This window comes from Prinia subflava, chromosome Z (genome assembly GCF_021018805.1).
Source record: "Prinia subflava isolate CZ2003 ecotype Zambia chromosome Z, Cam_Psub_1.2, whole genome shotgun sequence".
Classification (NCBI taxonomy): Eukaryota; Metazoa; Chordata; class Aves; order Passeriformes; family Cisticolidae; genus Prinia; species Prinia subflava.
In genome coordinates this window covers 91,620,567-91,692,655 of record NC_086283.1, presented here as the reverse complement: position 1 = coordinate 91,692,655, position 72,089 = coordinate 91,620,567, and the positions used below count along the sequence as shown (strand labels likewise).

The 72,089-nt window shown below is 39.0% G+C and overlaps 1 long non-coding RNA gene across 5 annotated transcripts; it reads right to left on the bottom strand.

The window, feature by feature from the left end:
* Nucleotides 1-49,813: 49,813 nt before the first annotated feature.
* Nucleotides 49,814-68,107, bottom strand: LOC134564653 (uncharacterized). 5 transcript variants are annotated; one of them, XR_010083603.1, is made up of 7 exons: nucleotides 67,354-68,107; nucleotides 64,786-64,876; nucleotides 62,937-63,061; nucleotides 62,752-62,824; nucleotides 62,062-62,299; nucleotides 60,867-60,999; nucleotides 49,814-50,091 (listed from the first exon to the last, which is right to left on the bottom strand). It is a non-coding gene; the product is annotated as an uncharacterized LOC134564653 (long non-coding RNA). The 5 variants fall into 5 exon arrangements; XR_010083601.1 differs by adding an exon at nucleotides 57,050-57,200 and having other exon boundaries at nucleotides 62,062-63,061; XR_010083602.1 differs by having other exon boundaries at nucleotides 62,752-63,061.
* Nucleotides 68,108-72,089: the final 3,982 nt, after the last annotated feature.

Sequence of the window (72,089 nt, the reverse complement as noted above, 5' to 3'; positions counted from 1 at the left end):
TGCACAAGATGAGGGATGAAGAGGGAAATATCAGTATGGTCATCACACTGCAAATGCAAAATCTTCCACATCAAACCACTTATCCCAGCAAACATCTCTAAGCACTTTTGTCTACTGTTGTGATATTAAGCTGCATATGCCTCATAATCTAGCCCTTCTAAATTACACTTTCAAGTTCTAAATGCAATTTAAAAAATCTGTAAAACAGAAGCAATTGTATTAGCTCCTTAAATGTACTGGGAAAAAACTTACATTTATATTACAGTGTCCATTCAATGATTGTTTGAAGAAGTTATAAAAGCACACGAAAGATACACTGTCAGCAGTACAAAGGAATCCTCCCCTCTTGAGGTCAATTGAAATGTAAAGAAAATGTGACTGACAGTAATTCCTCCAGAGACAATAAACAGAAACAGGCCTACTAGGCTTGATTGCTCAAGGAATTTCAGACAAAAATAGTAGGAGTTATGGAACACCTCTTTCCACAAAATGCCCAAAACGCCTGTTAAAAACTCTGTGATATATAACTGGATAGAAAATATAGTCAAGGTTGCATTGCCACTCAGGGCCCCATGAAGGTTTGCTAATGCAGTAATGAGTCCAGACCCTTGTCAATATCAGGTTATCCTGATTTTTTACTCACATCTTACAAGCTGCCTTGAGATGTCATGACATTGTTTTACAGGCTCAGGATCCTCTGAGTCTCTGCTGTAATTTAACTGATCAGGTCAGCAGGGCAGCTCTGAGGCAAGCCACACTTTGGCCACCAGACCTTTTAAGTGTTGATCACACTGCAGTAACTTTTCAACGAAAGTTGTACCCATTGTTTGACTTTGTAGAGTTGTCTCCTTTTAAATCAAGACTAAGTTGAATTCAGACAGATAAAACATCTGTATATGCTTATAATATATTACCCAGTTTCAGTTCCAACACCCAGACAGGTGAGTTTGGTAAAGAGGCTCTATTACCATGTGCAGAAAACAGGGAAATGTGTGAATCACAGCATCACAAAACGGGTGAGATCAGACCGGACTCTGAAGGTTGTGTAGTCCCACCCCACTGCTCAAAGCAGCACCAGCTATGTCACATTGCTCAGGACCACTTCCAATCAGCTTTAGAGCACCTCCAAGGAGGAAGACTAAAGACCCACAGGACACTGTTCCAATGTTTGGTCACATCTTCTTGAGCCTACATGAATCTTCATGTGTTTAACCTCATGCCCACTGCCTCCCGTCCTGTTTCCACTCCCCTGAGAACAGATTCCCTTCCCCTTTAGTCTGTCTCTCCCATCCTACTAGGACTCTGCATGCACTGATAAGGTATCCCAAGCCTTCTCCAGGCTAAATAGTCCCAGGTATCTCTGTTCCTGTATGGCAGATGCTCCAGACTTCAAGCTCAATCTCTTTCCTGGCCCCCCACTGGACTCACCTCACTGGGTGTCTTTTGTACTGGTAAGCACAGAACTGGACACAGTATTCCAGGTGTGCCCTGCCAATGCTGAGGGAAAGGATCACACCCCCAAATCTGCAATGCCCCTCCTAAAGCAGCCCACGGTGCTGTTGGCTGTGTTTGCCCACAGGGCTCATGTTCACCTTCAGATCTACCAAGACCAGCAAGTCCTCCTCTGCAGAGCTGATTGTCAGCTTGCTGAGATCAAATGATTAAATCAAAATAGAGGTGTTACTGCCCAGGTTTATTGCACATATAACCCTCCATAAAATTGAGAATTGCTGCAAATACTGAAATAAATGAGTGTAAACAATACAAAACTTCTATTTAGCTAACTGTAAACTGAAGTGTTTATGCTCTGTATTACACTTTCAGGAGTTAACAACTGTCAAAATAACCATTTCCAAGCACATAAGATACATAATAATTTTAACTACTAGGGTATTGGGGTGCAGAGTAAGGTAAATTGTTTAATATGCTTTCCAACAAACACTTTTATCTTATCTTATTTTCTTTATGATTTATCATTTATTATAATTTATCTTATGAGTTCACCTGCAGTTATGCCAAATCAAATTTTCAGTGGAATCTTGTTTTATTCTCTTAATATCAAAAGCTAAGTATGCTCTACATGTCTATTGGTGGTGACTTTCCAGACTGATTTCTACTGAGCCACCATCTAGGCATTTCATATAGAAGTGGGGACAGCAAATGTGGGGAAAAAAAAATTCAAGAAATATCAACATTATGCGCTATGCTATTTAAAGCAAATTTAAAAAATGGAAACCAAAAGCCATTCACAACCACCCCACACACACTTTAAGAAAGGATAGAAGGAATACTAAAATGCATTTAATTTTTAAAAAGAAAGCCTACATGAATCTACTGCTTTGGTGTGGTAGGGCAGAGAGAGGAGGTCCTGGACTTTTCCTCCCCTCAAGAGATGTCACAGCAACAGATTGAGCACCCTTGGCCCCCAACACAGGTGAGCCTCAGCATATACTCATGCTGCTGAGAGTTTCAGGTGTCAAGAGACTTCCACCTACTTCTTGCATTTAGTTGTCTTGGTATCTTTCAAACAGAAATAGAAAGGGCAAACCCACACGATTTGTGTAGGGAACATAGGCAGATGGATAAGGGTTGAACTGCAACCTCCTAAGCTTGGTAGCTTGAGCTCATGGTGCAATCTGTTCTGTGAAACATCCTTTCTCATGTTATTTCTGGCTGTTTCTGCAATGCGTCATCAGATGCTATTCATATTATGAAGCGCAATGATTGCATTGCTCTTTAATTCCCCTCAAGCTTGCTGTGACTGTTGATTAAACAGTATGTGGGCTATGATTAGCTTCAATGCAGAATACAAAATTGACTCCTACCTGTTCAGGAGGATCACCATTGCAGACAATGGTTTGGTTTTTTAATCTTGAACCACACTATCAGTTCCAGGACTATTAATGTAATATTTGTGCAAATATAAACCTGAACCACTGAAAATATAGAATTTGTCTTCTTTTTGGTCAGAATCATGAAAAATTAAAATATTTTAGACTTTACCTCAAATTTCAAAATTGTTTAGTCTTTGTAACTCCTGCTGTTACAGTAATACTTGTGTCTTCCTTTCAGCATTTCCCCATTCTTCTCCTTTTTCCCCAGAAAAGTACCAGACAGATACAGCTCAACAAGTTCTGTTGTGACTTTCTGGCTTCCAATAGCTTTGGCCTCTGACTATCTTTGGTATCCACTGACAGTTCAGCCTATTCTGGCTGCTTTTCTCTTAGTGTCTTTCTCATGCTTGGTATCTAGGTCTCAGGATATCTGTAGGAGCTTTCAGCAAGATTTGTATAAAGTCTCACCAAAATTTACATTTCGTTAAAATTGAGTGGCCTGTTCAGTGGATAAGAAGGTGATTTGACAGTCATATCCAGAGGGCAGGAGGGCAGCTCAGACATTGCTGACAAGTCTCTCAGGGGTCCATTTTGGGACCAGTCTTATTTAATGTTGCCATCTATGGCATAGACAAAGAGATCGAGGGCAAGTTTGCCAATGACACCGGGCTGAGTAGTGCTGTTGACATTCCTAAAAAGACAGGATGCTGTCCAGAGGGACCTGGGCCAGCTCAAGAACTGGGCCCGTGGAGCCTCATGAGGTTTAACAAGACCAAGTGCATGGTGGTGCAACTGGGTCAGAGCAGACCAAGGTATTATCAATACAGCCTGGGTAAGGAAGGGGTTGGGAACAGCCAAGAAGAACCTGGGGGCTCTGGGTAAAAATCTCAATGTGACCCAGCCATGGCACTCACAGCCCAGAGAGCAAATCATGTCCTGGGCTGCAGCCACAGCCCCGTGGGCAGCAGGGGAGGGAGGGGATTCTGCCCCTCTGCTCTGCTCTGCTCAGAGCCCACCTGCAGGGCTGCATCAGCTCTGGGGTCCCAGCACAGGAAGGACAGGCACCTGATGGAGTGAGTCCTGAAGAAGGCCATCAGGAAAATTATCATCTTGTTTGAAGACAGGCTGAGAGAGTTGGAATTGCTCAGTCTGGAGAACAGAAGTCTTCAGGGAAACCTTAAGGCAGCCTTGCAGTACCCAAAGGGAGCGTACAAGAAAGTTGAAGAGGGACATTTTTGTAAGGTTATCTAGCGATAAGAAAAGGTAAAATGGCTTTAAACAGAAAGAAAGCAGGTTTAGATTAGACATTAGGAAGAAATCCTTTACTGTGAGGTTGCTGAGGTGCTGCAACAGATTCCCCAGAGGAGCTGTGGATGTCCCAGCCCTGAAAGTGTTCAAGGCCAGGTTTGCTTTCAGCAAACTGCTCTAGTGGAAGGTGTCCTTATCAACCACCATCAATCCTGCATCAACCACCAAAAAAACCAGGAGAACAACATGAGAGAAAGCAGTGGCTGGAAGTGAACCCACATAAACTGAAGACAGACATATTTTTAAACATTAAACTCATGTTTTAAACAGTGAGAACGCTTAATCATTGGAGCAAAATTTCAAGTGAAGTGATAAATGCTTCATTTTCTGTTATCTTCAAACACAGGCTGCTTTTCTGGCATGTATTTTAACATGTACAAACTACATGTCAGAGAAGGACAAGTTATCCTTTACTCTGAGCAGGAATAAGGAAGAGAAATTCAATATTTGCGATATAGGGAGATTAGGGAAAATTATACTCATTCTTCTTTAATCTCTTATGTGAAGTAATACAATATGAGTGTGACTGCATGCACAAAAATGAGCACAAAATGTCTGACTTGGTCATTTTTATGCTGCCAGGTACATATTCTGAGTATGTGTGTTCTTTCACTGCTTTACTGAAGTCACAAAGTGACTTTACAATGATGACCCTCCCCCTGCCCTTCCCCCATTTTTAGACCAAAGGGAAGAACTTCAGAACAAAACACTTGTCTTCAAGAGATCACTAAGAATTTCTCTCTCTTTTTAAAAAATCTTCTGGATCATAGACTCATCCCAGTTCTGGAAATTCAATAGTGATTTTTTATTTAGTATAATGGCTCAGGTCCTTTCTCATTATTAAAAAGTTCTTTCCAAAATAATATAGTTTTTCTGTCTGGACACTGTGGAGTAGCTCAGGTTTCTGTTATGTTTGATGTGCCAATTTTTAAACATGACTTTGGAGATCCTGCAATGTGCCACCAAGAATCAGCACAATGATGATTATTGGCAACTTTCACTGGCACTGAGGTATTGTAAAATACAGTGTTGATTCTAATTATTGTCAGTAGCATTTCCCACACCAGAATCCTAAATTTTCTAGACAGAATAATAAAGTTCCATAGAATAGTAAGAACTCTTTAAGGATCTACTTTCCATTAACAGCCAATATTATTATTTTTTGATTTTCATCTCTCCTTTTAGGTTGGAGCAAAAAAAAAACCCAAGAAATAGCAATTTTAATTTTTAGAACTGGGTCTTGTTTTCTGAAGAAATGAAGTCAAATAACTAAACATCATTTTAAAAGACACTCACTGAAACCAACTAAAGTCACAGCTGTTGTTGCATTATAACACTAATGAAATCAGAAAGTAAAGCTCTGAAAAATCCTAAACTCCATGAGAAATGGACTTTTAAAAGTGGTTTTATGATGAGATTAACCAGGTTTATATTGTTCTCTTATAGCAATTTTAGTAAAAATCAAATAGTTTCCTTCAGCTAAAATTACTTTTGTTCCAACAAAAGAGAAAAAAATCAATAAACTAGATATTAAGCCAGTGCTAATGGATTTAATTGTTTTTATGCCAATAGATTTATCCCAATTTCTCTTATTTAAGGATGAAGTGAAAATATCCACTACTAAAAAATGCCTCTTTTAGGTGACTGGAGTTGCTCAGAAAACGTTATATTCTATTACTTTTTTTTCAGGCCTGTGTTTATTGCTGTGTTTTGCCTCAGCACGATATTCTAACAATGGTATGGGCTGTGTGTCCAGGATCCAAGTGTGCTGCCTGCTTTTGATTATTTCTGACATTCACTCCTTACCATCCCTCCTCTTAGCCTTTCAAGGAGCTGTTTGAACAAAAAAGACCCTAGTTGTCTTCAAAAACTCCCTGTAAAAAAGGAAAGCAGTCCTTAAATCTTGATTGCAGAGGGACTCTCCTAAGGAAGTATATATTTCTCTGAATCATGAACTATGTTCTTTCTCACAATGTGTGTATGCAATGGTTACAATGTGAGGGCTCAGCATTCTGCGTGTGGCATCTCATGATTTAATGTTTTCTTAACTTTCCCTTCTGTCTTTTAACACATTGCTCTGTACTTCATGAAGTTCCCCTTTCCAAAGATTTTCGTCTCCTAGAGCCACATTAGCCATTCAGCAGCAACAGCTTGGAGAGCCACAAGGAGAATAACTTTTCATCAGGAGTTGATCTAGACTCCCCATTTACAGGTGGTAATAGCAGGGAGCAGTTGAGTTGAAGAGATTTATCCTCCATATGTTCTAGTTATCAAAAACATGCAGTGGTTTCTTGGATAAAGTTTCTTCAAACAGGTATCAGTTTCCAGTGCAGAAGAAAGTGGAAGGAGCAAAAAAAAAAATGTAACTTGGGAACTTCTCTATGATGAGTTAATGCAATTTTTTAGAGATGAGTTCTTTCACCACATGCCAAATCCTGTGTTCATTTTTGGGCCATTCACTCCAAGAAAGACACTGAAGTGCTGCAACAAGTATGGAGAAAGCAAATAGAGCTGGGCAAGAGTCTGGAGCACAGGTCCTGTGAGGAGCAGCTGAGGGAGCTGGGGGTGTTTAGCCTGGGAAAAGGAGGCTCAGGGGTGACCTTATCACTCCCTACAGCTGCCTAAGAGGAGGCTGTGGCCAGATGAGGCTCAGTCTCCTCTCCCAGGTAACAATAGAAAAGAAAGAAGGAAATTGCCCTAAGAGGCAAAAGGGAAGGTTTAAATGAGATATCAGGATTTTTTTTTTTTTTTTCCCACAGAAAGATTTGTAAGGTATTGGAAAAGACTTCCCAAGGAAGACGTGGAGTTATCATCTCCAGAAGTGTTCATAAACCATGTGGATATGGCACTTGAGGACATGGTGTGACGGTGGACAAGGTGCTGGGGCTATGTTGACAGTCGGATGACTTCAGAAGTCTTTACCAGCCTTTATAATTCTGTGATTCTTCTACTCATGAAGGAAGAAACAGCTTCTCAGGAGACCAGATCACCAAATTCTTTTCCCATGGCATGAGCAAATAAAAGCGATAGATAACAAAAGCTTGCTTTGACATGGATGACAAATCTCAGCCTGCCAGTTATCTCACTCAGAGGTATTTTTTACATGTAATGTACACAGCAGGCAAGGGTTCTCATAAATAAATGAGACATTCATGTTCCAATCCTACTTGTCCATGCGTTGACTTGTATTCATACATCCTCTGTAATCAACCTGCATAAAAATTTAAACTCCTTCTTTGCTTCTTCTGCAAAGAACACATTAAATCTATGAAGGAAGAAAAGCAGAATTGCAACATGCTCTTCAGATCAAATTTGGTATTTAGCTGATTCCAAAACACATCTTTATACTTTGGTGCTTTAGGAGAGGATCGATATAACTGTAGACTTAGGGCACAATAAGTACTCATGACTATCATGATACACATTTGTTTGAGGAAACTTTTCCCTACACTTCCACTGCGGCAGTGTGGGCTCTCAGCCTCCCCACCTGCCAGATAAATCCTGCAGGATGTCACATGCAGAGTGTCTGTTTCCTGGCAGGCAATGCCCTGTGACCCTTGGCAGCAGGAGCCTCTTTCCCTTCAGCCTTACTGCGTTGCTTTGTGTCCTCTCTGGGTGAGAGTTGAGAAATGTTGCTCCCTTGGAAGGTCTTGGACTCAAGCCCCAGGTAGGAAGGATGTGATGTGCAGCATCTTTTGTCAGAGATAAAATGTAATTAGCCTGGAGGATGTGTGAGCAGAGGAAACTTACAGGAAAACAGAACCACGTGACTCTGATGAAGCGTTTAAAAGCACTTGTCTCAAAAATAGGATAAAGTGAGTTAGAGTGCAGGAAAGCTGGAATCCTCGGGCATAGCCTTTAATTGTAGCCCAGCTCTCACAACCTATCAAAATGTATCTTTAACTCTTGTGAATTCTAACAGATAGGGTGGTTGTTATGTTTTTCTGTCTCTCCACGTGATGTCATAGCAACTGCAGACCTAAACTGCACTTATTTTGAAGATGTAGAACAAAAATATTGCATTTATAATAATACCTATTTAGATAGTGTACCATGTCTGTAAAAAATTGTCAGTAAGTAAAGGAAGGTTTTAATCTGTTTGCAATTAATATTTGGTTTTGGTATCAGTGATTTGAAGTATCACATCTGGATTTTTCATTTTCAAATATAGTATAAATTGTTCACTATTTATTGAAGTCAAAGTCCTCTTAATATGGCCTTTCCATATCTGAAGAAAATATTCATTCTCTATGTTGAAAAAAAATAATTTAAAAGTTTTGTCTTACCAGATTTGCATGTTATTGGTGGTTTTATGAATTTGGTTCAAGTAATTTTATGACTGAAACTGATAATATAGGTAGACAAGATACATTGGATTAAAAACATAATAAAAAGTCAGGCTAGGAAATGAACAGAATAAATTCAAAATTATTTGCTGCAAGTGACCTTCCCAGAAGGTCAGCTTACAAAATTCATTTCACAAAGGTTATTTTTAGCAATTTTGAAATTTCATTTGGAACAGCCAGCTTAGGTGTAATGTTAAAATTGAAGGTAATGGTCACAGCTTTGAAATCAGGAAAACTCTGGTGTAGTATCACATTATAACATTATTTTGGTTAATTATGCCACAAACAGAACAGAACTTTGGCCATACAAAATGATAGCAATTAAAGATGTAAAAGAGATTTCAAAACATGTTATTTTCATCCAGCAATATTTATGTTTGTTTACGTCAGTGCAGAATCATTTTATTTCTGCTCTCCCTCTTCTGATCTTTTGTTGTGGAATATAAGAGAAATCAAATTGATAAAAATACCTCCCAGCAATGGGTTCAGCTGACATTTCAGGGATTTTCTGATACCGATGCTGTTCAGAAAGCCGTGTGTCACACATCCCTGAGCAGATGAGACGAACGAAATTCCTGCAAGGCTGTTTGCACAGACCAGAGGTGTTCCCTGTGGACCCCATTTCCTGTGCGTGCTGAAGCCGTGGTGGTGCAGGGCTGGAGAGGGGCCAGCCTCCCCTCAGGCAGCCGAGGTGAGCAGCCTCTGGCCGCCCTGTGCCCTCTCCCTCCCCGCAGATCAAGGGCCCTTCTGGCCTGCTCCTCGCTTCCTCGTCAGGATGTAATGAGACATCCCAGCCATGAGCCACTTCCTTCGACTGCACCTCCTCTGCTGGTGCTTGGCTAGATAAGGGAAATTATAGAGCTTCACAACCTCTTTGATGGACACAACTTATCAAAGGGACATCCTACCCTTCCTTGTGCAAGTGGGACTGCGTGGGGCTGCGTACGTGCTCCCAGTCAGGGGATGCTGAGCTGTCCAGGCAGTTCTGCTCCTGCTCAAGGAATGCCTAGTGGTGGCACAGCACTGGCACAAGTCCCAGACTTGGCACCAGCAAGGAGTCCAGGACGATTTTTTTTTATAATCATGTGCTACTTGACCCCTCACAATTTTGTCCTATGTCACCCAGATAGCTTAGGTATTGCTTGCTTACTTACAGCAGTTATAAAATTATCCTCATCAGTGATCACTCAGTAAAAAAATACTTATTTTAAAAAATGGCACTGAAATTAAAGGAAGGTGGCAAATAGGCACAGATACCACACTGTATGACAATGTACATAGATAAAGATAAATTGTCTGCAAAATTTACAGTTTAAAATCCCCGGCTCCCAAGTTTATTTTTGCAGCCTGCATCTGTTTCCATTGATAGTACAGGGACTTACAGCCTCTGTTCAGTTCGTGCAACAGGGATGCATGATACCCACATGAGAAGTAAATGAGGCAGCATCTAGGTCCAGGCAAGGGAGGAATGCTGAGAAAATGCTGGTTAGCAGAAAAGGTGTCTTCAGGACATCAGAAGATTTTTGGGATCCTAACTGTGTATTTTGGCAAAGGAGAATTTAAGGAGGAAGCATCAAACAAATGTTGTTTTTTTTGTGTGCATTGTTTTGTGGCTTCTTTTTCCAAGAAGATTCTTTTGTGTATCAAGGATAGTATTAAAAAACAAGGAAATGCTGGCTGAGAAATAAGAAAGTTGGGAGTGGTTGGTACCACAGGTGCACGGGAAGTAGAATGGAATAAGATGAAATCTCATCTCAACATTTGCCATTAAAAAAAAAAAAATAAAAACCTTTTAGAGTAAAGTGACAAAATTCTCATCTTCACATCTCTCTACCTCTTTATATGGAAGAGAACTGATGTTTCATAAAGGCAGCCAGCACTGTATCCAGGTGGGGATCAGTGAAATGAGAGAGAAAACAGACTATCTGTCATGGTGAAATGATACAAAGAAGAAGAAAAAGCAGGGAGAAACTGAGGAGCACATAAGAATTATTAGTTAAATGACTAAGAACTTAATTAATTTATAATCCTGGGAAGAGCAAATGGAGGTAATCAACAACCAGGCTAAATCAAATAGCTATATTCCATTTAAATATTCTGACCAGTCTGCCCTTGTTAAGTAGCAAGAGAAAGAAGTAGGAGCTGGCAAAGTTTTGCCAGTACCACCTAGAGAACTAAAACCATCAAACTCTGTAATGTAATAAATATACTTTTCATTTAAACACCACGTGCTGGACGTATCGAGCAAATAAGAGCATTAAAGCAGAGAATAAAAATTAGTGTATTCCTGCACTTAAGAAAACTGTTAATGGTAAACATTTAATCCTCAAGCTAAAAGTAGGCAGGTGGTCAGCCATGCACATGATAAAACATTTTTTGATACTTTAAGACAAAAGCTGCTGCTATATATGATGCAAATTGTGTTCCATAAAGGAGAAAGAGATGTGCTTTTTTTCTATATTAAATGCAAACTTCAGAAAATAGTAAGACACACAGTGTTTACTAGCATATTACAAGATTTATATCACAATCAGATACTCATCTCTATTACTGAATAGACATACTATTGAATCTCAAGATTCTCAGTTCTCAGAAAACTAGTTTCTGGCATCTTGTGCTCACACTTTATTCATTGTTTTTTTCTCCTAGGGAGGCAAACTTTGTTTCTGAAGTTGATAGCATTCACAAAAAGAGCACATCTTACTACATTGTGGCAATATTAAAACAGAACAGGTCGCAGTTAGATGACAATTATTTCGACTTAAAGACTTAATGAAGCTTAGCTTACTTTGATTTCACTTATCTGAATTTTTTTTTCTATAGCTGAAAATTCTCCAATTATTGTTATAAAAGTTTTAATGATAAAATTTATGAGAAGATCTGGAACACAATTTACATATACAAGGAAGCTCACAAAAATTACAGCTGAGAGTTGCTTCATCTTTCTTTCCAATAGAGGTGTTCAGAAGGGGATTCATTTGACATGACAAAAACAGCAAGATTCTGAAAATTTGTGTCCTAACCCCACGAAGCCCTGGGACATGTAACTAACATTAAGTTCTGGGATCACATTAGAGCCAGTGGGACCACTGAATTTGCAAATAGAAGTCTGCTCAAGTGTCCTGCTGGATTAGAGTCAATATTTTCTGCAGAGAAGTCACAGATACTCATTCCTGGAAGTGCTCGAGGCCAGGCTGGATGAGGCTTTGAGCAGCAGATCAGGATTTAACAGTAAACTCAAATAAAAGATATAAAATTTCCATCCTAATGTAACTATACCTTTCACACAATTTAATTTTACTTCTTAGTACCAGGGATTAAAAGAGTAAGGCATCAAGCATTTTTAACTACATATGACTGCACAAAATCCTGAAAAATTGCTGTCTTAAAAACTTAAGGAATACACAAACTGGGTCCAGAAATCCCACACTGTCCAATTCCAGCCTTCCAGAAGCTGCAAAGATATGTGCTCTGTAAATGCAGCAGGTTTTGGTACTGCATTATTCATACAGAAAGAGTGCTTTGAGTTGCTTTGTAGACTTCTAGGTGCTAAGTTAGGGCTCTTCAGGGATATGGCTGAGCTGAAACTGGTATATGAGATAACCTTTCAGTGCTCTGGTCCCCATTTCTATATGTACTCTGACAAGATACCCTGTGGGCTGGATAGAGATGAATGTGAATCAGATGTAATGATTGGGGTGGCAAGTATCTAATTATTTTATCCTCCACTGAAAAGTTTGAGCAGGATGGTGTTGAACTGCTACAAATTAAAGATTGTTGTGATTGTTACTTAGTACGTGCATTTCCTCATATCCCAGTTTGTTACTGAAACAATGGGAAAAAAACCATGAGGAGATACTTCCTGTACCCTAAATTTAACTTCCATGTGTTTCCTTTTTTCCTATATTTCAAAATCTCTCTTTTTGCTTATACTGTTTCTGAGGTGAAGTTTGATTTTATATGTTGTTTACAACATCCAAATGTGAAAGAAACAGTCTGACTTTTTCTGCCAATTCCAAACCCCATTTTATTTTGAGAAAAGTACTGGATGATTTTCAGATTATATAGAATTTTCATTTAGTTCCAGGACCATTATTGCATGTATTTTGGTCATGTCGACTCATTTTCCTTGTCTCTTCTTTTTTGTAAAGATCCAGATAATCTCCATCTGCGTCTCCTCCGATTATGCAAGGATAAGAAAAATATTGATAATACAAAAGAGTTTGGACACTATCCATTCTCTGTTGGACAACCGTAGGTTTATGTTACGTTTAAATGTTAAATTTATGTTAATTTATGGTTAAATTTAATTTATTTATGCTTATGTTCAATTTTATGTTAATTTTTGGAGGTTAACAGAAAAAGGTTTTTCACTCAGGAGGTAGTTGAGCACTGTATCAGGTCCCCCAGCGAAGTGGCCTTGGTACCAAGCCTGACAGAGTTCAAAAAGCATTTGGACAATGCTCTCAGGTACATGGTGAGATTCTTGGGGTGTCCTGCACAAGGCCAGCTGTTGGATTCAGCAATCCTTAGGGGTTTCTTCCAATTCAGCATGTTCTAGTATTCTATGACTAATCCTCAGTGTATCCTGGCAAAGCAATGCTTCTTTCACTGGCAAAAGTTCATGCACAATAAACATTTACTTGCTTGTTCATGGAGTTTGATTGATGTCTAGGAGTCTGACAGGTACTAACTACTATCAGTAGTCTGTTGTGATAAATCAAGTGTCAGTCTGTGTGAGCTGTTGTTTAACATCCCACCTGATTAAAATCTCAGGCATATAAAGTTCTTCTGCTCCAAGCACTTTGAAGGGCAGTAAATTTGTTTAAGAGTGAGAGACTCGGGTTCACATCCCAGTGGCATATGTCTGTTCATCTGCTGGCTCTTCAGCAGCAAGCCACTCTTGGATTCTCCTTGGACACAAACCATTGCACACAATCCATCCGAGCAGGATGTTCAACCTCCCCCTGGCAAACCCAAAGCTATCTTCTTTCTAGCCAAATTGTGTTTGCATATTTCCACAAAACATAACAGTTCCAGGAGACAAGACCCATTAAAGAGCTCATTGATCTCTGTAGGAAATATGTTTGAATCTTCCATGTGTCACATGGATGTACTAATCTGTGGGCTGTTGATTATTTGCAGAGTTTCTTTCCATTTTCCAACCAGGAAAAGAGTGCCTCTCTTGGGGAAAAAAGACCCTAACATTAACAACCTGGATACGGCGTGGGGGTTTTTGTGGGTGTTTTTGGGTTTTTGGTGGTGGTGGTAGTGGGGTTTTTTTGTTTATTTGTTAGTTTTTGTGGGGATTTTTTTGGGTGGGTTGGTTGGTTGGTTGGCTGGGGTTTTTGTGCAGTCTCTATCTACTTCCCTGTAAAGCAGTAGGGTACACCATGGCCACAGCATTCAGGGTCACAGAACACATCTCCAATTCCAGCTGGAGAACACAGGCCTATGGACAAATATTTTTAATATTCATTGAAATATTCCTATTAATTTAATGTGTTAAGTAAGGTTTCCAAAAAAGTTCAAGGAAGAACTTCCAGGCATCACAAAGGAAACCAATGGCAAATAGAGGGATAAAATTACCTCACACCCCATGCCAGGTTTGAAGTTCAGTCTCTGGCTTATTTTCCCTTGGCAGGAATACAGATGCAATTTGGCAATGTAAATTTCAGCTTTACTATGCAGGCAGGGAACTTATAGACAACTAATAGTTCAGCACAAGTGTCTGACAGGAACTCAAAACTGGCTGTTTTAATTTGCAACAACAGTTGGACTGTACCTGTCTAGTTTTGAACCATCACGAGCACTTGTGGGGGTTTTTCCCCATCTGAAAACAAATAAACCAGGAAAATACTCTTTACAGCCTCCTCAGCTCTCCACTGCATCTGACAACCTGTGCAGTTTTTCTGAATTCTGGCTCAGGGCGGGTGTAAAGGCAGGGAAAGTGTGTGTGCAGTGGATGCTTAGCTCAAAACTTTTATTGCTGTTCTACAGTGTCACAAATACCACCTGTTTTCTCCCTTGGGATCAAGACCAGATGGACAGTGGCTTCTACTGAGCAGAGTGAATCCTTTATGTAGCTAATCAACTCTTGAACTTTTGATCCCTGAGAAAAAAACATTAGAGAGAAGGAAATGCCTGGTTAGGCCTCATTAAACAGTTGCTGCCAGGCATTGTAAGATCATGGATAATGAGGACCTTACTTTTCAAGGAGTTGAGTGTTGAATTCTTTCTACCTTTCTGGTCCAAGGATTGCTGCAAATATCAGCCATCTGGAGTTTTTCTAATGGCTGCAACAAAAGTGTGCATCTGATTTTACCTTCAGACCGGCCTATGACCATTTTCCTACACATAGTCTTGTCAATAGAATCATCTTTCTTGGCTGGTTTTTGTCCAAACTGCTGGCCTAGGCTTTTTCTTTCTGGTATATAGCTCACATGGATGTGAAAAGATTTGCCAGCTTCTACAACACACTGCTTCTGCTTACCCAAGGTTGGATTTATCTCTGTAATTATTATTTTTAACCTCTAACTATCAGTTCTTCCTTCTGAATCACTTGAAAGGTAGAGATTTCTTCTCTGGTTTTTGTCTCCTTTATCTAGCAAGACTTTTCAGTCCTTCAAAAATATGTGTGTTTCTCTCCTTTACTCCTTGAATAAAAAAGAGCTACAAACAAGTGATGAGATATGCATTCAATGAGAAGATTAAATAAACCTTTCTAAAGCAAATGGAAGAATATGTTGACATGAACCCTTCAAAATCTGTATTTGCCATCAGAGGAATGAACTCTTTAGAGGGAAAATATTTATTGACATCTAGTGGTGGTAGACACATAAAGGTTTAATGCCTATTTTAAAATGTGGATTATCAATAAATAAAATAAACCCTGTCAATCCACCATCCTTAAAATTAGCATTGGATGTCTTTTTAAATGTTATGGCTTGACCCAGATTTAAGTTGAAGAGGGGAGCAGAAGTGCTTTCTTTCTATATCATCAATTACCTATGAATCAATCAATAGTTATTATCCTTATACATTAGTGTGTCTAGTCTTGTTTTCTTTGGATAATTCAGCATTTGAATAATGTGTTTCTCTGTTTTCAGTCTGTCTTGATAAACAAATTTTGGGAATCTCTGCACTACCACTTATGGGCTTTTAAATGCACTCTTGCTTTTCAGAATTATTTCAGAAGTGTTGAAGTTTGCCAATATCTTATTCAAAAGACAGTTATCTACTATCTGCTGCTGTAAAATAGGGAGGATGATACTGTGGTGGGTTGACTGTGTTTGGAATTCTCTCTGCCCTCTTCCTTCCTTTGAGCTTTTATTTCTGAGCAGACACAGGATGTTGTATTCCTTTGGTCAGTTGGGATCAGCTGTCCCAGCTGTGTCCCCTCCCAAGGTCTTGCCCACCCCCAGCCTGGTGAGGGGGCAGCTGCTGCAGAAGCAGTGCTGATGCTGTGCCAGGGCTGCTCAGCACCTGCCAAAACATGGGAGTGGTACCAACACCCCTCTGGCCACCAAAACAAAGCACAGCACTGGGGGGCTGCTGTGGGGAAATGAATTCCATCTTATCCAGACCCAACACAAGTTTTTGAAGATTCACCATTTCTGTTCTCACTGTCTATACTCTGGATTTCCTAATGTTGATATATAATCCTGAAAATAAACATCTTCTCTGGGAAGTCCACTTGATCATTTGACAGAGAGATGGAAGTAATTTGATGGGAAAATGTCTAGAGGGAATTATTCATCAGGAAAGACTGAAATACTGAATGACAGTTTAAAGGGAAGAGGATGAGCCCTTCTTCTGCTTGAAGAAAAATCTGTAAGCAGAAAGCTACTGCAATAGGTACAGATTTAATAATAATGAAAGAGCCTTTTAGTCACCATGTCCATTTCCATTCTAATAAACTGAGATCAGTAGCTTGAATGGTTCTGCTGAAGATCAGGGAAACAGCACCTATACTAAATGCTAGCATGTGTCTCTGTGGTTATAGCACATCTATTCCTGTTAGGCTCTGTTGCTCCATATTTTGGTCATGTTCCCATTTAAGACCACAGCTAAATACAGTGCATTGAGGCAATCCACAGTAATGTTAATTATAGGCTGCAGTACTGCAACATTTATTTCTAAAAACAACAAAGATATTGGCATGATAATTTTCTATTATTTCAACTGCAATTCTAATCAGAATTAGTCTGTTTTCTTTCAACTTCTCTCTTTTTTCCTCCCCCTCTCCTCCCCAGTCACAATGATTCACTTCTGATCATCACGCAACAGAAAACTGCAGAATCTCCTTGAAGAGAACTTCTATTTTCTTGATGTGTCTCTCTTTTACTAAAATACAGTGTGCTCAGGATCCAGCACTAATAGGTGATCATAATTAAGCCATAGCAAAGTTCACTCACAGAACATCATTTACATATGATTCAAACAGCAATTTTGAAAACCTCTTGAAAGTACTAACTTAGGACTATCATAGTCATGCATACTATATTATGATTCCAGAAGCAAGTAGCAAAAAATGTCTCTTTGAAGACTAATTTCAGGGCAAATAAGCTGGAAAATCAAAGTGAACGAGGTACAAAGGCAGGCAGAAGGACTCATACAAATTTTAGAAAACTATTACACAAAATCTAGAAACAAAGAGTAAACCAAGAATGGGACCAGTGTAAATAAGGTAGAACCAGGCTCTTTTGAGTGGTATCCAGTGATGGGACAAGAGACAGTGGGCATGAACTGAAGCACAGGACATTTCCTCTGAACATCAGGAAACACTTTTTACTTTGAGGGTGACCAAGAACTGGCACAAGTTGTCCCAGGGAGGTCGTGGAGTCTCAGTCCTCGGAGACATTCAAAAGTCTCCTGGGCATGGTCCTGGGCAATCTGCTCTAGGTGCTCTTCCTCAAGCAAAGAGGTTGTACAGGGTGACCTCCAAAGGTCCCTTCCAGGTGCTGCTTCTCTGTTTCTTAGATTTGGATATAAAGATGCTGCAACAGATTGAACAGCACGAAAGTAACCTAAGATTTCTGATGTTCAGTTTTTAGTTTCTGTTTACTCCCCCAGGTTTGTGACTAAAGTTTTCACTTAGAAGATGTTACTTAGTTTGTGATAATTTTTATACTATGTATTGACATGAAGGACAGTGCTTAGCTGTCTGGACTTAACAATAGGACCATTAGTTTCCAAAACAGAATAGGTTATATATGAGCGTGATGCTAATATTTGCTAGTGCTGTGTTTGTTTTGTTACACTACATTATAATTGTGTTCAGTCAGTCTGTTTGACAACAATTTTTGTTTTAAATTGGTCCTGTATGTTGAGGCCTTCAAAGATCAATTTAGGAAGGCACACCATATTAGTCTAATGTTATGTCTATTTATATGCAGCACCATCCTGCTAACATCTGAATTTTCAATGTCCCCTTTTTATTCATTTTAGTCTAATTCTTTCGCCTCACTTTTTTTCCCCCCCAAAAAGCTTTCTGATCAATATATAGACTATTAATATAAACATTTGTGTAAAGAAAAATTTCTTTTGGCTCCAGCACTTCTGGAATGTCAGCAAGCAATTGGTCATACAGGTAAACTATTTTGCCACTGGAGAAGTAATTTTTTTGCATGTTGTCTCTTTCTTTCACTTTTTTACCCTTTCTTTTCCTAGACATCTCTAAACCTATCAATCTGCACACTTTCCTGCATTTATTTTTAAAATAAATCACTGGTTAATTTTTGTCCTGCCATTTAAGCAGTATGAGAAGGAAACACACAAAACAAAATTCCATTTCTTCCTGGCATCATCTTATAACTGGTCTTTCTTTGCCTGTGCTTTTTCTTAAAATTCATTTTGATTTTCCTCTACCTTGAAAGTCTCTTTTCTCAACTTCTCTGTGTTTTGAAGGTCTTGTCTCTCCTCAATTCCTTTCTGTCTTCTCCTTGTTCTAAGAACTTGTACAATATGAACTCCACTGAAAACTGATTTGCCAAAGGATAAAGGGAATAAGACTATGGGACTGCCCTTTTCTGTTACCATTTATGGCCCTGCTGTCCCTTGAGTCCCCAGGAGACAGCACAAGAATGAGATGTTCAGCAGTTTCTGCATTGAAAGTTTTGGGGAGCCATAACCATGATAATGCAGATATTAGGGCAATGTTTTTTGCTGATTGTTTTATATTTAGAGCAATTATTATATTTTCTTTTAAGGGGAACATTTCAGCAAAACAAGGTTTTTAAGATGGCTGAGCTAGAAACGGATTCTGTGTTTAGCTAAAAGAAACTTAGGAAATGAGCAAATGTTCAAATTGCAAATGAGCAAATGGTACCAAAGTTCAGGTGTAAGATGGCAGTAACTATTCACTCCCTAGCTTCTACAATTATTTTTTTTTCAATTTCTTCAGCTTAGGTTTTGCCATTGCTGAGGCAGAACTTTATTTTCTGGAAATATGCTGTTCTTCACCAATAACTGCAGTCCTTCTTGTTCTTTTACTAAGTATGAGTTAAGACAGCTCAAATCCTACCATGAATTGATTAATTAGGTTTACAACCCAGACAGAAAAAAAAAGTAGCCTTCATTTGATTTGGGTCGGGCTTAATCTATAGCATCTTCATTCAATATTTTTTTTTTATTTCCTTCTCTATTGCTTGTGCTTCTGATGGCTCTGCCCAGTATAGCATTTCTAACAGCATAGTTATGTTTTGTCTGCCTTTTTAAGTGCACTGGTATCTCAAGCAGAACTCCACACTTTTGGTTTCATAAGCAAACATCACAAGCTGCTACACACAATTGTTACCTGTGATCCTGACTCAAATTTTATTTTAAAAGAATTCTGAAGCCCCCCAGTCTCAGTTTTTCTAATTTACCATATGTGATCTCTCTGTGTCCTACAGATCACATCAGCAATTTTTGACTAAAATAGCATTGCTGGATTTCTAAGTAAGACTTCAAATATAGAGAAAAATCATAACTATTTTTCATTTAGGAAAAAAAGTATTTTAATCTCTCCATCTTTATTAAGTTTGCCCTTTTTCGAGATTTCTGATTTATTTTAGGCAGTGTGACATTTCTGATCTTGTTTCTTCTTTCTGTTTTCATCAAATACCAAGAGGTTTTTTATTCTTAAATGAAGGACTTCTGCGAGATTCTGAATACCTCATAATACAGAGTACCCTGAACATCATTAAATTCCCAAAACATATTGCTGATTAGAATTTAATTTACTAGGAACACAAATGATTGGTTTTCATTTTTTGTTGGTTTGGGTCTTTGTTTTTGTATTTCTTTCATGGTGTTTTTTCCATGAAGGAAGGAGAATGTACTCCACAATGTCTTGGTAGGGGTAGCTGAAGTTCACAGCTTCCTTTCAAGGCAAAGGTTGAGGAATGAAAGCTGTTTTGTGCTGAGTAAAACCAGCATAAAAAAAAGCCTGGTGATAGTGTAACCCATGCCCTCCTCATGTATGACTTCTGCAATTTACTACACTTCAAAGAGTAAGTTCTGCACCCTTAATTATACCACCTGGCAGCTGGACCAGGGTCAAATGTCCTTCCCCGCTGTGTCATTCCAAAAGAGTACACAAATCCTGCAGAAGCTCTGTAAAAGAGAGTTTGTTCAGGGGCTTTTTGGAGGGCCTCTTGGACACAGACTTCTGAGAGTAAGACAAAGCTCCTCAGTGATGGATGACACTGATAGCTGGAGGAGTTGGGGCAAGGAGATTGACGTTAGAATATTTTTGGTGCATTTCAGTTTTGTGCTTCTCTTTATGATTTGCAGAGCATCAAATTTCCTTTTTGGTGACAAATTTGTAGCTTTCATTTTTTATGTAACTCTAAGTTACCTTTTAAGCTCTAGATTTTAGCACTTAAGGAACCTCAGCTCTCAAAATACACATTGCTGCCTGCACTGCAAGCTGCAGCTCTCAAAGGACAAGCAAGCAACCAGCAGACACGTCAAGGGTCACATTGCCTAAAGATCAAAGTGAGCCTGCCCAACATCATTAACAGTGACATAAATTATATCTAAAATGGTCAAATGGAACTTCATTATCCAATTTCCCAGCAGTGTCATGTTTCCCTTTGCTTACAGGTTTGCTTTTGTTTTGTTTTATTTTGTTTTTTCTTATATTGATTTACAAAGCTTTGATGGAATGTCTTCTGAAAATGACTTTCTGGATGCTTCAGGAAAGGGAGTATATTTTCAAATTTTAAAAGCTATGGAAAAGGGTAATGTTTTCACCAGTCTTTGATCTGCAGCATGAGTTTCAAGGACAGTCCTGCTTAAAGAACAGAAAAATTGGTTTTACTTGGAAACCCTGCATGTAACATATCAGATGTGCTGTTTTCCCTAACTTCTAGAGCCATTAGGAGAGTTTAATGTGACTGTGTATGCTTTCTGCTCTGAGGGGAGAATCAAGTTTTTTATATACCCTAAATTTGACTAAAAGTTCTTCAAGTCCTCTTGAGGTTCCTGAAACTTGAAAAGTAGAGGAACCAGTTTAATTTCTACCCTAGTTTTTGCATTAAAATATTAAAAATTGAGATTAGATTAATAACAAAGAAAATTATTTCTTTGCACTGTTTCTCTTCCTCCTGAACTTCAGTTTTCCTGGGCTTAAATGACTTGTTAAATAGTACAGGACTAAAGCTTCATAAAACATCAGCAATTAATCTGATCACATACATTAAGCAATTATTGCAGCAGATTCTTCTAAAACATGCTTTGTGATCAAGGAGCAATAATTTCTTAAAAAAAAAAAAACAACCTGGACAGGAAATCAGACCATTCAATGGAGTCTCACAGTTATAAAATCTGATGTATATTTAAAAGGAAACTCTAAAGAGAGTGTTAATAAGACATATAAGTAGGGCTTTACAGATTTTTTTTCTGAACATAAGGCTTTGGAAAGCCGTCAAACACTTGAAAACATGGGAATAAATATACTCCTTCTTCATTATTTTTAGACACTTCTCAGATTCTTAAGTAATAAAAGATAACGTGTCACAGAATGTGCTCAAACTAAGCCAAGTACCATACCAAGCAACGGCAGAGCAAGTTCCTGCATAGTATTTGGGCCAGTCGTTCCAAATCATTTCAACATTATTTGACAAGTGTAGATTCATAAGAAAAAACTCTCAAAGAAATTATTAATTCCTTAGATAGCTGCAATGTGAGAAATTCTTCACATAACTTTCACACCCAGTCACACTACCTTATTTTTTTTTCTGCAAGAAAAGTTGCAATGCAATTAACACTAGGTGCCTGATTCAAAATGTTATGGATATTCACCCCAGATAAAATAATCCAGTAATATCTGCTTTCTATAAATGCACTACTGAGTCAGTTTACTGGCAGAAACATTTGCAAAAGCTAGTGGTTTAAGTGAAGAGTTTAAGTGACTATTTTCAAGAGAATGTTGATTTTAGAATTACTTAGAACTGGGATTTTAGAATATATTCACTTCTAATTCATTCAGTGAACAGAAAACAAACTCCTGATTTCCAAGAAAGGTTCAGGTTTTCAGAATAAATTACTTGCATAAAAATTGCTTATGAATTTTTACATAAATTATTCAATTAAAAAAAATAAATCTTGAAATCATTACAAAAGTCTCTAAGCCAGCTCATACATTCAGTGACTGGCTCCATGTGCTATCTTAATTTCCCAAACAATGTCATAAAATCCCAAATAATCTCTTCTGGTTATTGAATCAAGTTACATTTCATGGGATTAAAATTAAAATCTATTTTATTAACTGGCTGGTCTACCTGTCTCTTGCTCTGTCATTGAGAGAAACAAGGGGCAGCTGTTGTTGTTGTGTGGGAGCAGAGAACATGGTCTGGAAAACCAAATAGAAATGGGGCAAAACAGAGGTTTATCATCTTCTCCTCCACTGAGACAAGAGTATAACCACAAATTAATTCTGGTTTTTCAGACTTTCTACTGTTTTGTTCAATATTTCCTCTTGCCCTGAGAGAAGAGTGGGCTGTGGCACTGAAACACTGTGAGGATGCTTCTGTGTGTCAGAAAAGCCTTCCAGAAGCTGTTCTGTCATCCTGCAGAGCTTCTTCTCCCCTGTGGTGCTCACATGCCAGGAACGTTTTTGATGCTGTTTCCATACAGGAACAGGTAAAATTTTAAATTTTTTTATACCCTCAGAGTCATGGAAATGCAGATAAACAGGTCAATCTTTAGACCAATCTCCACTGCCTAGCAAGCTGACGACTTCTCCCAAGAGTGGTGTTGTCTGCTGCACATGCATGCAAAATTACTCAGTCACAGCTGAGTAAAGCTGAGAAGGAGACTGGTTAGTACAGAAAAAATCAGATTCTACCTATGTTCATCATTAATAAATTTATTTTTGGGCCAGTAGCATAAAAGGAAGGTGACACACAATTTTGATTATTTATCAAAAGCAGATTTGTAGCTTGTCCCTGCTGTCACAGTATTGAGGGATGTTGTACAAATAAATTCTAAATCAGATATTTAATTGTATAAAAGTTGAACTTTAATCTAGAAAGGCAGCTGTTCTCTGCATCATAAAGGACAGGCTGATGGAAAATCATTGAATCACCATGGGATGTTGATAAAAGTAGTCACTGATGATAGAACTATGAAATCAAGAACATTATTATATAGTTGTTACATAATTTATGTAGTTGCTGATACTCCCAAACAAATCAAGCTAATTCTGTTATTAGTAATCACCCAGTTCATTAATAACAAGCATATTATTTTAGCTTTCTCCCAAAAGCTAACATAAATTTCAACAGCCTTAATGAAAGGTTGTGCTGTGTTTGAAGCTCCATGAAATTTGTCATGTTTTATTTAGCATAGGTGAAATTCTGGACACCAATATTTACACTTCACAGTGAACTTCTAATTCAGATTTTTTTTGTTTGAACTCACCTTTATATTTTTGAGCACCTGTCAAAATGCTGGAGGCTGACTTCAAGCTATGTTACTTTTGTGTGTTTGTTTCTGACCCCTTAACAGGGTATTTCTTCTCCTTGCCAAACTCTCCTGCAGACAATGTACTCTGGCATCCCTTCTCTTTCTGCTTTGCTTGCTAGTCCTTATACTTAGAGAATTTAGCTGCTTCAGCTCCTATTGCAACTTCATGTCTGCTCCTTGCCATGATAAAAAAAAAACCCTGAAATCTGATTTTAACTATTAATAAAAAATATAACTGCACACCTACATTTTTTTCTTGTAATTTAACCACTCCACTAAACAAATTGGAAGGAAAAAAATCTAGTATTCTTGAGATACTCCATCTCTTGTACAATGTCTGAGGTATCATATCATTTGGTAGTAATTGTCTTTTGCACAGAGAAGTAAGTGAAAATGTCCAAGCATCAACTTTGAATTGCGTTGATCTGTATGTTCTTCACTCCTTTTTTCTCTCACTTACCTAATTTTCATGCTGATTACAAGGGCCTCTATTCCAGCTGGTTTGATTATGGGCAGTTGAGTAATGCAGGACTGTGAAGTCAAGGTCTGTAGCTCCTCCAAATCCCTGAGAAAAATAAATGGCCTAAAGGAGGAGTAGCAGGGAACTCATGTTATGGATTAGAAAAACCAAATCCCTTCATCCTTGCAGTCACTCATGGAAATTCAATGCCTGTAATTACATCCTGCTCCTACCTAGTTTCCGTTACTCATTTATTTCTAGTCTGCTCAGAATCCTTTTCTAATGAAGACTGGAGTTCTTTGCATGGTAACATATTAAGAGACAAAGCAAAGAGACATTTCCTAGGTAAAATTGAACAAAATTGTAATTGGTTAAAACAAAACCCCAGAAAACGAATAAATTAAGTCTCAGTAAAATAAAGATCTATGACATAGTCCAAAAATTGTTTATCTATTTTTTAACATTGGTGAAAAACACAATGGTTAGGTTTAGTCTGGGAAGAAACAGTCACAAGGAACTTAAAAAGAATAAATTGTGGAGCTAAAATTCTTTCATTATTTTCTTATTCGCCCTAGAAATCAAATACTGTCTCTGCAACCTCTTTGACTTTTTGAGGGAGTAATTAAATGCAGAAGATTTATTCATTGTTGTGCATATGGTTGTAGGTACTAAAGCAAGCAAAAAAATCCAATAAATGAGGTACTTTTCATGAATAATGTTAATTTAATTTTCAGCAAGAATAGTGAGAAAGAGATATCAAAAGCATGAACTCTTGGAAAACTAATCCTTGTGAGAGATAGTTAACCCTGCTGCTTTAGGGAAGCCTTTATCTTACTTGTACATTGTTATACCCTGTGAATCCTCCATACTGTTCTTTTTAGCTTTTCCTGAAGATAAATTGACAGAAGCTGTGTGATGGATACATATAATACCTTGTACACCTTCATTTGCATGCAACGTACTTCACAGAAACAGGCAACCTTACTTACAGGAAATACCCTGCTTTGTTCTGCTTCACACAGCATTAGGTAAAATGAAGCAAGGAAGAAAATGCAGCTAAATTGAGTTTATATCAGTCACACAGAGGTGAGTGCCTTACCAGCTGTATCAGTCCTCTTTCCTGCTATGGCCTGTTGAGTTGATTCAACGGTGATCAAACTCATTCACTTCCAAGAAAATACACATTCTTGGAAAAAAAAAATCTGTTAACTAGGGCAGAAATCTAACCATTATACTTATCCAGCTATTTTTTTGTCTTTGAAATTGAGTTGAATATGGAAGAGAAGTTGTTGAAACTGAGATGTCCTACAGGCCAGAATCCTGACTGTGAAAATGTACATACACCTGCACTCAGGTTTCCAAGTCAGACACATTCCTAATGTAGTTCTCACAAGTTCCAAACATCAGGTACTGACTAATATAGGAAAATTGCATTTTTAAAAATTTCATTGCTCAGACTGCCTGAGGAGATTATAGAGAATCATGGAGGAAAAAACAATATAGACCAAAGGTATTGGAAGAATTTCAGTGATGAAGGGAAAATAAATCCAGATGAATATGAAATATTTTAAATGGAGGAAACTCTTGGGGTTTTTTTTTTAAGAAAGAGGCTGAATTTTATTGCCCTATTTTAAAATATGTCATCCAAACTCCACTAGATTTCAGCTTCCTTTCATTGAATAGTTTTTGGTTTATACCTGTGCATACCAGATTCATATTCCATAGTCCACAACAGCCATTAGATTAAAGTGCTTATAGGAAAAATTTATAGTGAATTACTCAAATGTATTTTTCTAGAAATGGAGGGAAGATGGAATACAGCAATAACCAATGGCAAGTTGCAAACTCCCTTTTCAACCTTTGTCTCTGATTCTTAACACAGGCTTTCAATCTGATCATGGCTGTTCTGCAGACACAACTTTCCACACTCGGTCCCACTTTTGTAGAGGGCCTCTTGAGAGGCAACCCCTCTGCCTCTCCTTCCTGTCCTGTCCCTTCTGAACAGCCTGTACTCACTGATAGTCACACTCCAGTCATGGCACTCATCCCACCAAGGTTCAGTAATGGCAAAAATGTCATAGCTTTCCAGAAACATAGCTTTCCAGCAACTGATGATTGTCTGTTGTCCATGTGTGTGCATTGGTGTAGAGGCACCTCAGCTGGGCTGTCAACCATGTCACCTTCCTGGAAGAACCCACCTTAATTCCTTTGAAATCATTCTCTGGTGATTCCCAGTTGGCTTCTATTATCTCAGGAGTCCCTGGGTCATGTCCATAAGACTGTAAATGTGTTCCAGCGTGGCCAGCACAGTTCAGAGTCAGCAGGGTGTAGGTGCACTTTTCTGGGTGTCAGTTTCACTCCCAACACTGGTATGCTACCACAGGCTTATTTCTGCCAAGGCTGGTGTTACCTCCTTTCCCTTCAAACCTGATTTAAAGCCCTCTCAATCAACCCTGCCAACTCACAGGCTAGAATCCTTTCCTCTCTTTTAGACAGGTGAACTCCATCTCTCTCCAGTATCCCTGGTGCTGTATGAACCACTCCACGATCAAAAAAACCAATATTCAACTGGCATTCTTCTGACAATATTCAACCAACTGACATGTGGTTAACCACAAGTATCTTATGCCACAATAACCAACACATCTTGTCACTGTATATGTGAAGGTGGCACAGGTTTAAATACTAATGCAAATTAACACTAGGCTCTTCTTCAATATTCTAACTGTTAAGCAGTAAATAGTCTCTGTCTATATATAGTTTGATCAGAACGTCTATGCTATGATGCTGAAAAGTTTTTATAAAAGTTTAATTTAGATATGGCTCAATAAAATCATGTCTACCATTTTTCCAGAGGTTAAAAAAAAATGGACAATTATCATAACTTGAATTATGTTAAAATCATGAAATGTCAATCAATCTCCCCTCTTTTACTTTCCTTTAATACCTCTTCAGGCTCTTAAGTGTGAATTTCAACACTAAATCTTACCGTTTACTCAGACTTTCTTCACTATTGCTTCTTCCATTTTTTGTCTCTTTCCTTTTACTTTCACCCTTCCAGATCCATGTTTTTAATTTTGTTCGCTTTGTTTTGTTTTTTCCCCAATATTTGCTGTAAATTTCAAGGCCAAATTGAAAACATTGCTGAGAGAAACATTCCCATTGCTGTTTGAAATCCTTAATATGACTGCTCATTAGTAGTAGCTGTTTTCACAATCTGGCCAGTGTGATTTACCTTTTATAAAAATGCTACTGATTTTATCTCTACAGCCCACATCAATCCATAACTTATTATTTCTCCAGAGAGGAGGAGGGCGAGACAAAGACCCTGAGTGCTTATTCTCTTCCATTCCCTATTAAATAAAATCTTTAGGCTTCCAACATAACAGTGAGATTCAGCTGATAAAATACAGAGGCTTACATCTGAAATAGTTGTACTTCTTTGCCCAATTAAGAAAAAATAAACATTTGCAGGGCACAACTCATCCCATCAAAGTGAACTTCTAAAATGGGTTGGAAGTTTCACCTCTTTAGCATCAGCAGTTATCCAGAGGCTCTGTTTTGAATAAGTGGCCTCAATCGTTAACATTTTTTCCTGATATTTCTTGCTTTAAACATTCTCATTAAAAAGTAAACAAAAGGTGCTAAACAAGTTAATCCATTCTAGAGAGTCTCCTAATTTCCATACATGAACTTTGTATCCTCTGTAACACTGAAACTTTCATAGGGAGTCACAATAGAAAGTAAAAGCTGTACGTGCTGTGTGGGCATTTAATCAGATCAACCTCAAATCCTATTAAATGCTGAAGAGCAGGGTAGTAAAAAGAGTAGACACACAAGTCATGGTAAGCTGCCTTTTGCACAGAGCTACCAGCCTGGATCACAGCAAGCTGCTGTGATATGAAAAGAAAAGGAATGATGAATTTGAGAGACCAGTATTTTTTTATTTGTCTTGACATCCCAAACTTTTAGATGATGATTCAAAAACTGAAACACTCCAGCTAAAACACAAATATTTTTGTTTGGAAAAATTCTTGGGTGCTTCATATAAGTTATAATACAGAAGCTTCATATTCCAACTCAAACTCCATATCCTATGACAATTCACAAGCATTCCTGTGAGCAATATGTAGGAATATGTAGAAACTTTTCAGATTTGGAAACTGAAGTCCTGTTGGGGATCCAGAGCCCATGAGAGAAGGAGGACATGATGTAACTGAGCAGTAGCTCTGGTGAATCACCATTGAAGCATACCCAGCTATACTATTTCATTGGCGAGACATTTTCTTTTTTTCACTTAAAAAGCACTGAAATTTTAAAAGAAAGACACTACATAAAAAATTATACATGAAATCATGGAGCCTAGTTCTCCATTATAAACAATTCTGATTGATATAAATGCACCATAATTAATAACTCACCGACAAGACTATATTCTGTTAACACTTTGGAAAAGCCTGACCATACTTATAGAGTGAAATTAAGCACTGAAATGTTATATTTAAATTAAATTCAGTCATCATATATTTGCTACCTGTTCATCAGGAGCTTTTTACTTGCTCTTTTCCTATTTTGCTTTGGTATTTTGGTGGGTACTGATGCTGGAAGGGATGTCACAGGGTAGAAAATGTACTGGTATTGCAAGAAGAACATTTAGTACAAGGAGCACACTAAACACAAGTGACTTTTGATCCCCAGGCTGTCAACATAACATACCCTCACAGGACTTCCATTAAAGAGCTGGTAACGCCACTGAAATATTAAAGCTCCTCAGTCCACAATTCAAATTGAAAACTAACCATAAAACCTCAGGTGTCAAGTAATAGAGCAACTGAAAATGCTAAGTTATCCAAAGTTTGCTGCAATGATTTTTTACCAACAACACCTTATTTTATTGAAATATCTCCACAAGCATGTTTTGCTGTGAAGCTGTAAGAACTGACTGGTAGTATTATCCAATGTGACTTGACCACACTCAAGTATGTTCCCATTGTTCTGGCCACAAATGCTGTGACCGCCCTGCGGAAACCAAAATGAAAACTCTCTGCACACAGTAGGAAGCCTTTATACTTTTCATAGCTTCAGAACCACATAATCCATAATCAATGAATATTCAAAAATTATGAAAGAAAAAAATCTGATGATTTGGATGAAGTTCCAGTTTGCTGAAAGACAATAAGGCAAATGGTATGAACTATGCATCCTTTCTTTGCTCCCACAGGTAAGGCTGAACATGAAGCATATCTTTACAAGATTTTTTATGTTTCACAAGGAAGATCTTCTGAAACAAAAAAACAACAGCAGGAAGCAAATAGTTTTGGGAATATTTTCAGAAATAAGACTTACAAGGAAAGGCTGAACTTCAGCCTGAGTCATTATGTATAACTAGAACAGAAATTATTATTCTGTTGTCTCACAGATGCTAAATTCATCTCTTGCTGCATTTTCAGTCTTTTCAGTTCAACTGACTAATCGAAAGTCAGGTTAACAGCTGGCAGAAGCAGTATTCCTATGAAAGAGACAGATGTGTTTCATAGTGCTTGATCATGAATTGTCAGCAGCTCAGTGAGGACTCCTGACCTGTAAAGGAGTCAAGGGAGTTATCTCCTCTGTGAGCTCAGTTTCAAAGTGCAAATCCATGTATAATTTCATATTCTTCCCACCAGAGAGAGACATGAGGGACTGAGAATGAATGTCTAACCTACATACAATCTAGGTACCTGAGGGATTATTTTTGTATATTCTTAATTAGGTCAGGATCCCATTAAGAATTACTTCTACCTTCTCATTAATGAACATTACAAGGCTTCCAGCCTGTAAACAAACAGGCTGTCTATTTTGGAAAATCTAGTTTGGAGGGGAGATGTAATATTTTGTTTGTTTTGGATTCAGGAAGGATAGTTAAAGACTGGACTTAGCTGCACTGAAGACTCATGTGCTTCCATGAGCTTCTCTGTCTCCAGAATAACTTGTTGTCATAAATATAATTCTGTATAAATAAATTTGCATCCTCTCATGAATTGAATTAGTGAGCCAACTAGCTTGATTTAGGTACTATTGTTTTGTCAGCAAATAAGCACTGAAATCCTGGGGACTGCATGGGGTTTTTTATTTGTTTTGTTGCCTTAAGCAAGGCATCAAATTTGTCCTCCTAGAAATTTAATGTTGGTGATAAATAGGGAGAAGAAAAGAAACAGAAGGCATACATCTAAATTAATGTTCATGGACAGGATAACAGAAGTAACTGCAATTCAAACCTAGCAATACTTTACAGTCAGTCCAGACCAATGCTCTGCATTGCCCATTGCCTGCTATAATTTTTGATTTCACTTATTGCCAAGGTTTTCAAAGAATTGTAAAGTCTTCACAAAGGATGAGAATAGGATAGCAAAGTCATTTCACACAGGTTAATAGAGCTGCTTAATATTAAAGTTTGTATCCACTTGCATCACTGAAAAAAACCTGAGGCTTTTATTTCCACAATTCATGCAAGAAAGTTGTTTTTGTTCTCTCTCTGATGGGAATGCACATTATGACACAGTCTGAAGTTGCATTCATCACTCTGCATTCACAGCACGCTGTCGTGCCAATCCTCCCCTCCAGCACCAAGAATAAAAATGATAATGCTTAGGAATGAATCACTCAAATCACTTAGAAGAAGTACTGCCAACCAAAACCATCTCTCTTCCATCAAGTTTGCCTATGTTTTGAGTGACCTAACAGGGACTCTCACATGGGTCCAACAGAGTCTGAAAGTCAAATGAGACAAATGACACTTTGTGTTTCAAAGGCTGCAGAGAGAAACAAAGACAAATAGTCCAGGGAATGCTACAATCCTTTGAACAGTTCCCATTCACCCAGTGAATATTTACTCTTCTTCTTTTTTTTTTTTTTTCCTAATAAATATGCCTTCCCACACTTGTCATTATGCCACACGAGCTCTCACAGTTCTTTCTTTTTTTAGAGCATATGGTCTTTTTGCTACCTACTCTTTCTCTAGAACTGCATTTGGAAGTGATGCACAAACACATCCTGTTTTTCTCAGCTAGAAGAGTCACCCTGCTCAATACTCTTCCTTATTAACACCTTTTCACTTGTTATTGCAGTTGAATGCATGAGAGGAGACATAACATTTTCATTTCATATCAGCAAGTGAAAGTTTGAGGTTTTTTTATTTTCTTCACCAAATGGCAAGATGTCACAATGTTCTTAATGTCAGTATGCTAAGATTTCAGCTCTAGATCTCATTAATCCATCTTGGTCCCACCTTTATTTAAATAATTCCTTAGCACTTTAGAAACGAACACTATTACAATTTATAATGAGACAAACAGACAGGGCAAATCAAAGCTTTATTGCCACTATATATGGTTATAGAATAAATTTAGAGTGGCTTTAAAAAACGTTGGAGTAAAAAAACAAAGAAAGGGGAGAGGAGTCTTTGCAACATCAGGATTTGTATGTTTTAACTATTCCAGTTCTTACTAGTGTGATAGGTAATGATTCACTATATTTTTTAAAATAAATAACTTCCTTAATGAAATGCAAATGAACAAGTTTTTGACAAAATCTTGTTTAGGATTTGGCTTAAAAGTGTGCCCATCGAAAAAAAACAAGAATAACTCAACATTAAAAATATGTAACATTTAACAGAGGAAGATCACTTCTTTCATGAACAAGCATTAGTACCTTCCCATGCTAACTGGTTCCTTCATGGTGAAATTCTGTGTCACCACATATCAACATCTGAATCTAACAGGTGATTTGAGCTCTATGATCACTAAGAGCTCTTTTGTAAGAGCTTTGTCTTTGTTTAATCGTAGGGGTCAGCTGAAGAGGCCTGTTCCTTGTCAGCAGCTAAGATCCATTCATTTCAAATTTATGTCTCAGCATTTTCACGAGACAATGATTTTTAAACTGCTGTTGCAAACACAAGACCTTCCACTGACAGATCATATTTCTGTAGGAGGACAAGCCAGAAGCTCTACCAGACTTCACTGTTGTAGTTCTGCTCTTGTAGCATGGGGATAATACAGCACAGACCTTCCCTCCTCTCCACCCAAAACTACACCAGAATATGCTCTCTTCAGAAAAACATTTAAGCTTGCACTTATTAGGCCTTTCAAGAGAAATACATTTCTCTGGAAACGTTCTGAGCAGGTCTTTCTCATTAAAAGTTGGTTCTTTTAATTTTAATTTACAGAAATTTTTAAAATATGTCGTAACAACTCCACTGCAAACTTAGAGACAGAAAGAGTTTTGATAATTTTGTATATTATCAGGCCCATTCACATCTCCATTTAAACACAAAGGCTATTATGCATGATCCTTGTCCTTTATCCACATGTCTTTGTGTTACTGTATAAAAGCTACTTATCTGAACTCTCTTTAAAATAGTTAAACCTCTGTCTGGGGTTTTTCCTCTCAAAGTCAATGCAAAACTTATGGCCAGTGTCAGCACCTGAGCCCTCAGTATCTTCTTCCAGAGTAAGGAATCAGCCCAGAAATCACCATCATTTTAAGGAACTGATGTTTCACTGCAGATTTGGTTAGTAATTGATAGGAGGAACTAAGAGAGGCTCTTGCCAGAGGACTGAAATATTTCTGAAACTATGAAAAATGTCGTTGCACTAATAGTAGAACTATTCAGCAAGCTAGCAGATCATAAGCTTTTTTTAGTTATTTTATGTTTTTCTTACACTTTCACATGCAGCGTTTCACGTGTATTTTTCTGTTAGCCTGCAGGACGTGTATTTTCATAGTGAATCTTTCTGAAGAGAATATTGTCTGATTTATGTAACTGGTCCAGCAGCTGAAATTACTAAATATTTGCTGACAACACTGTATTATTTAAGGCATTAATGTGTCCTTGTCTTGTACTTGTGGTTTGTGTACATGTGTCTCTCAAGAGCCAGTCTAACCCTAGAGCTAGAAAACTGAGGGACAGACACCTTTTTCAAGTCTGAATAAATAACCAATGAATATCTAAAAGTAAACCTGTTGTACTTCACCTTTATATGCATGAGCTCTACATTCTTAAAAATATATTTGTATTCATAAGTTTAAGACTCCTAAGAATTGCATCAAGGACATTTTGACAAGTTATTTTCTAGAGCTCCTAACCATTATTTCCAATTTCAGTTGCTGCACTTTGTCAAAAAAATAAAGTATTTCTTTTAAAATGTACCAGGAAAAATATTAAACACAATTTAAAATATTAAACAGTTCTGGCATCATTAACAAAATGCCATACTGAAAATTGAATGAGCATCTAGCAACCTGTGTTAATGAGCTGGAGTTAGAAGTTTTCCACAGTATATTGCATTTGCAGGGTGCTGAGGGGTCATGTAGAGTTCACATGATCTACATGAATTGTGGAAAACTAATACCCTTTTGGAAAAATACAAGCACTTTTATAAGTGATATTGAGCTTCTGGCATTCCTTTTCTAATTCTTCTACCATTATATGTTTGAAGAAAGAAGCAAATGTAAATGATGTTTGCTGCATTCCCTCTTATAATCTCACTGAAAGCCATTGTATTATAAATAACTATAAACAAATAAAGATTACTTTTCACAATACTAATATAAAACAGAGTGGAAAGTGCTACGGAGATGTTCAGCTTGTTTCATGCAAATAACCTAGTTGAAGCAGTGACTGAAACAAATACAGACATAACAGCATCACTGCCTTATTCCTTCAGTGATTTTGGCTAGATATCATTAATAGACAAACAGTTTTGTTCTCACAAATTAATTACCCACAGGTTTCTTTTCTGATGTAGTACCTGAAGCTCAATTTGGCAATGCCAATTGTCTTGGTTTGGAAAGACAGGTATCTGTCAGGGAAAACTGAAACTCCCTTTGGAATGGAGAATATAAACCCCCTCCCTCCAAATTATTATAATTTTGAAATTAGGGGCTTTCAAGCTAAAACATAGGAATAGGAATAACAGTTCTTTACTAGGAATATTAAAAATACAAATGCAGTAATACAAAAAACAAACAAGCAAACAAACCAAAGTCCTAGAAAACCCTGACAAAGCCAGAGATATGACCTGACACCCTGCTGTCAGGTGTTGGAAGCAGTCCAAATAAGTCCTCGTGGAGTAACAGATATTGGTCTGTGAAGTAGAGATGATCCTGTAGAAAAAAAGGGTCCAGTGCTGGCGAGATGGGTCTGGTCTTCCTCTGGGAATCCAGTGCAAACAGGCTGCTTGGTGTTCCTACATCTCAGTTTTTATCTAGGTAGGAATGGTTAGCTCCCCCCACACTGGGCAGAGCATCTCCCAATGGGATGGTGTAATGTGTCATGTCACTGTGAGCCTCCATGGCCCATTAACAGAAGATATCCCCCGAGAGTGGACAAAGTCAATGAAAGATAAGAAACACTGCCCCACCTGGTTTTAACAGCTGGTCTATTATCACAAGGCATCCACCCTCCTCCCCCCTGGAGTTACAAGAGATAAAGAAAAACATCTCCCCAACTGCTTTCAACTGATGAAATAGAATACACTTTGTTGATGTTGTTGTTGTTGTTATATAATCCAAGACACCCATCTAGAGAGCCAAATGTCTCCTCTTGTTGCAAGTACACATCAAAGAAAACATTGGTACTAGTTTTTTGGTTAAGAAACCATAATTCTTTTAGGTATTTTTAAGAAAAAGCAAAATAAATCTATATGGGTTTCTTTCCTTACAGTAATAGAGGTTGGGAGGAGGTTAAAAACCTTGTCCCAAATTATTATCAAATTGTCCTTTTTTTAATGCGTTGGTGCTACACACCAAAACTGCCTGTGCAGACCCTGTCCTTCTTGCACCAGAGTGCACAGAGTATCCATACTTACCCACTTTCCAGTCAATATATATCCTTACTGTCTCTGCACTGCTTATACCATTTCACAATCAAGAGTTTCTTATTTAGTTTAAGCAGGAACATCTTTAGCAACTTCCTAAAGGGCTCTGCTGTGATTCTCAGTTGAGATCCTGTCATACTCATCACCTGCTCCTGCTTAGGAGGGTTTGTGGAAAGGCTGTATTACGTTATAATTGTTATTAAAGCCTGCTTTGAGTTTAGGGTATGTCTTTGTGGTCTCCAAAATAATGAGTTTAAAGTGATTGCTCACAAACTATTCTACAGGGAACTTCTGATTAGGGTTATTTCCTGGCATACACCACTGTTGCAGTTACCAATGGAGATGTTTTGATTCCATATAGATACCACTTTTCCATACATGTTGTGACATCAATTCTTGAAGTCTGACCATCAGAGAAGTGAGAGATGCTCACAGAGATGGCTCTCGCCTTTTAATTTAGAACTGAGATCTGGTGGTTTTGACAGAGTTACTCAAGGAAACAGAAGACTTTGCTCAAGTGTCATACAAAGTGAAAAAATGAAAGGTCAATATGGAGCCCAAAATATGAGTTTTCTATGTGTGAACCAACAGATGGGACTTTCAGTAAGACAGAAAAATTAGCTCTTTTCTTAGTTTCTGATCTTCAGTCTTTCACACCAGTGTGTTCCACTGTGAATCCAAACCATACTGCTGGGAATAGTTTCTTGAATAGTTCTGCTTGTGAATAAGTTAGTGCTAGGAGTGCCTTTCTGCACCACTTCCAGTACTGCTCCACACGCAATGAGCTACAGAATCCAGTTTGGTGGGCTTGACACAGGCCTCTCATTACTTCAGGTACTTCAGGTACCATGAACTGGAAAAATACATCAAACAGTGACAATGATGGAGACTGAACCTCACGATCAGACTCACAGCAGGCAGAAATTAATGTGCAAAATTCTTATCTGTGCAGCAACACGCACAAGGGAAGGCTGACTCAGACTAGTGTCACACAATTTGGAAGTGTCTTTGCTACATTGCAAACAGCAAACACCTTCTGGGAAGTGTTACTCTGAACCACTGTATGGTGAGACAAGCCTGTGGTGGACTAACCTAACACAAATCTCTTACAGCCAGAAAGCAGACAGAACTCCTCCTGCCAGTTGCTTCCCTCCTATCCGTTACTGGCTGTCATTTTCTCTGCTTACCTTTGACTGCTGCTGTGAACTTCTGAGAGTTTACTGAAACACAAGACCATTATTGCCTGCAAAATGTCTTTTCTTGATAGAAAGGCAAACTAATTTTCCTTTCATTACTGCATGGTATGTTTTCATAACTATCTGAATAGTCTGTAACTGATAAAACATTTCTCAGATAGAAATTAGTTTGCTTTCATTTAATATTTTTTTTCTTTGATGGGTTTTGTTTGTAAGGGAAGGAAAAAGTAAATGATAAAAAACCCCCCACCACTGATAAAGCCACACATAGAGAACTATTTATTCTGTCACTATCCTTTTTTATATGCCTCAAGACTCTAGCAAAATAATTTGATATTCCACTTTTTGTTGATGAATGAATGGCTTCATTTGCAACAACCCCCTACTTGCATTCCATTCTGAACCCCAGTTTTATTTCCAAGAGTGAGATAGGCATAGTGACGAGTAAATTATACTGAATCAGAAGTAAATCGTTTTCTTCCCACTCAGACGTGTGGATGTGAAAATGTACTTTTAAGGTTTTCACAGAGCAGCAGGAATATTTGTCGAGCTATTTTGAACTGCTGAATTGTTGCAATTATCTAAAATGGCACAGAAAAGTTCTGCTCCTGCCCCAAAGGTGGGCTGCCATGCCCATGGTGTGTAAATAAGGGTTTGTTAAATGGCCGTGGTGCAGTGCTCCCACCATGGGCTGCAGCAGCCGTGCCTGGTGCGGGGTGACAGCAAACACAGAGGGCATTCAGCACCAAGGGGCAAGGACCTCACCACACACACCACAAACACCACAAACACCACAAACACCACAAACACCACAAACACCACAAACACCACAAACACCACAAACACCACAAACAAGGAGCTCTGCCAGGAGCTGCCACGCTGCTGCTGGGTGAGGGCAGGTGTGCAGCAGCACCCCCAAAGCAGCACAAGGGCAGGCACGCTGCCCTGGGCTGGGCACGGGATGGACACTGAGAATGGGATTGTCTCCCTGGGCCACTGTCAGCACCAACACCCAGCACCCCTGCTGAAAGGTGAACTGTGCCAAAATGTGCCAAAACAGAAACACTTCTGTTCCCAATGTCACTCAAAAGGATATTGTTCCCAAATTAGATTGACTTAACCCACTATCTCACCTCTGCACTCAAGCTCCAGAGCTGCCGGGGGGATACAGAGAGCCTGGGGCTGTTGTCTGTAATTGAAGACACTTGAATGTTTGGCTGTAAAATGATCAAAGGAATAGCTGTTACACCAGTGTAGGACAAAGCAGGTTCACTAATTATGGTGGATATAGAGCTATTGGAAAGAACATGGAAAGAACAGCTCTTTCTTAAAACTATGTATCCATATGAGCACTTTAACATTTGGTTTTGCACCATTAAAACCAAAAAAAAAAGTGACAAAAAATTAAATTCTACCAAACTTGGTTTTCAAAGTATAGGAACATCAACCATCTTTAATCCAATTACGTAATTTTTCATTCTTGATTTTTAGTTTAATGAACTGTTCAAGTTAATTCAACATCATTTTGTTTGTACCAGCAGTTCCAATTTTCCTCTAGTTTTCTTCATTTACTGTATAACTACACAGTTCAGACAGGTTTGCATAGTGGAAGAGAGAAGAGGAGAAATCATTAAACCATGTATGATAAAAAAACAATGCAAACAGGTTTCTAAAGTGAATAGCAGAAATTCCTTCTCAGAGATGTTGAAAATTGAATTAGCTGCCTTGAATGGTATTTCCCTGGAGAAATCTTCGATTTTACAAGAAAAGCATTTTGTCCTCTCTCAAACACTGCTAAAAATTTCTGCTCTGTTCTATTTTCAGCATGAGCTCTATCTGTTCATGCCCAGATGGAAAATATCCCTGTGCCAGCACCCACCCTGCGGTGACAGTGGCATGGGGAGGAGCATGAATGCCCAGCCAGTTTCTGTGGCCTGACAGGGGCTCTCCCACTTCAGCCTCAGACCCTGGCAGCCCATCCAGCTCATCTCTGCCAATCCCAGGGCATCTTCCACTTAATCTTTGAGAATCATGCAAAGTTTCATATTCATCATCCGGTCCAGTTCTTCCTTCAGCAAAATTTTTGGCTGTTCCAGAAGCACCAAATTGCTCAATATAAAAAGCCAATATCCTGGGATCACACAAGTGCTTAATGGCTTTTAAATTCATTTTCTCAGTCCTTTTGCCTGTTATATTATGGATATGAGTCCTTCAGGTAGATTTCTTTCCAACAGATTACTTCACTAAGAAATTCAGCAAAACTATTATAGATGACATGAGTGACACAAGAAACCAACTAGACTTTTGACAACCAAGAACCTAATTCTCACTGGCATGACAAGGCAATTGGCTTCCAACCAGGCATCAGCTTTTAAATCTGTAGTCCTATTTCTCAATTGTATGCTTGGGGGAACAATTCCTGCTTCAAGATGAAGATGAGAGGAGATGCTGTTATATTTTCTGAAATCATAATTATTTTAGCACCAAAAATCTGAAGTTTATTCTGGTCATAGTATTGTAATAGTGTAAAAGTGGATGTGGTATTCAAGCCCCTGGAACCTTGAACACATCAGCAAATCATTCACAAATTACCTCTCAAAATAAATATTTAAAATAGGTGAAAGAAAATAGCTCTTTTACCCTCTGAAACTTCAGATTTCAGTATGTCCCCTTTTCTGTTTTGATGCACAGATGGCTTTCCAATTGCTGTTACACTGATACAGACACAAAATGATAAAAAACTCCAGACCATCACTCACTGAAGTGATCTTGCAAGGAACAGCATTAAACCTTCACGAAAATTTATGCTTCTCTGTTTTGTTTCCTGCAGCATTTACCATTCATAGGAGTAACTGGGCATTGAAGCCCAAAGGAGTAGTCTATCTGCAAAACGTATTCTCTGATTAATAATTTTGTTTTGGGAGATGAATTTTTTTTTTTTATTTTAAAACAAGTTTAATTGAATGTGGCTTCTTTTTCTTGGAAAAGCTGTGGAAAACAAAAAAAATGTTCGCAGCTCTGAATTATTTGTGTATTTCCAGACAAACTATATATTTAATAAAATGTTGCTGACTTGTTTTGAATACCAGATCTGCTAAAATGTTAGTGATAATCAAGCCAAGCCATTCTATGATTCTAAGATAACAAAGGACAGAAAAAAATATAACCAACTTCCTTGTCCTTGAGTCAATGGAAAAGCCAGAAATAGAACTGAGCAGGGCCCAGCCTATGAGTGGCATCTCAAATACCAGAATGAAAAGTGGTTGGAATGACTGGCATCAAAATCCAGCCCCCAGTGGGTAGTTCCCACACAATGGCATCCCCTGGCCAGCAGGAAATATCTCCATTATCTAAGATCCTGTTGCATGGCAACAGCTGGTGAGTGTTGACTTGTTAGCAGTACCCTCTGTACACCACAGTGACATTGCCACATAATAAATGTTCATTTGAGGCAGCAGAAGTCCAAGATCACTTTTTATCTGCAAATTAGACTTAGATTTTGACAGTTTAGCAAATAGATCTCAAATAATAGGGAGCAAGGGGCAGCTTTTAATCATAGAAACGCGGTAATGCATGAGAAAACATGCAATAAAAATGGAAAATGTTTCAGGGTGGATAAATTACGATATGTTTTGTCACTATCAAGATGTATATCATGAGTCATGCTATAAAAACATTTTTTGAGCCTGTATAAACAAGAAATTTTTTTTTGAATGCTAAGATCTGGATTTTGATCTGGGGTAGCAACATCAGATATAGGCATCCCAGGTGATGCAGCAGTGGTTAGTTACACGTGCATCTACTCACTGAGTGGACAATAGGAACCTTTGAATTGATCTGAGTTCTAAAACTCTACATGTATGTAGAGTGAGTGCATGAGCTGAAGACATATTTCAAGCTAAATTCTTGGGTTACTTAAGTCCTTAATATCTTAGAAAATTTGTAAGACTTAAATGCCTATCGTAAATGTGTTTGTCTTTCTGACCTGTACATATATCCAGGTACTCTCAGCAATCTAAAAATCTTACTCAGTGAAAGTGGTTATGTAAAAATAGCACCTCTGCCAGTGCACTTCCTACCTGCATTTCATCTCCCTGCATTATAAATACAAGAAATACATTCTCAAGAAAAGCTAAAATCCTTCCAGAAGAGTGGGATCTGTTTCATATATTATATTACATGCATAAGAGACAATTGTATATGCAAGTACTGACTGTAAAGTACTGACTTTTATTAGTAAGGTAGAAAAGACATCAGTTTGGGTTTCAGGTCCTTGATTTTCAGCACTAACAGATAGGGAATAAAATTCTTTCTACTCACAAGTTAGAAAAATTTATAATAAATTATAAAATAAAATTAATAAAATTAATAAAATAATATGCAAAGCAACCTTTCAGTTTCATGTAGCATTATAAACCTGCATTTAAAAACAGTTTGTCTTCAAAGACCATACTTCATCTCTAAGGGGAGGTTTGGTATGCTGGTACCCAGATGAATGAAGGGATATTAAAGAGGTGTTTATAATTCAACTCAAATATCCTCTTTGTGGTTCAGTATAGATGAGTGGAACCAAAAGGGCAGAAAACGAAGGAGTTTATTTAAATGATGCTCAAACCACCCCTTTGTTTCCCTATGTGTTTCTGCAGGTTTCTGGGAGGAAGAGTATAGCAGAACAGGAATTCCTGCATTTTGTACCCAGCTCTGTGTGACGTTTGGCTGAAGAATATCTACAGAGACCTGTCCTAAAGCTGAGGGGAGGAGGCCTCTGTCTGGGACCTGGCTCACCACAGCTGCTCCAGGCTTAGCCGTGGTCAGTCCTGCCATCAGATCAACCCAAGGACAGGGTCAGGAGCTTTCCCCAGGGTGCTGAATGTGTGCAGGCACCAGAGGGTGTGAGGGGCAGAGGTGCCTGCACACACCCCCGGGGAGGGGGCTGAAATTGCCCCTAAAGAGAGTACACACACACAGCCCTCGTGTCAGGATGCCAGCTGGGGCTTGGCTGGGTAAAACAGCTCAGACAGATGCATCTCCTGCAGTCCACTTCCTAAACTCTTTAATTTGAAGTGAATTTTCTCATCTGAGATGAGGAGGCCCAAAGGGCTTAGATACCTGCAGGGACTTAACAGCTCTTCAAAACTATTGAATAGTCTAAATTAGAGCTTTCCCCAGTGGGAATTCTTCTCTTTTGACATAAAATATGTAAATATTAATTGGACTTGAGGTTTCAACTCTGTTTTTTAATTTTCTGTATGAATCTCCTAGTCAATAGGCTATACAATGCTTCCCTCTCCCCAAAGAATCTTTAATTATTCTGCAGGAAATAGAAGAGCTTCATTACCTTTCTTATTCTTAATATTAAAGTAAATTCATTAACAGGAAGACATGGAGAGGGATTCATTGTTCCTCAAAGGGAAAATGTGAAATGAGTGGAATATGAAACATGTCAGATATTAAACATGAGCATTTATACCAATTTTCAACTTAAGGTGTCTATTGATTTCATCAGAGTACTGAGTTCAGACTTTTAGGAATGAGCCAGAATTTAGGGGACAGTACCCGAATTTCAATTGAACCATGAGGTCAAGTGAGATGCTCTTGCCTTAGGTATGGTGGAAGTTTGTCTCCACTAGAATTTTACTTCTTCCAGGCTTTTCTTTATTTTTCTCTCCTAAGTGATATGAATTGTCATCGCAAGAGAGGTTTAAGAGACCAAAACAAGAACAATATATGTCAATCAATATCAAAATTATACTCATAAGATAAGGCTACTGATTCCATCTTGAAGGAAGAACACCATGGCCTGGCAAACACTTGGTAACTTTTTCCTGTCTTTGCCTCTCTCACTCTAAGCCACATCTCTACATGCCCACCATTGCAAGCTCACAGATGATCACTGAAAACTCCAAAATTAAAGCTGTTCCTACAGATTCTGTTTGAAACTGGTTATTAAAAATGTTACAATCTACCTTGTACATGTGCTCAAGCAGAAACCCACAGCAGGGATGTCTCTGATTATTACTCAGCTCACAGAGACAGGTATGTAAAGGTATTTTACGAAGGAGTGAGTCCTTTTCTCCATTTTTCAAATATTACAAAATATCACAACTGGATATTCTAATGTTTTAACAGTTTCTTGTTGATGACTAATTAATATAGATAATAAATAATTATAATGGTAATCAACCATGACTCTGCTTTGTAGTACATTTTCACTTTAAACCTCCTTTGCTCACATCAATGTCTTCCTCAAAAATTCATATAAGGATCCCATCAACTAAAAAGTTTTGAGTCAACTGAGTCATGTTCCATGAGTCTACAGAGCTTAGCTCTCACAAGCCCAAATCTCAATTTACTTGAATCTGACTTGACTTTTTATGATCCCAGTCACTCTTCTTCCTTTGCCAGATCAGGCACTTTTCATCAATGAGAATTCTTGAAAACAACATAGCTGAATAAAGTTGAAACAATAACTTTGAAGAAAAAAAAGAACACTACAGGAATATCCAAGAGCCTAATGATGAAACTAGGTAATACTATTGTTCAAGTCCCCCACCTCTAAAAGCTTGTCAATGCAACCTCTCTCTATTAAAACTCAATGCAACCAAGAGTGTCACAAGTAAACATGAGAATATGAGGAGGCTGGGAGCCTGATTTTCTTGCAGCATGAATTTGAAAATAGGTATATACGTTCACTGTTACAGCAGACACTATGTTTTTTACTTTGGGCTAATCAATTGCATTTTTGCGTATGTTTATCTTCTTTGTAAAAACAAGATTCCAAAATCCTAATAAGGATATTAATAACTGTGTTTACATCGTAAATGGAAGAATTAATTGGCTTTAAGCTTCCCTGAATGCAGAATTTAGTACAGAATATGCCATTCCTTCCCAGAAGCAAAAAGAAATGCTCAGTAACAAAGTTTATGGTCCATTGTACATCATAGAGAGACAGCAGGAAAACTCTTCTCACTGGAACAGTTGTTACACAGACACATTAGAAATTACTTAAAGGGAAAAGAAGATCCATCACCAGCACTCAAGATGATACTTCTGAAACAATTCTAACAAAATATAAATCCCACAAAAAGTAAGGAAGAAAATTCAGTGTAATAAAATAAGGAAAAAACAATCATGCAGATAGCTTCTGCAGACATAAATTCAAGATAGTGTGTAAAATTTTCCTGAATATACCAGGAAACAAGTTTATATATTACACTGATAGAAAAAAAACACAAAAAATAATATGTCTTTGTGACCCAGAAATGATCCTGTAAGAAATGTTTCAGACCCTTTTTCTCTTGGACTTTATCATGGCATCTATCAATGCTGTAATACTTGTCCTTCCCATCTACAGCCTGTTCACTAGGATGGAAAGGACTGAGCCTAAAGCTAACAGTGACATTCAAATAAGACACTTGACAGCAGGAGTGTCATGCACCTGAGCACGGATGCAGCAAAAAAAGGCCTACAGTTATTAAAGAAGTCCAGAAACCTCTTTAAGGTCAAGCTGGGCAAATATCCCTTTGTCACCATGAGATCTTCCTAGTTTGCTGAGCGTTCATACTAAAGTAGAAGTGTGCAAGCTCCTCACGCTCGTTAATATAAACAGAAGATCATGTTTTGTAAATATTGCCATTGTTATGAATTCCTTCTCCAAGAGAAGGGAGGTTGAATGACAGTCCCCTTGACCAATGTGGGTGAGAGGTGGGAATGCCCACTCTCCAATCCATGGCCACCTTGCTAGAAGTCTAAAATAGGAAGGAATAAACAAGGCGGAGATTTTCTGCCCTGCTGCTCTGATCAACCCAAAACTCCTGCTCCGTGTGTGTCTTTCTGGCTAAGCTCACAGTGACATCCCATAGGGATATAATGGATCCAGTGAGGGCCAGAGGATGGACTCTTGGGCTCTTTCTTCTCTGAGTTTCTAATCATCTATGAAATACTGAATGAAAAAACGAAGGAGCATTTCAGCAGGAATGAGCTGAAGTAAGTCCAACTGTGCTTGAGTAATTTTTAGTAGGGGTTGAAAATGTGCTTTTTAGCACAGCAATCCACAAAGAAGCCATAGCATGATGCTAAAACATTAATTAAATTGACTTGTTTTCCTTATGACCTTGGCAATGCTGGTGCAACTGGGGAGGGAGGGAGGCAGGAAGGAAGGCAGGAAGGCAGGAAGGCAGGAAGGCAGGAAGGCAGGAAGGCAGGAAGGCAGGAAGGAAGGAAGGAAGGAAGGAAGGAAGGAAGGAAGGAAGGAAGGAAGGAAGGAAACATATTTAAAATAAAAATGTTCATAGGTCAAGGAGATCTGGCACTACACTGAGATTGATTAGCTAAAATATAAAGCAAGGTGTTTTACTTGAAAAACTGAAAGAAACCCTGGCAATATTTGTTGACTTTGATGGTGCTCGAATTTAGTTTTCCCCACTCAAGAAAACACAGCAGCAAGGTTATTCCCACAAAGGCCCACAAACTCTGTTGGTCATTTGTCCAGGGAAGGTGAGCCAGGAGATGCAGGCAAGGACAAGGCAATAAGGCAATAAGGCAAGTCTGCTCCCATCCAAAGGCATTCCAGTGTTTGTTTGAGAGCAGCTGGGATCAAGGTTGTAAGCTCTCACCTCTGTAACTTAGGGCTGGGCTGGAGATCCTAGCCTGTGGATGCCTCAGCACAGCACTGAGCTGCCTGTCTAGAACTGTTATTCCTTGCCATAGTAATACCACCAAAAGGCAAAAAATACCAGAAAATATTACCCTACTTAGTAAACCCTACTTAGCATCCATAAAAGTTATCATTTCTTCTCTTAGATGTCTTCATCTTGAAAAGAGAACATCTTCCAAAAATATCACAAAGTCAGATTTCCAGTACATTTATTAGGGTCAGATACACAGATTCAAATGACCACTTGAAAGCCAATAACCTTTTCTGAGATTTAAAAGAGTCAAATTCGGTTCTTTGAAATTCTTTTTTTTTTTCCTGAGTATTTCAGCACTTTCTGTTCCCTGAGCAGCTGAGAAGAGAGTATGTATAAAATCTCAGGAGAAAAAGGAACTAGGCTGTTGGACATTTCCCATTCAACTCCAGGCCAGCTCAGAGAAGATCTAAGCAAACCTTTGGATTTTCAACAGTTGCCTGAACTGATCTTCTCAAAGTTTGAAGTTTGCTCATTACTTTATCAAACTGAAGTCTAATTTATGTTTCATACTAGTATACTGTGTAAAATCTTCAGAGGACTTGTGAAAGTAAAAATAAGATCTGAATGTGGTTATGAAAGTGTGTTTCTTCAAACATACTCCTAATGGGTCTTGCTGAGTTCATCAAGAGCTTCACAACAAACTTGGTGCAAGTATGGCAAGCTCTTTCTGTACCAAAGTGGTGAAGGTAGAAATACACATCTATTTAGAAATTTCCTTCTAAATAATCAGTCCTATTACCATCAGCAAAGACCCAACATTTATTGTATTACACTGAGTACACTGAATGTACTGAAATTAGCTCAGACAGTTTCTCCACTCTTTATGCAATTGCACTTAGCAAGTTGAAATTGAGAGTGCTCAGAATTTCATACCTTCCTAGATGGCTTTTTGAAAGTTTTCCATTGCTGGTGCGCAATAAAATCACTCTGAACACATCACAGGACAAAATCTTGAGGGACACTGCACTACAAACCTGCAAGACAACTGTTAAAAACTACACTATTTTGAAGACCTTCTCCAGATGATAAAAAATAATGATATAGACTGTTTTTCATTTCAGTTTTATATAACCTTGTACTGTGTTACAAGCTGTTGCCCAAGAAACACATCCCATGCTCAGACTCTTTGCTGTAAGAACTGCTGTGGGTCACTCTTCAGACAGATGAAATCCTCTGAACCTGAAAGCTCCGTTTCTACCCAAAATGTCCCATTGACTCTTCTGCCACCAAATCACATCTGACAGACTGAGAGCTGGAGGAGAAGTTGTGAGAGATTTTCAGCAATTCCTCAGGCAGCAGCTCCCTCCAGGTCCCAGACCAAGGCTGCACAGCACCGAATCCACAATCCTGGACACATCTGCATAAACCAGGCACTGCTGGGAAGCACCAAAATGGGTAAGGGTACTGGATGCTGCTGGTACAGGCAGGGTCTCCCACTGGCACTCCCGTCTGTTGGCATCATCTTTTTTTCTGCCACTCAAGATCAGAGGAGAGAAAAGCCTTTTTAAGAACAGTAGTCAAATTTTGCTGTGCTCTCCTCTAAGGCTGTTAAACCAAGGAGAAAAGAGATTACCTTCACTGCAGCATTGGCAGGCATTTCATGTACTGTTTCTCCTAAAAGCCTGTTTTTCAGTAGTCCTTTAAAGGAGCTTATGACATCTTCTTAGATTTTCCTTCAGGCCTCTTCCTTCTGCTGCCCACAGCAGACCTTTTGTTCTTATTCTATTTTCTGTCCTTATACCAGCTTAAACTCACTTTATGATACTTATACCTCCCCACAGCAACATATAACTAGGTATTTCTAATGTCCTTTGTGATTGTAAAGAAACATCTAAATACAGCCTCACTGACATCAGATTCTCAAGGCTATTGTTGTTTAAATATTGATCCGAGACTTTTTATATTATAGTACCCATCCACTCTTACTGAAATCAATAGCATATGTCTATAGTCTATATGACTATATGTCTATATGTCTATAGCATATTTCTAGTAATGCACCAGAATTCTGGGTAGGAAAAAGATACCTGTGATCACCCATGGTTTGATGAAAACAAGAGTTTAATTTTTATATTAATTTCCATTATAAACTTCTAAAGCCTTTGTGAACACTAGAAGGACAGGCATGTGTGCATCCCCATGCAGATTTGTATTCAACAGAATCCTTCTGATAATGAATAAGCACGGGGATTGCAGGGGTGAAGGAGACTGAGGGTAATAGCTCATCCTCATCCTCTTTTCCCAATGCCAAAACACCTCTCTGTGGCTTTCTGCCAGAGCAGTGCTTTCCACATTCAATAAGAAACGCCAAGGGAGGAGGCTTTAAGCACTCTCTGAACAATGAGGAATGCCCATTCAGGCACTGGAGCAGAAAGCATGACGGAAAAGGCCAGTGTGACGTGACAAGGGCTATAAAACTTTTTTTGTGCAAATATTTAAGCTGATGGGGAGAAAAAAAGTAATTGGAGCAAAATGAAGCCTGTGTGTACTTTTTCCCAAGATTCAGATTTCCCTTGCAGGAAAGGAAACCTGTCTCTTGCTTGAAATATATTGCTATGAAACTAAGACCATTATTTGTTGTGGAAATGACAGGAAAAAAATACAGAATCTAATTTTTATTGTAAAGAATGTGGCAATATGGAAAGGATATTCCACAGGTAGATAGAAACTACAAAAAACCCCCACCTTTATTAGAATAAAAGCAAAGAAATATACGGAAATTTTCAAATATTAAACTCAGTTTCTTATGAGTGCCTTTTAGAACTATTCATGAATTAGCCAAATGACAACCTTATGGTTATCAAGAGCATGCAACATTAATCTAATGTCATCAGTAACTCTACTTAGATTAAACATGCATTTCTTTCTGTCCTGTATCTCTGTCAAGGCAGCACACTTTCCTGCCTTGCAGCTGTTCTATATTTATTCCATATTTTCCACATGGTCAGCTCCAGATTTCTGTTACAGTCACAGCACTGCACAGTGTTCAGGGTAAGATTGTATGTGCTTTTATCTCACAATTCTCTCTCTAAATATTTAGTCAAAGGTACAGGATCTCCTTTTGCTTCTTTTTCATTTGCACTGAAAGTGAGAACAGCCTGCAGACAGAGAAAGACATGGAAGTGAAGAGCTGCAAACAGCTCTGGAGCTCAAAGGGTCCAGGCAAATCCTTCTCCTCATACATGCTGCTGCCTGCACAGGCAGAGGCAGGAAAAGCATTGGGAAGGAGAGCACAAGCTTCAGGTCTCTGTCACTGCTACTACCTTGTACCGTCTCCTGTCCTTCAAATTGTAGCTAATATCCAAGTACCCTTCTACTAACCCAGCTAGTTTTCATGCGCATGCTGATATTCGTTCCCATACTGTTCTGAATTATAAAAGTGACCAAAACTCCCACTTATTGTTAGCACTTGGCAGCTCTGATCATGAGCATGTTAAGTTTTACATTGTAGAGATTTGCAATTTTATAGCGTTCTGTGCTGGATAAAAATCTTATGACTGCCAACCCAGCTGTAATGAAGGGGAAATGCCAACACACTGAAAGATTTTATTGAAATGTTTATAACAGAAATCATCAACCATCTACCATCAAGCTAGGAAGTAGGGAAAGCTATGTATAAATCAATGCGTAGTTCAGAAGAAACATCAAAACTTTATGCAGCACAATCTGTACAGCTCATGAGGAACAAAATATGTCAGGCAGCATTAGCAACAGCAATTCCAAGCTCTGTAGCAAGCTGAGGAACTACATTGTAAAATTTCTCCCAATCCACAGCTCACCATGAGCACTGGCCAGCCAACATCATGGGAGTTGCTACAGGTATAATAAATGGGAACACATGGATCAGTAATTTCCATCCATTAAATATCAGCCAGATAGGTTTAGGGGTGATATCCATCTGTGAAAATCAAGTATGGTCAAGGTCTTGTTGCACAGGACTGCAAAATCTCTTCAGCCTTTAATCTGCAGGACACAACCCACCATCAGCCTCACTGCTGTTGCTGTGAGTGTGCCCTCCTGGCTGGCTTTGGCTTCAGAAGTAGCAGAAAGGGAGGACAGTCTCTGAATGACAAGAGACAGTCACAAACTTCGGCAGCCAAATTATCAGGAATAAAAGAGAGAATAAAACTCTGTCTTGTCAAGGCAGAGGAATGTCTTACTCCAACAGGATCCTGTGGGGTGTTGCCCCACATCCCATCAATCTGCCTCGGTGACTTCGATCACTCATGAAAACGTTTTGGCAAGCTCTTTCAAGGGGCTTTCAAACAAATGTGCACCATCAGTACATTTGGTATCCTAGATGTTCTGAGAATAACAAAGTCTAAAATCTAGCTCTTATGCACAGCACAGCATGACACCCAAATTACTAATGATGGCAGTTTTTGTTATATGCCTTCTCCATCATTACCTTGACAGCTCGTCTTCCACGTTCAAAAACACATTAGAGACCAGTGCTGAGCAATTTGGCAACAAAACTAGCAACCCACTTGTGTGAGTTCTGTGACTTTCCTTGTTCATATTCTGAGGCTCTCAGACACGAGTCAGGCATCCCACCTGGCTCTAGAAGGGCTGCCTCTTCATGTCAATGCCACAGAACTCTTTCTGGTCACCCCACACCTGCAGAATGATGTAGTCTGTAGACTGTGGTGTTTCTGCTGCACTATTCTGCTGTGCACATGCCTGTAGTAACATATGTACACCATCTGAACATACCAAAATTCCTTCATTTTCACTTTTCACACATGTTGTACAAACAAAAGGATATTCCAAAGCCTCTGTGGATGTGGTTGCCTGGGTCATGCAGTCCTGAGCCACCCCTGTTTTCTGTCAGTGATGGATACACACAGGTGAGCAGTGTGCTGGCACACCTGCAGCCTCAGACACATGAGTGCCATCAGGCCTGCTCTTGGGGCAGAAGGCTCTGCTTTGCACTGGGGTCAGGAGATCAGGAGGAGACCCCAGTCCCAAAGCCAGCAATCATGCATATTCGATGTAGCCACCTCATGAAGGCGTGGGAGATGAAAGAAAGACACTTTCAGGGATGAACTCACATGTTGCTCTTAGACTGGCAAAGGTTTTCTGTCTGAATTAGTCTCTGGAGATTTATAAACCAGTGGAAATACGTAAGTGAAATGAATGAGCAAACTCCCACTCAATTCAATGAGTTTTGGATTTTTATTCTTTAACATTTATAAAAGAAATTTCTTGAGCCATATATAGCTCAAGTGTCAGCCATGATGGAGACAGAGAGAAAGCAAAAATGATCAGTATCTATTATAGTTGCTTTAAGGTTTGTAAAAGTGTTTTTTTGTGCTCCACGGCTCTGGCTTTCACCAGACTTTTTATGAAAGAAAATAATTAAAACCAAGAATCCTTGACTTTATGATGTACTTTGTTTTCTAAAATGTTTTCCGAAATCTTTCTCACACCAAGTTCCTGCAGACATCTGCAAAACAAGAAAAGATGCTCTTCAATCTAGAGAACAGCAAAGAGCTTCTCCCAGGGAGTAATCTGCTACACTCTGAAAAGTTCCAGATGCACAGAGGCAGCACTGGAGTAAGACAAATGCACAAAATCCATAGCAGGTTATCCTCAGAGAAGTTGTCAGTAGTTACCACTCAGATACAAGCCTCAGGTAAGGCATAACTGGTAATGATATCACTGGCCCTAAGTGTGCTTTTGTGCTCAAAATGGTTACGTTCAGATGTGGTTTTTGGAACAACTTCTGCAGATTTCCTCATGAGAAGAGAATTTTTTTTAATTAATCAAAAATTAGTATCTGAGTTGTCAGAAAATCTTCAGGTGTTGACATAGGAGAAAATAGAGGAAAAAGCCCAATAATACTGAGCTCAGAGTTAGTGCAGAAAAATCAAAATACTTTTGAGTATTTTTTATAGGAATATAGAAAATAAATCAATATTTCTGAGTATATCTAGACTAGTTCTTTTAACATGTACCATTTAAAATGCTAAATAAATGAGAAAGTAACATTCTTCATTTCATTCTACCTATTAATGTATTCTGAAATGAAAATGAGTATTCAAATGGAGCAGTTAAGCAAAATATGTTTACTTTCTGATTTCCCACTTGTCCAATTTTCCAGAATGACAATTTTGGAATACCTCACATCTGCAAATGAATAAACAAGGTAATGTGTTTCTTCCAGAAATTCCTGCATATAAAAGTGGTATTTTTTGGTAATAGAACTTCTACAAAATTATTTCTCAGTGTTTTAGCCTGAAAGCAAAAACAAAGCAGCCCAGGATAATATCAGAATATCAGAAACCAAATTTTGTCCCAATGGTAGATTGCAACAGAAAGTGCTTAAAAACTGCCATTTCACAGCACATCAGAAATTTGCTGAAAATAGAGATGGACTTTATCACTTGGAGAAAAAAAACTACCTAGACATAACCACTCTGTCTTTTAAAGGTTTTCTTGCTTGTGCTGCTGAAACACTTAAAGGACTTAAGCTTTCCAGAACCGTGCAATTTCTTCTGTAAATAGTGCATTTTGCTTCTGGATAGAAACATACCCTTTTGAATTCACATTTTTAAAAATTACTCAAAACACAAACACATGGACAAGAATAAATCTGACAGGTTCAATCAACAGCCACATCACTTTTTGAAAGTAATGCATGGCCACACTATTGTATAAATTTTCTTCAAAGCTTCAAATAAACCCATATTACTAAAACCTATTCCTTAAAAGCATATTGAAAAATATAGAGAGATTACTGAAATGTAAAAATTTTTAATCAGATAGCCTTAAACTGTGATAAAAGAACCTATATTTCTTGTTCTGATCATTTGCATTTTCATTTAAAATATAGTATTGCCTTCCATTAAGACGTGTGCAAAGAAGTGATCTAATTTTCGTGTTAGAAAACATTTATTTCTGAAAAGAATTCATGGCTCAGTGTAGAAACTTCTGCGTTGCAAAGAAATTTAGGTGTCATATTTGGAAGAAACATAAGGTTTATTAGAAGGAGTGAGATATTGTGATAGTTTTGGGTAATCTGAGAACATGATATTCAGAAAATACTTCTGTAGTTACACAGGTTAGTATACATGGCACTTGTGTCTTGTGAAGTTACATAAACATCATAAACATGCAATGACTGAAAAACAAAAGTCATATTCAAGTAAATAAAAAAGATATCTATACAGAAAGAAAAAAAGTTTAAAAAATTTCCTCGGGGAGGGTTAGAAAGACCTGATTTTAAAAATTCAAGGCCTTTGGAATTATTCTTTTCACAGAGCAGAACCAGCAGGCATTAAAAAACAAACTAAAGAAAATGAGTGGGGTTTTTGGCTCTTAATGACACTGAGCAGAAGAGAGGCAGGAATGCATAATTGCAGTACAACAAAAATGTCTACCTCACATGAGGTCTTTGGAGAGGTCAAATCAACAATTTAACTGCTTCCTTGTCTGAAAAGACTGGGAAGCTACAGGTGGTTAAAACACCTGCTAATAGTATAGGTTAGAGAAGTGATTTCACCAGAGGTACAATTAAGCAGTCCCCAGCATGCATCTCCTTCAGGTGACATGCTAATTCATTTTCCCCAAGCTGGCCCTCCAGCAGAGGCTTGCTCCTGCTGCTCATTGCCTGCAGCCTTTAGGCACCAGCACCAGCTGAACACCCTAGGGTAGGTGGTGGCACTGCTCTCCTCACCTGCTTAGAAGCTCATCTGAGAACCCTAACACTTAGCTTAGATTGGCATCCAGGAGAAAGGAAGGTGCTTAATAATGTTCTGCAATCTCCAGTTCTGTATGAAATAACTTTAACCTTTAGCCCTAACACTGTGCTCGTACTTGGTGCCAGACCAGGGATCACACTAGACAGGGTGTCATACCCAAAACTCTCCCAGAGCTCGTAATTCACTGCTACATTCACTCAGTCAGGAGCTCCAGAAGCAGCCAGGGCCCCAGCTGTGGTAAACACCAGACCCAAGAAAAAATTCTGAAAAGCACGTTTGGAGACTGATAATGTGTAGCTGCCCGTTGACATCTCAGATGTTAAAATGACAGTGCTCCTGTGCCAGACACCTTGTGTACTAAAACCACTGCACTGCCCTAAGTTTTATTTTACTTGCATGTCCATCAGGAGTGGGCCTGCCAGAAAACATGGCCATGTTTTGCAGGATTAGATCTCGTACAATATGACCTCTTCTAGCACTTCCACTGCTCCTTCGAGCTGTACATATGCTTTTGAAATTACTTGGTTACCTAAGTGCATTCGCCAGTTCTAAGAAAAACAATGTCTATTTTACGTGCAGCCTGCTGAAGCAATTTTTCCAGCTCAGTCTCTCTCCCCAAGACAAAGGCCACCTTCCTGGCTGCCTGCCCACCTGCCTGGGTGGGCAGGGCTTCCCGCTCTGCTGTGTGAACTGGTGGCAGAGCTGGCACCCCGTGCAGCTTCTGGGCCAAGATGAATGGGGTTGATAGGCTACAGTAAACATCCCTTTTCCTATTATTATCACGAGCTGCATCACAGAGCACAAGCTCAGCTGCAGATTTCAAAATAACTTGAAGTAAATGTTTTCTGTCACTACTATGAGCACATAAGAGAGGAAAATTTCAAGCAATATGAAGTGTGCTGCTAACCTAATAAACCCAACAGGCCACGATACTGGCACCTGCCTTATGCAATTGCACCACAGTAGTTATGAAATTTCTGAGACTTCCACAAAAAATAGCATGAAAGGAATGGGAAGAAAGAACTCCAGGTGTGTGAGAGTCTCCTTTGCCTTCTTGCTAGTGGTGTTTGTTTCAGAAGAAATACATCTCAGTCAGGTCTACACACATTAAATCCACGCAAGCTTCTTCAGTAAGTACTCAAAGTACTTACTGAAGCATTTTAGCAAGAGCTGATACTTTCAAGGTCTTTTGTCAGCCGTGCTCTTGGCATCACTCCTGTTTCCTGTTAATGAGACTTTCTTTCTGAGACTTTCTATCTTTCTACAGAACTTCTGCCATGATTCAAGGGGTTAATATTCATCTTTCCCAAGGACTAGCTGTAGACTGTCAGAATAATCTGATTTGCAATTTAAAGTTTACACCAGCTGTATACCTTTGTTGTTTTTCTGCTGATGACTGAGTCTCTCCCAAAGCCAGCACTCATTCCCAAAGCAGACAAATGTTGCCCTCTGTAATAAACAGCCTCGTAGAGGTGACAAAGCTCTCCTGTCACACAATGATTACCTCCAGCTCCCACAAAAACCAGTGTTAAGCAAATTGATGCTTGTTTGTCCCTTGCAGACTCTCTTGAAAGACAATTTGAGCATCGGGGTCTTTATATAGCACTCAAGGACTCAAGGAGAAGTGATAGCAGGGCAGTGCTAGACCATGCGTCTCAGTTCTCATCATTGGAGGCAGCTGCTTATTAATTGAAAGGCACAGACTTTCTGGATTTTCTGTGTTTAAACACCCTGTTTAAAACAGCCTCAAGAGAAGTTTTAGTTCCTGCCAAGAGAAGGCAAAATATACTTGACAAGGAGCCCACCAAATTATTTCCTCATGCTACTATATGTCTTTTAAGCAAGATTTCTTTTGAAATCCAGTTTGAGGGTAACCAATGTTAACAAGTTATATGGAAACATGTATAGTCATTCCCTCAGAAAACATTGTAGAGGTCAAGAGACCACTATCCTTTTAAGCAAAACATGGCAAAAAATTTGGACTTCAACCAAAACAATTTGATTTCTTACATTTGCTATCACTCACAATTTAGATTGTAGACACTTTTGAGACTAAACCATATAACCTTCTAGAATTTTACAAAACAAGAAAAGTATTTTTAGAGGGTTTGTACCAGTTGCTTTTTCACTTAGGTACAAGCCTCACACATCTGGCCAAAGGATGTCATCGTCCTCCAGATGTTTAAAATTTCTTGAAAGAGCCTTTCCCGAAAATCAGTGCTGTGCTTTCGAACATGTTGTCATAATTTTGCTTGTTGCCAAAGGCAAAAAAAAAAAAAAATTCCAATTCACCTCTTTCTAAGAGTGATTAGATCTTTATCTAATAAGCTTATTAGCACATTAAGAAAATAATTATCAATCAATACTGATTGATAAACCATGAAAGATTTTTAAATATAAACAATATAGACAGTTGCCCTACTAGAAGACAGTATGATGAGCTTATGAAGTCAAAGTCTCTGTTCCAACATCTCACTGAAATCATGCCTTTTCTGCACTGAAACACATATTTGACTGTCAGCAGGGAGACATTACCAGAAAGCACAGTTAAACAAATGACATGCATAAAATACCAATACAAAAACTCTCTTCACCCTTATCCTCTGTTCAGCATAATGCAGGTAGTTAACACTGTACTACAGCAGTTAAAAATGGAGTTTGGGGGGGTTGTTTCCCAGAACAGTGCTACACATTATCAGAAAAAGCTATATGAAACAGAAGTCTGTGCAAAACAGCCCAAATAATCATTTTGCAAGAAGGTCTACCCAGAGCAAGAGGTGTATATATTGTCCTGAAATACAGAGAACAAAAGCAATGAGTTTAGGTGTAGTTTGCTGATTTAACTACATTTTAAACTCCTAGGAGAATAAATATATAATGATTTCAAGCAAGCAGAAATCACAGTTGCAAGGATAGGAGTGAGAGTTAAATTACTGTAGAACTGAAGCACTAACAACTTTATAGAGTTCTTTTAATATATTTTAGGTACTTTTGGCTTCCTAGCTACTTTCACTCAAGAGAATTAAGGATCGTAAAAGATAACTGCTGTTTTGTTTCATTATCACACATTTAAAGGTAGAGCTAGTGTTGTTGAGAATGTCACAAAAGTAATTTCAATCACAGGAAGTGTTGGTGTTGATAATAGGGCGGATGAGATTCACGCCAAAATAAAGGCACGAAGCTGTTCTGACTCTTCAAGTGTGTACCCAAGAAACCAAGAGCTTAAACTCAAGGGATAAATCACTTGCAAAAACCTGAACCAGAAATCTTACTGAGCCATAACAGCTCTTGCAGGTTTGGCTGGTTTTATTCGTCAGAGGAAGCAGTGACTTTGGCCCTGAAGTCAAACAAGAAGGCCAGCAAAACAATCCAAGAAGTCCAGGCTTCCCCTGCTCTGACCTCTGGCTGCTGGAAGCCAGCCTCCCCCTGTTATTGCTGTGATTTTTATGAACAGGGAATCTTATTTCCAGATTCTTCAGTTTACAGGAATTTAACATGTTTGCACTTAAACTCATCAGTGTAAGATGGCTGGATGTATCCAGGCTGTTTTTTTCAGGAGGAAGCTTTCTTTCAAGTTCTCCAAAAGCACATTATGGAAATGGTAGATATACTCTAGGTTATATCATTCCTGCCATCTCCGTGCAATTGCTTCAAGGCATAAAAATTCCTTCCTCTTCAGATTCTCACAACACACCTGCTTGGATAAACCTCAATTTCTCTGAGAAAAAAAATGTTCACAGAAACATTTTCCTTTGACCTGGGACTCCACCTTTTCCCCGAGGCCAACTGGCAAGGCCGTGTCCTCCTCAGCTGTTGAAGCAACGCCCAGTAATCATAACTACATAACAACTGGTTATTTGGGCTGATGGAGGTCTCTAGTGGAAAATCAGCAGAAACACAAGTTCATCTCCAAAATTCAAGATAAGATCAGTTTAACAGGAAAAAAGAAAAAACACTTCCTCCTCGCCCATGAAGGCAGACAGCAGAAACCTTTTGGTAAACAATTAGCTCTGCAAATAAAAAAGAACTTGGAGAATCATCTTCCTGGGCAGGGTGAAGCCTTTGTGGAAATCAGAGCAGAGATGTGATTGGGAAGAAGAAACACCCATTGTCATCTTACTCTTGGCTAGAACTGGTCAAAGAAATATTTCTTTAAAAAAAAGCCAAGAATTCCTGGATTTCTTCTAAATGTTATAACTTCTGACCAATAACTCTACACTGCCAACTTCAGCTGATATAACATAATCTCCATCATTGAAAAAGATAATATTATATTTTTAAAAAAGGTGAATTACATTATGTGGATGATAAATATTATGCAACTATATAAATCATTGTGAGCTTGCTAGCAATTTTCTTAATGGCCAAATTGCTTAGGAGCAACATATATACATAAGCATATTCACGATTGACAAACTCCTCAACAGAGTGTGGCTAAGCATAGCAGACCTGCTTGGGAATCGCTCTGTCAGCAGGTGCAGGTGGATGTTGTACCTCCAGGTCCAGGTTGACATCACAGCAGCACAGGGAGTCAGTCAGCTGCCTCATTCTGAGCTGGCCTCCAGGAGGAAAAAAAACCCCAAGCCACACATGTCTCTGGCCTTGACTCTCTTTTTGGAAAATCACGTTATTTACCAAAACTTCATGACTGACAAGAAAGAATTACCTTGCAATTTACAGCTATACACTATATACACTCACCTGGGAAATAAGTGCTCACTGAAGATAATTCTACTGGCACAGCATACCTCATCCCAACACAGGCAGGAATTTAAATAGCACAAAGAGTGGTGTTCAGAGTATCCAGCAGGTCTAGAGAAGTCTTCAACCAAAATCAGTACAACCTATCACCCTAGGGGATGCACAGAAGTATGTGACACTTTCTACAGGGACCACAGCATGTTCCATCTCCTATTAGATCAAGTATCATATTCCAAGCATCTTGACACTGAAAATCAAATCACCTTTTAGTTAACCAAATATTCACTCTGGGCCAATATTACTTTTTTAGAACAGTATTACTGTTTTAGCACTGAAATCCACATTAATCTGTTTTAATAAAAAAGAGTATACATGCACATGGTTGCACCAATATAATGAAAGTGTTTCATTAAAATAGTCTGAGGAAGGTAAGAAATATTTCCCTGTAACACCTCTAGCCAATTACACACAGAAGAATGGAGGCTGGGATACTTCTGTTCTTGACTTCTCGTTCTCTAGTGCATAGTATGATTCTTACGCAAGTCAAAGCAACCCAGCACTGGGCATTTCATTCATGCTATGTCACAGGAATTAGTGGAATCATATAGTGCAGCAATGGTGAACAAGAGAGAGGTTTTCACTCTGATAAAACAAATTTTTCTTAAAGTGCTCTCCTTGTGCCTTTCTACAGGCTTTTGCCTGTAGATTGTGGATTAAGGTATTGGTTTCCTTGCTTCCTATGATCCCAAATTCCACATGAGCATGATAACTTATATAGAGTCAGGCAAATAATTCACAATGAGCAACTTCTCTCCCTAAATATCTTCCAGGAGGATATACTTTTCTCTTTCTTGTTCAAACACAGAGCTAAAATATTTCTAATTGTATTATGCAATCTTTCAATCAGTAACTGGAACCTGAGAGTTGTGTACTGTTGGTACATGGCCACTGGTCTCTTAAATCATGTTTTTAGGTTACATTTCCCAGTCAGAGAGGTAAGCAAAAAAAAAAAAAAAACCACACCAGGTAGGAGGTGTGTTTATTTGTTTAACAAATACAGAAAGCACAACAATATATGTGGGATTTGTGTGAAAGCACACAACATTCCTCTCTCCATCCAGTGACCCTTGCACAGCCCAGCTCCCCAGTTTCCCCCAGCCCTTCCCAGCTGGCTGTCACCCCCAAATGTTCTCAGTGGGCATTGCCTCCCATTGCCCCAGTCACCTGCACCCCAGGGAGGAGGAGGCTCAGCTGCATCTCCCTGCCAGGAGCTCCTACAACCAGTCATGAGTTAGGCCCTCCTGGACTTAGAATTACTTCCTACTGCTTCAATGAAGAATTATGCAATCCACCCAGGTGTCCTCACATCTCTTAAAAGGTAATGTGAAGGAGGTGAGAACACAGTTCAGAAAAATTTATTATAATTCTTTCTAGATTTTGTAGCAGTGCTTTTCCAACATTCCCATTACTTCAAATGAAAAATCATTGTAAAAATATCGACTCTAAAAAAAATTAGCCTCTGTAGCTACCTGTGCATTTACAATAAAACTCACAAAATAATATTTTGCTCCAGGATTCCCTTCGGAACAGAAACTTGGTTTTAATTTCCTTGAGTCATAAGGAGCTTCAGTTGTACAGATGTTCTGTGGGCCTTCTATGAAGAGATAAAATGTTATTTTATCTGTCCTCATATCACCTTACAGACTTCATTCAAAATATAATGAAGTGTTACTGAACTACAACAAAATCACTGTTTTGCAAAATGCAAGACTTACAGCTATTACAAGAGTTGATGAAATCTGGTTTGCACTGTTCTGTTTTATTGCAAGTACAGATTAGTACAATGCCCCACTTTCAGTCTGCTGAACTGAAACACCTCTTATTTAGCAGCAGAAAGGTGTCAATACCCTTCAAAAGAGAAAAAAATAAATAGCGAAAGTAGCATTTGCTATTTGCAAGTACCTGTTTAAGAAGCAATTACTTTTGCAGATATTAAGGGGACCACAGTTAGGACTTGCTTTTAGATACCCACTTAAAAAAAAGACATCAAAAATTATTATTTCTTTTCTCAAAGTATTTTTTCCTCCTAAATTGAAATAGCTAGTTACCACTTACAGAGCAGAAGGAACCATATCTTTGCTAATCTCTGTTTCTCAAAGATAAAATATAAGAAAACATGAAAATTCAGTGTTCATCCAAGGTTTAAAAAATAAAAGTGCTGAAATGTGATTGCCCTCAGTCACAGGACACATTTGAAGCAACCCATTGACCTTAACTCAACCACAGGCCTGCACTGATTTTCCTTCCCCAGTGCTGGAATTTTTGCAGGGAACTGGTTTTAAGAAAAGGCAGTTAAAAAGATTTTTTGGGCCATCACTCATGCTGCCAGATCCTGGTGTACTGGTGGGAGATGTGACTGCCTCCTGCAGCTCACAACCACCTGCCCTGGGCTCCTCCTTCCAGTCTTCCCCTGGCTGAGGGGTTTGCATCCGGGCAGATGGGTCTGGCAAAACAAAACAGTTTGCAAAGGCTGCTGCTCCTAATGTCCAGTTTTCCTGGACACTGTGGGAGGCAGCAGGTCACTGTGCTGTGGGGCAGAAGAGCAGTGGTGAGCCACTGGCAGCAGTGACCCTTCTGTGGGCAGGGCACCCACCCGTGGCCCCAGACCACGTGTGGACACTGCCTCAGAGGCCTCACTGCTGCTCGGACACTCTCAGTGCACAAAATCCACTTCACCCTGTTGTTAGGCAGATTTTGCCCCAGCTGCTAAATCCCTGACTCTGAAGACATAAGCACTGCTTTGCATACTTGTGGAGATGAAGGAAGGGTTGCAAGGAAATCTATCCTGTTGCAAGAGCTTGGGGAGCAATCAACCAGGCAGACCCAGGTGCATGGCAGAGTATCTTCAGAAGAGCTGAATATCTGCCCTAGACCGATTTTAGCTATGCTGATAAATATCAGGAGAAAATGTGGGTGCAGGAGTTAAGAAACAAAGGTATGTGTTTTGAAGCATATGTTGCAATTTTGAGCTTCATGCAGCAGGAAGAGGGTGAAACATCTGATAGTAGCAAATGCCCTGAGGACAAAGACACTATACATTAATATTATGGGAACTGTTCAAGACAGCATTCAATGTGTGCTAAAAGCTGGCCAACTGGCATACTATTTCCTTTCATTAATCTGACTTAATGAGGTGCTCTGTTGAAAAAAATAGTTAAACAGAATATGAAAAAACAACTGTGGGACATGTATTTCAGTGCCAGATGCTGGATGGTGGTGGCAGGAGGCATGGCAGGGACACAGGCTTGGGGACCAGGGGTCAGCATGGTGAGGGCCCGTCTGCTCCCAAGGGACAGTCTGGACAGCACAAACTGGTTTGTGCACTCTGCAGAGGAACCCAGCTCCAGGCCAAACTGGCTTGGGAAACAGGTCAGCGCATTTCCACTCCAGTCAGATGACTTTCATTCCCGACAGTAGTGCCAGCATTTTGTGGCCCCTGTCCCTGAGGTTACTGTGGGACTACACTTCACGGTGCCACAGCTCACAAACTCCGTATGCCTGCTCCAGCTGGGTCTCCAACTTCCATGCAGGCAATGGTACCACATGCATGTCTGATTAAATAGTCCACAAGCTCTTCAGAAACGTGGGATTTGCTATCCTATACATCCTATGGAAATCATTAACACAACAGACAATGTATTAAACTTCTTTTCCTATCTTCTCAGCCTTTTTTTGCTCTTTAAAATCTTACCTGTAGAAAAGTGCAAAAGGCTTCTTTGTACAATATCTCTGTATGTTTTAATGAGTGAAGACTCACTTTGTGCAAGGTCAGGTTCTTTTGCCAGGTTCCCAGGGAGGCAGGCACGGTGGTGTCATCATCACTGTGAAACTGGAGGCAAAGATGTCAGGCAGAGCTTGTCAGGACATCTTCTGAGGTTTTACTGGGAAGCCTTCAGGGTGAAGAAAATTGGAAGTGACCTTTATACAGAATTACTACAAACACAAGTAGGCTTAGACGGATAAAAAAAAAGGTTCAGGGAAAGGTTTCTGTTAGGTTTTACTCATATTTCAAGCCAAGTAAAGCAACTTCATTTTCCTAAGAAAGTGCTGCCATATGGAGCAGGATGAAAATGTAATTTAGTCAGCAAGAATTATTGGATGTTATAGCAGAAAACATTCGTAGGAGTTTGCAATATTATATAGGGTTTTGATTTGCTTCAAATATGATTGGTTCCTGTTATAGTCTACTGTTACAAATTAATAGTTCACTATAAGAAAATAAAGGAAGGGTGGGCCTAAAGAGCAGGAAAGACTCAATGAGCACTAATGAGCTTCAGGACTGTCTCACCAGGAAAGCTGTAGAAACTTCTTCCCTTGAACTTTTAAATACTTTCTAGCAGTATCCCAGAGGAAATCTCCTTATCCACGCCTTGCAATAATTTAAAGAATGTTTATTTTTCTGGGGAGAAAAACCCAGGGGCATAAAAGAAAAGTTGTCTATGTTGCTAGTAAAAATTAGGATTAAATTTGAATTTAATGACTTTATTTGACCTTATTTTATTCATGTCATGACTTGTGTGAAAAAAAATGAAAAGGTATATAGACATATTCTAAGACCACATTCAGTTTTTGCTTTCTTTCCCTTCTTTATGTACAAGCAATGAATAAAATGAAAGCAATAAAATAAGTGCAATAGATTAAAATTGGAAGCCTGAGTGGTGTTTTATTTATATTTTTGAAAAGCACTCTGTGGAGCACATTTTGATTTTTTTTTGTATCATAGGTATAGCAACAGTGAAGCAGAGGATAATATTCACTTGAAGTTTGCACTGTCCTTTTCATAATAAGGTAAGTACCACTGCAGTATTCCTTAGATTGATTACTTTCAAGGGAAAATGTGAGGCAGATCCTACAGTGCTATGCAGGCCAGTGCAAATCACACCTTGCCTAAAAGATTTTTGCAAGAGCACTGCTGTATATCTCTGCATAATTTTCTGCGTGGCTGTTCTCACCATCCAGTGCCTCTGCAGAAAAGGAACGCTGCCTTCTGCTCATCATAGCTGACTCTGGGACCTTCTGCAGGTCTCCCACTCCCCCTGGTGCATCCAAGGACACTGCTCCTCTGCTGCTGCCCCTCGAGGTGCTCGTCCTCCTGAGCACCGACACTGGTGGCCACCCAGTGCAAGATGCCCTCTGCCACACCATCCTTAGCTGGTTCTCTTCTTAAATGGCAGCACAGGCCTGGTCCTGCTGTGAGAGGAAAAGGGTCAGCTGTTTGTGCAACAGGGAAGGAGAGGGCATGCTCCCTCCGGACAGCAGCAGGGGCAGGGAAGCAGCAAGAGATGCATTCTGTAGGGCCTAGAGAGAGGGGGCACAGGTGCCATTAGGGGAGGAGAAAGTTTCCCCTCACTATGCTCACCACAAAGTGAGGGGGTGAACCTTGGTCTGGCTAGTAAATTATTCCAGTCTCAGTGGATTAAGTACAAAAGTCCAAAATTAATGAGTTTGTGTAATTCCTTACATATCCCATGTTGTGTCTGGGTTCAAAGAGCCCCCTGATGACTCTTGTGCCTCAAGCTGCAGGCAGCCATGTCTCTGATTTTTCAGGTTCAAGAGGAGTTTTGCTTTACCAATCAGATTTTTTGACATAATCATGTTCCTGCATGGGATCCAGACCCAACAGCATGAAAAAAATACCTCACCTGCCAGTCTGAAGAAAACATCTCACAGCAACTGGAGAAGAACCAATCCCAACAGGCAGACTTTAACAGGAGGCTGAATGGCATGCTCATGGTTAGTACATTTTTAATGCACTCTCCCCTCCTTCTCTTTGTAAACTGTTTGTTTTTAAATACAAGGATGTTAAGCATTTGAATGATGAACCTACCTATTGGCAGTTGGAGTTGTTCCAGTGCAGTATTTCTGTCGTATTTGGTCTGAGTGTGGCATAAAGCCAGCTCTACAACACTGCAAAAAGGCAGCTGAGGGCTGAACAGGAGGTCTCAGTACCACCTAAAATACAGTTCCACAGTACCCATGATCAGAGAGGAGTGTTAAATTTGATGAGAGAACACAGTAGGGAGGATTGTTGCTTGTGTAATGCTTAAAATCATCTTATATTAGTTCAATAGCCTTTTTTTCTTTTCCTTTCTATACCAGTTCATTTAACAAAACTCCATATGTGTTCAATTAATAGTATTCATTTTCTTTCTGTTTAGATAAACAGGATCCTTTTGACCAGAATTAAGACAACTGTGTGTTACAGGGTGTGAATCCAAACCTAGACACATTTAACCAAATGTGTTTCATGCTACCATGTACTCACACACTACTGTGCTTCTGCGTGGTCATTTTCCTCCTTTCTTCCCTCCATTATATACCAACATCAAAAACTACTCAAAAAATAATGTTCAATAACCAATAAAATAATAATTTTTTAACGTGGAAAATGTCAGGTTTAACAAGGTCTTAAACGATTTGACTTATAAACTGTTCCTCAAGAGACTGGAGATTTATTTCTTATCTCAGACATTGAAATAAACTCTCACATTTTCTTGAGTTTATAGTTTTCCAATCTGGCAATTTGATCCAGACTAACTAAAAGAAAGTCCACTTATAAAATTCCTTATGCAATATTACCAGGTCAATAAATGCTCCAAAAAGACCACTGTCATAGGAAACACTGCAGAATCTCCTTTCTACCTTGCCTTAAATTTGGACAGGATAAGTAAAATAGTCAAATGACTGAAAGTTACCTTCCAGGTATTTGGAAATGGAAGGTGATGCATCTCAGAACTTTCTTACAATCAAAGACAAACACCCACTCAGTGGATTAAAGGCAAGTGAGATGGAGGCAGAAAGATACCTGCAACAGGTATTGCTAAGTTGTTCTCTGATGACAGGTTTAAAATGCAAAATGCAGACGGGTAACTAATTCTAGAGCCCAAGTGACAGAGCAGAGTTTTAGAAATGAGTAGACAAATGTGCTCTACACCAAAAAAAATTATGCCATGATATCACAGAGTAATCCATATCAAGGTTTGTGTGAATAAATAAAGTATACATCTGTATGGTGTCTCTGTTATTCAGGCTTACAACAAAAGTCATGAAAGTTCTACCATGAAATAAATTGTTGAAATCTATTGTATTCTGGTGCTATAGAAAGGGGAAGGTGAGGGTTCAAGATCCATAACAAGCTGATGTGAATGCAAGACTTCAATTTTGTTCCCATGCCTCCAAGGAGACCAAAATGGAGGGGTCTCAGAGGAGAGGGGTACCCTTTACACCCAACAAGGTGAAAGGCAGTTAAATGGAAAGGGAACAAAAGCTAACAGATACAGAGTATACTTGCATATTTATATGTTTTTATTATTAGATTAAGGATGTATTTCTGATAAGGAAAAAAGAATTCTTGCAACAAAACATTTTCATATATACAGGCCAGCTTCTACCAAACCACGAACAAATATATCACCTCTACCAATGTTGCTAGAAGTTGCCAACAGACCAAACTTGACTTTGTGTGCTCACTGCCTGGCAGGTACCAACAACTAATTTCCTTAGCTTATTCCTTGAAGTCTCTTCTAGGGATGTGCAGGTACAGAAATGTACCCCTACAGTTTTACCATTCTTGCAAGCATAACTGCAGGGGAAAAACAGAAAGCCTTGGTATGATCAGAGCACTGGTCAAAGGCAACGGGCACAAAACAAATCATACTTATCTCTGTTCAAATTACCTGTTTCGTTGTGTCTGTGCTGTACAGCCTCCATGCTGACTCATGCCATTACCTCATGGGAAACTCTTCTAAAAAGTGATGACCAGTCTTTCTGTGGTGTAAATACATGGTGTCATTAGCTGCATCTTACTTTGCCACTGCTGTTTTCCTTATGAGATAGCTAGAACTAAATTTTTGCTATTTGCTATTTTTGCTGAGCTATACTGAAATAGCCACCAGTACAGAGAAGGTGTCAAAGAAATTTTATTTTTTATACTGTGTGATTATGAGAATGAAGAGAAACTGGAAAAATATTTTACATTGTCTTTCTTTGTAACTCTTCTGTTGACATGCTGGGTGCTTATTTTCAGTTTCTAAAAACTAATATTTCTCAGGTTTCCACTATTTAGGGACAGTTAAACAAACAGAAAAGTCCCTTGTGGACTTCTTGGGGTTACAGTTTTTCTTTGCTTGGCTTTCATCTAAATTCCTGCTCTTTCTCTTTCCCCTGCAGAGTAATCCTTTCTCTCTCTTTGTGAGATCCTTCTAGCTTTACTTCCAGCAAAGGACAGCAGGAACCACCTTTTCCCCCCACTCCCCAATTAAGGTAAACTTCATTTTCAGCCTTCCCTGTGATACTGACACAGCCAGAGGAAACTGAGGCTGCAGCTTTGCAGCACTGTGAACACTGGGTTTCAGTGCTCAGTTTTACCTTCCACAGAAGTATGCTACTTGCACCATGAGATCTGTTAGCTGTTCATGACAGAGCATGCTACAGTAAACAGGCTCTGCTTTCATCATGCAGGCTTCCCAGCACTTTTTCAGCTGGGAAACAACTGTGAGAACAATGGAGGATATGTCTCTGACAATAGGTGCAATATCATTTACATTTCTGACAAGCTCTCAGCATTGCTTTATTTCAGCCGAGTTCCTGCCTCCATTATGTGACTGCAATGTGCCTGCCGAGAGATGAAATGCTGGCTCCTTGACAATAGCCAAAGAGGGATACACCCAGTATTGGTTGAACACAAGGTGACTTTCCCAGCTTATAGAGGCCTGGGAAAAGACATGAATAATGCTGGTGTAAACCACAACATCCAGAAGGTATTGAGCTTTTCCTCACACATATGAAACAAAAATAAATAATGGCCAGGTGGCTACTGCTGGTGCACATAATTACACATAAACTTTTAGACCAAGTCTTTGAATGTTGCTGGAGAAGCTTCCTCAGGGTGCTTGGGATTTGTCTGTACAGGAGCAATCCCTTTGCACTTCTCAGGCAGTGGTTTACAGAACACACTCTGCTTTACTGCTGTCCAGATTCCTATTGCCATGTGCTGGGAACTCATGCATTTGCAAGACAAGACAATGCCATATCTGCTGTCTAGGGAATTAGAATAGGTGCAGAGAACATTTAGAGCAAGTGTGGTGCTGGGCAATAACTGTGGGAGTACTCTGTTGAAGAACCATTCACCAAACACTTCTGTCAGGACAATGGGATTGCTCATCTCTCCTTTCACAGCCCTGCTGTGCACATTCCTAACAGATTTCAATGGAGGATCATGAGTAACCAAGCACAGGAAAAACTCTAAGCAGATCTCACAACTCCAGTACCTCAGCACAACTGCTCTGTCACTTATCTTTGTGAATTTACATTGTCTTTTCAAGATCTGCATGCCTATTTTTTTGGGCTGGACATATATATTCCTTGCCATCTACAAGAGCGCATTACACTGTAAAACTCAGTTTACAGCAGCCCATCCTCCCCACCTCAGGTTTTGTGTCAAGACTGATGTCTCTGTATAGCAAAACCATACCAGAGCTAGTTATTGTATTTGGCATAACCTGTCTCTTGACCTGGGCTCCCAGGATGATCTCTGACCTCAAAACAGGTTCTACACCACTACAGACTATCTGTAAACTATGCTCAGGCACAGCTGAATTGTGGCTTGTGTCAGATTTGGCAGCCCTGTTTCCCAGTGTGTTGAATTATTAATTTTCAATTTTTTTTTTCTTGAAAAAAGAATTGCAGAATTTACCAGGCTGCTATCTCAAAACCCTTCAAAACAGAAAAATAAATAACAGTATGTTCTTCATGAGAACAAATGCACCAAATATTTCATGTTCTCAGAGAGCTCTTCCTACGACTCCAGAAGATAGTGTACTACTCATTAAGGAAAAGTTGCAATAATATTACAACCTCCAAAACAGGGACAAGATTTACAAGAAGGCAAAAGCAGTTATTTTGTTGACTGATACTTTCTGCTGGCCAAAGTATAAAGCTATTTTTTCCCTTTGTAGACCACGCTGGTGTTACGCTGTCATTTCCATAACCACTACCTTTAAGTGACACAGTGAGCCTTCTGTACCTCTTGCTGCTTCCCCATTAGAATTTAGATCACTGTTGTATGCCCCCTGCAGAGACTCTGCCTCAAATCTCACACTGTTTCTCTAAGTACTGTGGCAGCTTGGGCCAGAATTTGAGAACTGATGGCTCATTGCAAACTGCAGGAAGACACTCAGTTCAAAGATAGGTGTATATATAGGGATATATTTCCTCTATGTAGTTCTGCCAAGTGCAGTGCTCACCTGAGAAAATCATGGAGTTCAGTGCAAGTGGATATTTAGAAGATGAGGACAGAAGCCAGCAGTCCAGACTCCTCTCTGCAGATGAGAGTCCTGTGTTTGTACAGCATTTTGGTGAGATAATTTTATGATCATGAGGAAGAGTAGAAATCTGATCTAGACATTCCATTCATAAGTTAAAAAAAAAAAAAAAACCTAAACTGACAACACTGATGCCTTGGAAGTCCTTCAAAATCATTCCTCTGTGAAACCTAAAGTGTGACACTGGATTTTGTTTCTGGGATCTAAAGCATATTTTTGGTACACATGTTTGAGGAATTCCCCACCTCCAAGAAAAGGAGACCAGTTAGGTCTGCCTGCACATTGTATACTCCTTAAGATTGGACAAGACCTTTAAGATCATCAAGGCCAACCATTAATATAGCATCACCGTTTTAATCTTGAAACCATTTCCTCAAGTGCCATGTCCACAAGCTTTCTGAACACTTCCAAGCATGGTGACTCCACCACTTCACCAGGCAGTCTGTTCCAATGCTTGACAACCCTTCGCATGAAGAATTCCTTCCTAATGTCCAATCTGAACCTCCCTTGGTACAACTTGAGGCCATTTCCTCTTGTCCTGTCACTTGTTACATGGGAGAAGAAATTGACCCCTACGTGACCACAGCATCCTTTCAGGCAGTTGTGGAGAGTGGTAAGGTCTCCCCTGAGCCTCCTTTTCTCCAGGATGAACACCCCCAGCTCCCTCAGCTGCTGCTCCCAGCCCTGGTGCTGCAGACCCTTCCCCACTGCCCTGCCCTTCTCTGGACTCACTGCAGCCCCTCAGGGTCTGTCCTGCACTGAGGGCCCAGCCCTGCACACAGCACTCGAGCTGTGGCCTCACCAGTGCCCAGCACAGAGGCACAGTCAGGGTCCTGCAGATGATCAGAGACCCAATGGAAAGAGAAGTGACAGAGCAGTTCTCCATCCATAGACCCATGAAAAAGGGTGGCTGGCAGAGGGTGAGCAAGACACTGGTTCAGCCACAGCCTCTTCAAATCTGAGGACTGTGAAATGGATAGATTTGGGGAATTCATTTTGCATGTCATCCTGAATTATGTTGCCCTTTTTGTCTGCTTAATATTATCTGTTAAGACAACTAATTTATGTTTACGAGTGAGGAAAATTAGGCCACGAGGCATAAAAAAGTTTTATTCTTCTGAATTGTTCAACAATGGCCTAAGACAATGATTTATTACAGATCACTAAAAATTTTGACCCAAACTTGTGATTGTCTAAGATGTATATGTAGCATGGGTAGAAGCGTTTTAGATCCAAAAGAGATAATTCCTTTTCTCTCAGTTTTACTCATAATTTTGAGAACTTTGTAAACTCTGAACAATATATTTGCAGATCTGATTTTTTTCATAATCTCACTACCTTATTCCAACTGAAAATGTTGTTAAAGGACAAAAAATCCCTACTTTTCATATGAAGGAACTCAGTGCATTACTTCATAGCTTCTGTAACTTGGACGTTCACTAAAAGGGCAGTCTTTTGAAATGTTTGAGGGGACCTTCAAAAATTCCCAAAAACCTTCTAGACTCGAATGTTGAGTGACTTTGCTCTGACCTAATGCTTTCTTGTCTACCTAGCATTGCCTAAGGAACAGAATTACAAAACATAGCATAGAGTTGCAGCCAATACTTACTTGGCTTTAAAAGCAGTCCTGACATTACCACAATGTATGGGAGACATCTCCAGTCATCTGGTTTCGTTTCTGCTTCTTTCTCAGTGATGACTTTGCTTAGTCTCTTGCTATCAGAGAAAAGGTGGAGCAAAGCCTCCAAGTGGAAATTTATTACTCTGCCTCTAATTTAGGTGATCTCCTGTTCAGATAAAAAGCTTGCTCTTCCAGAAAAAGTTTTAGTAAGATGTTTCTGACATGGCTGAAAACAAGAAATGATAATGTGTAGGATATCACCAAGAAAAGGTTGATTCTAAGTGTTTTTCTTATTGCTGCATAATTGCATGTTATTTCTGTCTCCAATAATAAAATTTGTTAATCGTACATCTGAGTCACTGTGCTTTGCAACTCCTACATGTTAAAAATGTAATACTATCATTTATAGTCATTTATTTTATGAACAGCATGCTGCACAGAAGCCCTTGAGTATTTTCAGGGGTTTTGCTTGCAAAGCCACATTCTTTTGATTACCTGCATTCCCCTCACTTGGTATTGCTCATCAGAGCTGGGCTGTTTATAGTTTCTGATTAGTAGAACTTGACTCAGGACAATTGCATTCTTAGAAAATGAAGATAAATTCTTTCTTCATAGCAGAGAGATTCATCTGCACAAATGCCATTGATGTGATGTAATTTTTCATTAATAAGCAAATTAAAGTCAACCCACATACATTCCAAGTGCTAGTAATCTGAACATGATAAACTCTGAAGAGAAGAACTCAATGCATGCTAAAGTGAAAATATATGATGCAGAAAATCCTTTCTCTTGTCTGACAAGAAGCTAGTTAAAACTAACCACCTTTGTTCATGGCATGTACCTTTTACCTTCAATACAGGCTATACTGAATAATAATAAACAAATGCTGAGCACAGAATTGCAATGCAGATTTAAAAAAAAAAAGTAAAGAGTATTTTGATCTCAGCGCAGCAAGCAGGAATAAATCAGTACACAACTTCTTCTGAACAACATGAGCTCACAGTGCTCAGAGAGGTCCCAGGCAAAGACTGAAGTCAAGCTCTTTGCACTGCATGTTGTTGACTTGCAGAGAGGCCCACAAGCCTGGGGAGGATCTTGCACTGCTCAGACTTACAGCCCATAAATGCATTTTCTGCAGAGTAAGTGGGCCTGGTGCTAGTGATGCTGGTGAGATCAGTGAAAGGGTAACAGCTCTCAAGACAGAAGAGGAAACACTGCCAGCAGGTGTGGAAAATCTACAGAGGGCACATGTTCCTGCAGGACTAAGAGGAACCCAGCTCTGCAGTCACCTCACTCTCTGGAGCTGTCAAAGGGCATCTGAAATCACAAAAGAAACTGCAAGCCTGGGCACAAGGTGATGTGTATTTTAGGACAGGCTGTCAGAGAGACATGAAATCCTTGCTAGAGATTACTTCTGTCACTGATGCAAATACCTTTGTGAATAATTTTTTTCATTTCTAAAAAGTCCCTGTGCAAAACTAGAGCCATAAACTCCATCCTATTTTCTATTTCCTGTCCTATTGCTATTTACAGCCCATAAACCCATGGGTGTTCTACCTGCCCATCCATGATGCTGGATGCACCACGAACTATCTGAACATGGCAGATCTTTTTAGTACCTGTGTGGTCCATCCCTGTAGCCACACCAGATTCTCTGACAGACTAGAATTGGCAAAGCAGGGTTTGTCATAGCAACTCTACTATAACCATATCAGCTGGGAGAGGAAAGAAGGAGATCATGAGAGATTAAATCCATGGGCAGATGGAACATATGACAAAGTAAACAAAGAAGAAGTATGGTGAGGGAGGTAAGAAATGTCACAGAATAAGTAAGAGCTGCACTGTAACAGCTCTGGGGAAATGAATAAGTGAGAAAATTATTAGAGATAAGGAAACAGCTAGGGGAATTCATAGATATGCCTTGGGAGATGAAAAATTTTGTCAGATCCTGTAAGAGAAGAGCCTGGGAAGGTAGTAATGCCAACTCTGTTGAGGGAGGATGAGAAACAGACAGGCCAAGATAAGCAGCAAGAAGATGAATACCAGGAATAACCAAAAGACAATGCCAGGCTTGAGTAACAAGCCAAGTAAGCCAACAGAAGTACCAAGAACCTGAGAAATAACCTTCAGGAGACAATTAACATGAAAGCCATCTCATGAGAGCCAGGAGCTGTGGTTTTGGAGATCAAGACATAAAAGTCTTTCTTCAGGTCACACTAAAACGGAGGCATTTTCTGGTATTGAAGGTCTTTGCCTATGTTTCTCATATCAAGCAGATGTCAATTTTATCTACTTCTACAATAAGTATGTTGAACATGCTAAAATTAAAAACAGTAGTTGCTTTCAGTGTAGTTGGTGGAAACTACTGAAACTTAGTATTATGAAATCATAGCCCTTACTCAACCCAATGTAACCTCTAAAATATAAAAATCATACAAAGGGTTATATAAGGAAATATAAAATACAAAGAACACCTGTGGAATTCATAATTATCTGGGAATATGTAAACTTCCCTTTGCACCTTCTCACTCCTCTAGTGGTGCTGGTAGCAATCCTAGCATGAGTTTTCTATCATGCTAGGATTTCTATGGTTTCTCTTCTCTTCTTTGGTATGGCATACTATGGCAGGAATCAGGAAAGAAGACAAAATGCCCACAAGTCCCTCCCACATTACTGTCCTTAGATGCATTCAGTGACCCATCATCACAGGCAGAAAAATGTAAACATGGAAAGAGAGGGAATCTGAAAGGAGAAAATTCACCTCTGCTCAAGTAAGAGTATCAGTGCATGAGATAGATATCTTCTTCTACCACAGGGTCTTCATTTTGGGAATCACCATCTCACCTCTCTCAGAAGGAGAGTATTTTTCAGATTTCCTTGTGACTTTTCTATTTCCTGAGAATAGGCTATTCCCTAATCGACCCAGCAACAGAAATTCCCCAGTCGTCTTTTAGAATGGGAGCCATCAGGGTGCTTTGTCTTTCTGCAGGCAATGGCATGAACCATTCCTTCTGACCAAGAGAGTGTACAAGGGAGT